Source organism: Quercus lobata, chromosome 10, assembly GCF_001633185.2.
Source record: "Quercus lobata isolate SW786 chromosome 10, ValleyOak3.0 Primary Assembly, whole genome shotgun sequence".
NCBI lineage: Eukaryota > Viridiplantae > Streptophyta > Magnoliopsida > Fagales > Fagaceae > Quercus > Quercus lobata.
The window spans coordinates 37,965,655-38,033,148 of record NC_044913.1 but is presented as its reverse complement, the minus strand read 5'-3'; the positions used below and the strand labels follow the sequence as shown (position 1 = coordinate 38,033,148).

The 67,494-nt window shown below is 37.3% G+C and overlaps 2 protein-coding genes across 4 annotated transcripts in view; both read right to left on the bottom strand.

The window, feature by feature from the left end:
• Positions 1–16,576: 16,576 nt before the first annotated feature.
• LOC115964707 lies at positions 16,577–17,026 on the bottom strand. The gene has a single exon (XM_031083968.1). The coding sequence runs from the start codon at positions 17,024–17,026 to the stop codon at positions 16,577–16,579; it is 450 nt and encodes a 149-aa protein (XP_030939828.1).
• Positions 17,027–63,762: 46,736 nt separating this feature from the next.
• LOC115963767 overlaps positions 63,763–67,494 on the bottom strand; it is a 10,388-nt gene continuing 6,656 nt past the window's right edge. For 2 of the 3 annotated variants that reach the window (XR_004085910.1, XM_031082920.1), the window contains one exon: positions 63,763–64,077. Coding sequence is in view for 2 of the 3 variants with exons in the window: in XM_031082920.1 (XP_030938780.1) it covers positions 64,027–64,077 (51 nt within the window). In the remaining variant the exon portion in view is untranslated. Of the gene's footprint in view, positions 64,078–66,075; positions 67,297–67,494 lie in introns of those variants that run through there. The other variant, XM_031082919.1, reaches the window with a different exon arrangement.

The window sequence follows — 67,494 nt, the reverse complement described above, 5'->3', positions numbered from 1 at the left end:
GAGTTGTTTAGCCTCGTGGCTCGATAACAGCTTGACAGATAGGGTATCTGTTGAGGTTTAAGAAAAACATATTTTCAATTTTGTTTTGACTCTAACCTGTGATTATGTGTTTGGGCTTTCTTTTCTCACAACCCTAAACATATAAAATGATTATTTTAAAGGCCATCAAAGTGTTCACAAGTTGCACAAGTGTTGAGTAAAGTTTGTTCAAGCAAATTGTAACCGGAGACAGAATTTGCCCTAGTTCATCATTCTTGTGAAGAAGTTGCTGTGTTTGTGCACCATAGGGTTTTGTGACCAAGCATCTTCTTGATCTTCATCATTGGGATGAACTAAAGAACTTTGCAGTCAACAACCTTCTCTAGTTGGTGATTGAAGTGCGTACTGGGATCTGCGCAATTGGTTAGTCACGTACTGGGAGCCATGCATCAAAAGGAGAAATTGTCACTACAGAACAAGTCAAATTGGGTATTGGGGTAAGGGTTCAACTGTAGGCTGGTATAAGGTACTGGGATTCCTTTACTTGTAACCACTTGTTGTGATAATAGTGGAATTTCGGGAGTGGTGACCTTAAAATTATCCGGTGGAGTTTTTGCCATGTAGGTTTTTCCCATTAAAAAACAAATCACTGTCTCAATTTATTTTCTGTTGTATACTTAGTATAATTGGTGATTTGTTTGTGCTACCATGCATTTGCATGTTAATTAACTTAATTAATTCACTTGGCTAAATTAATTGGTTAATTTATCACAAGGGGTCAATTCGTTTTTGGCCTATCAAGTGGTATCAGAGTAGGCACACTCTGATTAGGGTTAATCTTTGTTGTGTTTGATCCATTGACCCCTGTTTGTCATGGATAGAGGACAATCATTAATTATACCTCATTTATTTGATGGCATTAACTATGCATACTGGAAAGTACGCATGAGAGCTTTCTTGCAGTCTCTAGATGAGAAGATGTGGTAAGTTGTAGAGATTGGCTAGACCAAGCCAAAGGAAGCGCTGGCTGATTCGGATGATACCAAGATCAAGGTGGCAAACTTCAATAGTAGGGCATTGAATGCTCTATTCAGTGTAGTCACTAATAAGGAGTTCAAGAAGATATGCTCTACTAAAACTGCTAAGGAGGTATGGACTGTTCTCCAGACAACCTATGAGGGAACCAAGGCTGTCAAAGATTCAAAACTTCAAAGGCTCACTACAAGCTTTGAAGAAATCAAGATGGAAGAGGATGAATCGTTTGATGAGTTCTATGCTAAGCTCAATGACATAGTGAACTCAGCCTTCAATCTTGGGGAAACCATTCCTGAACCCAAAATTTGTGGGGAAAGTGCTTAGATCTCTTCTTGAGAGATTCCATGCAAAGATCACGGCGATCGAGGAATCAGAGGATATTGACAAGATTCCTTTAACAGAGATGGTTGGCAATCTACAGACCTACGAGCTAGGGTTAACTAGAATTGGCAAATCGGGTAAAGGCAAGAGCATAGCACTAAAGGCCAAGAGCAGTGACACAGATGAGTCTTCAAAAGATGAAGATTCTAAGATGAAGTCCTACATCACCAAACAATTCAAGAAGTTCATGAAGAATGCCAATGGGAAGGGCTTCGATAAGGACCGTAGGCAATCCAGTTCTTCTCAGTTTAAGAGCCAATGGCGGTCAGTACACTGTTCTCACAAGACCTAAGTGCTTTGGGTGTCAAGGCTTCGGTCACATGAAACAGGAGTGTCCTACATATCTCAAGAACATTAGGAAGAGCAAGGCACTTGCTGCTACTTTGAGCGACACCGAGCCTAAGGATGATTCCGACAATGAGGATGACGGAATCCTGAATACCTTCACTGCCACTGTTAATTCTACTGAGAGGATTGTTGAAGATGTGGATGAAGAAGAGGAATTGGTGGAGTCCAAGTTTGAGAAGATGGAAGATTATGATGATATCCATACAACTTATGAGAAACTTTATAGGCTGGCCACCAAAAAGCTCAGTGATGTGGAACTTGATCGTGAAAAGCTTTCCACAAAGTTTGATGAAACTAATCAGACTATTGGAGCATTGAGGTTTGAAAATAATTTCTTGGCTGAGAAGACCAAGAAGCTTAAAGTGGGGTTTCAAGTTAAAGCTCAATTAGAGAGGACTTCAAGTGCGAAGCTTGCTGCTACTTTGAGTGACACTGAGCATGAGGATGATTCCGACAATAAGGATGACGGAATCCTGAATGCCTTCACTGCCACTGTCAATTCCATTGAAGGGATTGTTGAAGATGTGGACGAAGAAGAGGAATTGGTGGAGTCCAAGTTTGAGAAGATGGATGATAATAATGATATCCATACAACCTATGAGAAATTATACAAGCTTTCTAAGAATCATGAGAAACTTTATAGGCTGGCCACTAAAAAGCTCAGTGATGTGGAACTTGATCGTGAAGAGCTTTCCACAAAGTTTGATGAAGCTAATCAGACTATAGGAGCATTGAGGTTTGAAAATAATTTCTTGGCTGAGAAGACCAAGAAGCTTGAAGCAGAGCTGTTTCAAGTCAGAGCTCAATTGGAGAGGACTTCAAGTGTGAAGCTTGATGAGATGCTAAGCATTTAGAAATCTGCTTCTAATCGAACAGGTTTAGGGTATGGTTTCTCTTCTTCTAATACTACTTCTACTAGTACTACTGTTTTTGTTCCTCCTAGTAATAATGTTGAAATTGAGAATAATGATGTTAAAACTGATTTAGCTAGTGAGAACATAGACAAGGATAAATCTATCTTAGGAGTACCCCCTAAGCAAGATAAGAAGGAAGCTAAAAACCCTAAGGCTAAGAAAGCTAACTCTTAAAAGTCTAAATAAAAGAAGCAGCATCTCTGTCATCATTGTGGAGTTGCCGGTCATACTCGACCAAATTGCTATAAGTGGTTAGCCACTCAACAGAACAATGACATGATAGCATCTGGAAGCCAGAATCAGCTTTAATCCTCTCTTACTCCCCTTGAAGATCTTATCAAAGCCCTCATGTTCCTTTCAAACTTGAATGGTTTCAATTCTCCCCCCTCACCATCGATTCAAGGTTCACTCAAAGGAAAGGTTTTTCCAAGGCATGGAAGGAAAAGGGATCCAAGTGATTCTATCACTTTTCTCTTTCTCTCTTCTTGTTTTTATGTGTGAATTACTTGTGTGTTTTGCTTTCAAGTTTTGAGTCAGTCTAGTTTTATGCTTTGTTTTGTTTAACATGTTTTTGTTTGTTTTCAGTTTTGCTTATTTTGTTTTTCAAATAAAAAAAATTGAAAAATCAGAAAAATACAAAAACAGTGTGTGTTTGTGTACATCGGTACTTGTGTACCTTGGATGGCCATTGAAACAAAGTTTTCTAAACTTTGTATCTCTTGTAGCTTAGATGAGCATCTTTATGCACAACTAAGCAAGTGAGCTTTGTGGCTCGTGTTTGTGATGAGTAAGATTAAGTAATCTCTTGTACTTAACACTCATATCACTCTTTTTGACGAGAAGAACTAGAAAATCCTAAGAGAAAGACATAAATAACCATCTCACCACTGTTGCCCGCCAATCATGAAATGACATCTGTATGCTTTGGCATAGCAAAAGTGCAATGTCAATGACATTTGTGTGCTTAGGCATAGCAAAATTGGAATATCAGAAGCTTAACATAATTGGATATTTATTTTCTATCTCTTATATGCCTGTGCATGATTTGCTTAAAAAGAAAAATATGCAAAGAAAAATAAAAAGCAATAAGATCAAAATGCTTTATATATGATTGCAAGCGTGTATTCTAAGAAATGTAGGAGTTATTGGATGTACCTCAAAGGTGATAGTCCCCATCAAACAGTTATGATTGTGTGTGAGTTAAAGTGTTTACTCATATCTCAAATCGTCATAACATGTATACACTTATGTAATCATGCGATGTTTTTCACACACAACACGTAATATTCTTTGCTACTCTTGATACATGTGCAGGTACAATATGATTTGGCCATCACAAGGTTTACATGTGTTAATGTATGCTCACTAAACTGTTTTGACTTGTTTTTGAAATATAAAATTGGTTAGACTTGTTTAGTGTGTGTGTGTGTGTGTTTTTGGAATTTATGTGCTTAAAATTGTTGTTGAGAGATGATTTTGAGAGCTCAAAATGCTGATTGGATCCTTGGTTGAGTTGCATGCTTGATTGCATTCATATATGTGTTTTTCCCTTCTTGAAAAGCTATTTTTTAAGCAATCTCGACACCTCCTTGACACCTGGCTATTTGTTGAGCTCTTAAACTGTTTCTTATTGCAATCTCGACAATTCCTCAAAACTAGGTGGATCGATCGAGAAAATTCCTGGATCCTTGATAGCTTCTCGACAGCTTATGGATTGATCGAGCTTCTTTTCTTGTATCTTAGCTTTGTTCCTTGACACCTTCTCGACAGCTGCATCTATCGACGTTATTTTTCTCGACACCTTCCTCGACAGATGTCTCGACATCTCTCGACACCTCTATCTGTCGAGAATTATTGAGGATCTATATATAGGCTTCAGCGCGATCTGATCCTCATTTTCTCGATCTCTCTCAATCTATCTATGCCTATTCACCTCCCAAACACTTTCTTCTCTCTCAAAACCTTTAACCTACGTGATTTTCGGCCTTTCCTTGCTTCAAATCACTTGGTATGATTTCTTTTTTTCTCATTTTTTATGCATTTCATGCATTTAGACCTAGGTTTTGGGGTTTTTGAAAACATTTGGGGGTTTTCAAAATTGTTGAGTTATTGTTGAAATTTTGGGATGGGTTTTTAATTAAATGAGTTTAAAACCTCATGCATTACATCACACATGCATTTAGATGTGTGTTATATATGTTAAACTAATTGTGTGCTGGTTGGTTTGGATTGGGCTGAGCCCATGATGCAATTTCTTTTGCATGTCACATGTTTATGCATTCCTTATGCATATGTACTCTCTTTTCAATATACTTGTTATATTTGAATTGCTTTGGGACTTTTCTGATTGTCTCTTTCTCTCTCTTTCTTTTCTGTTTACATTAGTCGTGTCTATGACACCTAAGCGTAAGTCAGCTTCGTCCCAGAACCCTTTGCATTCTAGGGCATCGTCTTCGTCTTCTGATCCTACTCCTTCTCATATTCGGTTCCATGATGAGGATGCCCGAAAGGACTTCTCGGAGAACTTTCTCGATGAGGTGTTCATTCGAAACGCCGAGTCATTTTGGTGGACTTTGCCGACACTGACCTACTCGATGTCATTCACAGTCGGGGTTGGGAGTCATTGTGTGACGTTTCAGTCACATGGCCATCCATGCTAATTCAGGAGTTTTACTCCAACATGCATGGATTCGATTATTTAGTACCTCTCTTTTCTACTCGCGTTCAAGGTACGTGCATTTTTGTCACACCACAGCTTGTTGCGGATGTGCTCTATGTCCCGAGGGTAGAGCATCCTGACTACCTAAAATGTGAACGTCTGAGGACTGTGTCCAAAGACGAGATGATTTTTGCATTTTACGAGCACCCTTCTGATTGGGGTGATCGTTAGTTTACACCATGTAAGGCCTTTGCTAAAGGTCCTAGATTCATAAATATGGTGATGACTTTTGTTTTGCACCCATTCTCTCACTACAACTCTATCACAGAGCCTTGTGCTCGATTCTTGTTGTCTCTTCTTGAGTATCTCACTATAGATTTTCCTTCACATTTTATTCTTTCTCTTATAGATGTGTATAGGGATACGGCTACTCGTGATAAGCTCATTTTCCCTTCGGCTATCACGCAGATTTTATGTCATTTTTATGACGCAGCTGCAGCGCATGGATGCTCGCCTTGATACACTCTCTATAGAGTTGTATCAGGTGAACGTTCATGTCAGTCGTATTGCACAGCAGCAGGCAATCATGGGCGGCTTTGCTCTTGAGGCTTCTCCTCCACCTCCTTTAGTGGCTTATGATTCTGAGAATGAGGATGATGATGATGGTGATGACGATCATGCTTTTGATGATGGAGATGCTAGCTTTACTGATAAAATGTCTACTTGACACTCTTACCCTTTGTCACTCGTGACAAAAAGGGGGAGTAGTTTTAGATATGAGTGTAGTCATTCTTAGGGGGAGAGTTAGTATAGGACATTTTTGTTAGGGAGAGTGTTGATATTTTTGAGGGATGTAGTGAGGATTACATGTATTTTTTTATTTTCTCTATTTTAGATACATTTATTCTTGTATATAGGTCTTGTGACCATTTTTTACATACATTGTACTTGTTTTCTTTATATATGATGATGTATGTCTCTTTCACCTATCCTTGCATGTGTTGTTTTTTTTTTTTCTTTATACACATGGTTCTTATTACTTGTATGCAATCTATTATTTCTTTTTCACACAAAGATACCTTGATGAGTTTTGTTTAAAGTGTTTCAGAAATACATGTTGTCAAAGTCTACTTGCCATAAACTTTCTTCTTGCAAAGTTTTTCAAGAGTTTGTGTTAGGATAGATTTTATTGTATTCAACAAGTGAATATGAGTTGAGTGATTTATGACTTCTCTCATATGTTCATTTGTTTATTGTGGTTTTGTCATGGATTGCCAAAGAGGGAGATTGTTAGGACATATGTGATTCACTTGTTAGGAATATATGTCACTATTTTATGTAATTGGCTAATCTTTTGACAAAACGCACTTTACTTGTATTTGGGTAGATCTAGGACGTGTTTAATACTTCAAGAAACGATGTTTCAAGATCAAGTGTTAAAACCATGTCAGTCTGTCCAAGAAACAAGCTGAAGAAGTGCTGTTCATTAAAGCTCGACAGCTAGCCATCTATCGAGCTTAAAGAGCTGTTCAGCCTCGTGGCTCGACAGCAGCTCGATAGATAGGGTATCTGTTGAGGTTTAAGAAAAATAGATTTTCAGTTCTGTTTTGACTCTAATCCATGATTATGTGTTTGAGCTTTCTTTTCTCACAACCCTAGACATATAAAAGGATTATTTTAAGGGCCGTCAAAGTGTGCACAAGTTGCATAAGTGTTGAGCAAAGTTTGTTCAAGCAAATTGTGACTGGAGACAGAATTTGCCCTAGTTCATCATTCTTGTGAAAAAGTTACTGTGTTTGTGCACCATAGGGTTTTGTGACCAAGCATCTTCATGATCTTCATTGTTGGGATGAACTGAAGAACTTTGCAGCCAACAACCTTCTCTAGTTGGTGATTAAAGTCATGTACTGGGATCTGCGTAATTGGTTAGTCACATATTGGGAGCTGTGCATCGAAAGGAGAAATTGTCACTACAGAACAAGTCTAATTGGGTATTGGGATAAGGGTTCAACTGTAGGTTAGTATAAGGTACTAGGATTTCTTTACTTGTAACCGCTTGTTGTAATAATAGTGGAATTTCATGAATGGCGACCTTAAAATCACCCGGTGGGTTTTTTGCCGTGTAGGTTTTCCCCATTCGTAAACAAATCACTGTGTCAATTTATTTTCTGCTGCATACTTAGTTTAATTGATGATTTTTTTGTGCTACCACACGTTTGCATGTTAATTAATTTAATTATTTCACTTGACTAAATTAATTGGTTAATTTATTATAAGGGGTCAATTCGTGTTTGGCCTATCAATTGTGAAACCTGAGATTTTGAAAACTTGCAACTTGAAACATTGAGATTTTGAACTTAGGAATGAAAATTTTGAATTGAAACTTTGGAATTTTGGACTTTGGAAATTTGGAATTCGAAAGTGAATCTTTTATTCTTAATCTGCTCCAAGAATTTTCTTCTTCTTCTTTTTTTTTTTTTTTTTGGAAATTGATATAACCCTTCTTTTTTCATGATTTTTTTTAGAAGAAGAGAAGAAAGAGAAAAAGATTTTGTTTTTAGGAGTTGACTGAGTCAAATTTTGGTCAAATTTTGGTCCCCCACTTTAAGTACTTTTCTTGTCTCCTTTTTTTCATTTTTGCTCTCTCCTTCCTCCACCTTTCTTCCACTATTAACACTATTCATCTTCTTCTTCCACTTGACTTTTCTTCTTCACCTCACCATTTCTTTACAAAAAAAAAAAAAAAAAAAAAACACTTTTCTAAGCTTCTCAACCTTCTTTCACTCATCTCCTTCAATATTTTTTTAGATCCTTGTATTCTTGAGCACTTTTGCTACACACCCATTTTTGGCGAAACCCATTTTCAAACCCATATTTTCTTTGCATCAAAATGTCATCTTCTTCCAATGGACCCTCTTTTCTTACTTCTCATGGCAAGAAATATCACCATCATTTGAATGGAATGATAAGGAGGGGCTCCTTCAAGGCCCCAAGACCCATGCTCCATATTCTCACATGGACATCAAGGTAAGTTTTTTTCTTTGGTTTCTTTGTTTGGCAAAATATTGTTTCATGTTTCATTGAAAGTTTGATGGTGAGACATTGTCATTTTATTGTGTGATCTTGTTGGAATTTGGGGCATTGTATGATTGATCATGTTGTAATCTTGGCTTTGGAACATTTTGGAAGTGTTATGTTTTTGGTCACAGTGTAATTTGGACAATGTTGGTGGCTTATGGAATTTTGGCAATGTTGGTAATTTGTGATGTTGTTGGATGAATTTTGGCTTGGATTTTGTGGGCATTGACATTGTGAAAAATTTGTGTTGTAGGCTTGTATGAATATATTCATGATGCATGTGGGAAATTTTGTTGGTATGTGTAAATTTTATTTGATGAATCATGGCAAAATTTTGTGGGTATGAGTATGGATAAATTTGTGGGTCTGGAAAATTTTTGTGGATATGAAATAAATTTATGAGCATGAAATTTTGGCTATGGAAAAATTTTTGTTTGGTATGTGATGTTAGATCATGGAAAAATTTTGTAGTTATGATTTTGGACATGTTGGGATTTTTAGTTGTGCATGGACATGTAGGAATTTTTTATGGTCATGGACATGTAGGAAAAAATATTTTTGTTGTGATTTTGGACATGAAAATTTTGTTGTTGTTGGTCATGATAAAATTTTGATGGGACATTGATTTTTTGGTGGGACAAAATTTTTTAGGCATATGATTTTTTGGTCATGGGAAATTTTTGTTGGTATGGAATGAGATTTTTTGTTGGCATGAGAATTTTGGCATGGAATGATTAGCTAAATTTTTGTATTGTAGAGCCTCAAGAGTCGAGGTAGTCTCCAAATGTTGAAGGGCATTTAGGAAGCATTGTCTCCTGACATCAAGAATATCATCAATGATGCGGGCTTTGGTACTTTCTTTGAAACTTTATTAAATCAGGAGACTCATGAAGACAAGGACCTCCAATTACTCCTTGCCTTGTTGGAGCGCTTTTGGGACACCACGTGTACCTTCCATTTTCCAAGCATTGGTGAGGTGATGTTAACACCTTACGACTTTTCTGTCATCATCGACTAGAGGTAGGTTGGTGAAAGAATCCATGTCAATGACTCCCTTACTCCAAAGGAAATCAAGAAAATTTTAGGTGTAGTGCCTTCAAAAATCAGGAGTAAAAATGTCCCTTTGATGTGGCTGTATGAGAACATTGTAAAATGTGATAGTGTGACAATGAGTACTAGCATGTTCATGCTTCTCTTCATTGGGACTTTCTTGTGCCTAAATCTAGGCCGTATTGTGAACCTGCGCTATTTGTGGAGCTTGAGAAATATTGAACAAATCAAGAATTATGACTAGGGTAGTATGGCTTATGCTACCCTTTTGCACTTCATGACTCAACTTTCCAGACATAGTCTCTCAAGCTTGGATGGTGCTCCATTTGTCTGGCAGGTGAGGTTTGGAATTTTTGGTTATGTGTGGGTTTTGGAAAGTTATTTTGGCTAGATTATAATGGTGTTGTGAATTTTTCAAGTCTAGATGTATGAGTACTTTGGAGTTGGTCCTGAAATTCGGGAGGAGGTTAATGACATTTATCCTAGATTTCTCCGTTGGTTGCCCAAATACTGTTTGTCAATGCCCTCCAGGTGTTCTTTGGAGATTTGATGTATGGTGATTCACAATTTGACTGTTGATGATGTGAGTCCTTCTCTTTTTATGTGTGAGATCTTTCGTGTTTGATTATGGCTTGGTCTTTTTCTCATTCTGGGTTCTTTGGTGATTTTTTAGATGTGTTTAAATCCTTGGGTTAGATGTGAGTGTTGGAAAAATACATGTTTGTATCGCATACAAAACATACGTAGTGGAAAATTAACAGATCTACTTTATTCGCAATTGATAACATGTACTATGTAAGTTTCAGAGTTTAAGAACAAGAAAGCGTACCTTGGTACAGTGAAATTCAAAACAAAAGATTAGAAGTACTTGGGAACACTTTTAATCTTCACTCTAATTCCACTTTATGCCAAAGAAGTGTGGTCTTTCAATCAGTTTCCAAGGGGAGAATAAGAGAGCGGCTTACCCTCACATATACACCATTTCATTCCTTATATGATCTTAATGAAGACCCCTTATGAAATTCTGTATGTTTCTCTTCTTATATATAACTAATTATCTAATTGGGCTAGCCTTTTAGGTCATTCCAATTGGGCTTTAGTATGTGGCTTGGAGTGGGACCAAAAGGGAACAAATAAGACTTTAACTCCAATGGGCCTTGGGCTTTTCTGTCAACTCTTGACAAGTCCAAAATTACCATTAATTATATTCAATACTGCTATATGAATATAATTGCACTCTATGTCTTATTAATAAATTATATCCCAAGACTTTATTGTACATGCAACCCCTTTATCAAAATATTCGTAGTAATACAAAGTCATGAAAGTTGACTGCCACTTTGAAGATTACTACATCTTAATCCTTGAGTACCCAGTTTAATCTTTTAATTTATTCATCATATATTTATGAAATCAAATTTCATAAATATATTCTTTAGTAACTCCTTACTAAAGTGGTTGTGCTCAACACTCTAAATAACCAAACCCATTAAACTTAACTCAAGAAAATATTTTAAATCTCCGTTAAGAGATTATGAATTTCATCTTAAGAATATATGTTCCATCAACATTAAATGCAGTTGCACAACATACTGAGGGTTTGATTGTTACTTTAGATCTCACTCCTAATATATTGAAGCAACTTACACCTTATGATTAGGTTTATTATTCTCTCAATATTTAGAGTTGATGTAAATAGAAGTCATGAGATTTATTATTCATTTGACAGCCGTTAGGAGAATAATAAATCTCACAGCGGTCCAGTTTAATATGTCTTAACTCTTAAAACATATCAACATACCAACTAGAAGTCTCCACTTCCATGATCAAGACAAATCATCTTAGTTGATATGTTATAGTCTTCGCAGATGAAATGCCCAATTTCATCATCGACCCGAACTAAAATTCTGAGTTTACAAAGAACTTGTGATTTATATCTTTTGTGACTAAATTACATAAATCACATACTATGCATCTCATGGACTAAAATAATGTCCCATTAGTTCATCTATAAATAGTCTCATATAATTAAATAATTTAATTATTTATGACATGCTAATAAATTGGATTTTAGGACATAAACCCCAACAGTGAGGAGTATGATGAGTGTGAGTGGGCTTTGGAGCTGAATAGCCGTCAAGTATTGTTTGAATGTGGGCATGAGAGGTATTGGTATCTTGGTGATCGGGTGTTGCCTCAAGTTCAACATGTGTACCCTCTTAGAACAATTCCGGTTCCTCCTTGTCCCTCCATCTGATTTGCTGACCTTCTAACTAATGAAGAGATTGCTCGAGCTTGTGTTGGCCATGTTGTTTCAGGAGTACTAGGGACTTATTCTGAATTTATTCAAACTTAATTGCAAAGTTGTTTGACTGGCATTTCTGTGACATTGGTATTTCCCTTCCTTTCTAAAGTCAAATTTTTATCTTGTATGTTACTTTTCCATATTTTTGTTGGGTGACAATATTTGCATGTTGGACTTTTCAGGCTCCATCTTCTGAAGGAGAGGAAGAGGGAGAGGGAGAGGAAGAGATTCCCTCTCCTCACCATGCTGGTAGCTCTTCTGGTTCTTTCATGGACACTTATCCCCATTTTTTGGCATGGCAATATGAAGTGATGAATCCTAATGGAACATATAGTTCCATGCCTTTGGATAGGCCAGAGTACACACCAAACGTCCCTTGGCCCGATTCGGTGTATTCTTGAATTTTTTAGTTCCTTGTCCTTATTTCTTCTTGGCTGGTTGGATGGCTCATGATCTAGTAGATTTATGCTTCAGGCTGATGTTGATCTTGTGGAGGAAAGTATGCAGATGATCGGAGGCTTGCAACTATTGGCTCGTACTCAGTCTTCTCGATATGTGATCAATGAAGTGAGCTGGGTATGCAATGATGCTTTCTAAGTGTCTTTTGCTTGGACTTTTCTTGCTAATGGACCTAATACTTGACTTTGCTGACTTTTTAGGTGGGTTGAATGGCAGCGGCTAATTCCACTAGAAGAACTTTGGAGGAAAGGATTAGAAACCTTGAACTTGAGAACCATTAGTATGATCCTCGATTCTATGCAAGTCAAGAGGGAAATACTGAAGGTGGTTCCTCTAGTGGTAGGTCAAGGAGGTCTTCATGCGGGCGAACTCGGAGTCCCAATGATGTTTGATTTGTATTTTTAATTTTTCCTGCAAAACAAGAAGAAGTGTTTCTTAGATAAATTTGTATTAATTTTAGCCTTTAGCTCTTTGTCCTTTGAATTGCTTTTGATCTTGTTGGAACTTTAAATGAGACAATTTTAGAATTCACCTGATGAAGTCTTGTAGTACCAATTTAAACTTATCTTAACCAATTCTAATGGAATTTACACTTACTTGAATGAGGCGAAGCCGAATGCCCCTAGTTTAGGAATGAATGCATGATTTTTTGAAATCTTGATTTTTTATGAAAAGATGATGATGATGGTTTTTTTTTTTTTTTAAATGAATGAGGCATGGTCAAATGCCCCTAGTTTGAGATATGTATTTTTGAGCTTGGAAAAATCTTGATTTGGTCAATTTTGGAAAATCATAATGTAGGTGATGATATTTTGAAAACAAATAAGTTAGGCATGTCTGAATGCCCTAATTTAACCCAAAAAAAAAAAAAAAAAAACTTTCTAAGTGTTTAACGGTCCTAAAAAAAATTGCCTAAAAATGCAAAATTGAATAAAATTGCATGAATGAACGTTGGTGGGGCTAAGTGCCATTTAGCGTTTGAGGAGTGCTGTTCGGACTTTTAGTGCGTTGAATGGCACTTGGTCACACCACCATGCTTACACCGTGGTGGGCCAACTCTTCACACTTTTTGGACATGTGTTTTGCATTTTCGGGTTTTTTGAAAAATATTTTCTTCATGTGTGACTGTGAAACACTTCCTACTCAGCTACAAACTCTTCAAAACCTATTTAAAACCTGATTAGGAACTGATGTAGCTTACATTAGTGGTCTTTCCTGCAACAAATCTCTGCATCAAGGTTAGCAAAACACAATAATCACAAGAAAAAGTCATCTATGGCAAACAAACAAAATTTTTCACATTCAACAATTCATGATATCAACAGATGGGTTCGTAGCTTTGATTTCAGTACCATGACCAATTTTACAGCCTATAAACTAGAGGGAATTAAGGTTTTGAGGAATTTCAAAATCAAGTGGGACTTCCTTCGTGTTGCTGTGAAATTCTGAGATTCTGATGATCACGTGGTCCGGTTTAAATTATTGAACTCTGTCCCACAAAAGAAGAATTTTCTTCTATTCTGGGCTATGATCCAAGCAAGAAAATTTTTTGCTTCGTGGGAGAATTTTTGCTTTGCTCTAGAAGGCATGGTTTTGTAGATGCACGAGCCATAAGTGTTATGAGTCAAATTAAGGATGGTGATAATCCTGTTTCTCTGATATTGGCAGAAACTCTTCTAGGATTCGACGTTGTATTTCATGGTGAAGAGTCTCAAAACTTTCTTGGGAGTCCCTTGGCTTTACAAATATGGCTAATGGAACGACTAGATATGATTGCTAGGCCTACAACTGGTAATTATGGTCCTAGCAATTTTCTTAACGGGGTTGTCATTAAAATTGAGTGCCAAACTGAGAGTGATTGGGTGAAGTTTTTGAACAAGAAATCTAGTGCCTCAATTTGATGGAACTGTTATTAATGGAAGTGCCTACCCCCTCTATTGCGGTCTCTAGGATCGGATCACATTTTCATTGTTGGATTGCGGAGGGCCACCTTCTATAAGGTTGATAGACTCTTGAGGCAATTCCAATATGAGCAAGGAATGCCTGGTGGAAAAAGAAGAAGACCTTTCACTTCTGTGGACACAAATCCTGCTTCTATAAGGAACATGTTTTTGGGCTTAGAGATGGTTGACCGAGTGGATTAGTCTTTTGTCAAGGTTCACTTTCATAGGATGACTACAGAATACTCTAACTGGTTGGTGGACAAGATTGCTAACAAGGAAGCTGAAGACAAAATGACCTTCTTATTTTTGGCTCTGAACACATTTATTTTCTTATGTTTAGGAATTATTTAGGACTTACAAGTTAAGGATTTCGTTTAAGGTTCATCTTCTTGGGGTTTGGTTTTTTATGGTTTGGCTTAGGGTTTGGGTTCTTGAGGTTTTATTTTATTATTATTATTTTTTTAATGGTTTGATTTAGGGTTTAGGTTCTTGAGGTTTTTTTTTAATGATTTGATTTATGGTTTGGGTTCTTGGATTTTGTGTAATGACATGGTTTAATGGAATGGTTGATTTTTGGAAAATTTTGTTTAATGGGAAAATGGTGGTTTTGGGAAATTGTGATCGGACCAATGCATGGTTGCCTATGTACCCCCTTTGTAGAAGGATCAGGTCATCACGTAGTTCATTGATTTTCTTTTATTTGCCTTAACTTTTGCCTAGGCCGCCCTTTCGAGTTTTCAACCTAGCAGGCTCTCTCACTTTTCTTTTTTTTTTTACTCTCCTTTTGCATAGGTTACCCTTTCGGGTTTTCAACCTACCTCTTTTTATTTTTTTATTTTTTTAAATTTTTTTTTATGAAACCTTGGAAGGGAAATGACATAATTTACAACCATTTTAGACATAGTGCTTTGAGATTGTCACCTTAGACGTGGTATTTCTTCAATTGATCCACGTTGGTTGGCTCAGTGAAAGGGTTTGCATCTAAATCTGTCGACTTTACTGCTCCCTCGGAGTATATCTGCTTGATAATGTATGGACCTACCCAATTTTGCTTGAACTTCCCATTTGCATCTTGAACTAGGGCTCAGATCTCTTTCAACACTAAATCCCCCAACCTCAAGTCTCTGGTTCTTACTTTCTTGTCAAGAGCTTTCCTAAGCCTCCTTTGGTAACCTTGAATATGATACAAGGCTTTGAGTCTCTTTTCATCCAGCATGCATAACTGGTCATACCTGCTTTGCAACCAATCTACTTCAGGGATTTCACTTTCCAATACTGTCCTTAGCAAACAGACACCCATTTCAATAGGAAGAACTGCTTTCATCCCATAAACCAATGAATAAGGAGTGGCTTTTGTGGAAGATCGAATTGATGTTCTACACCCCCAGAGTGCATAGGACAATTGTAGGTGCTAGTCCTTGTAATTTTTTGTACTCTTCTTCAAGATTCGCCCTATATTTTTATCAGCAGCCTCAATTGCTCCATTAGTCTAAGGATTGTAAGGTGAAGATTTATGGTGCTGAATGTGGAACTATCGCAGTAGCTTTTCTGTTTCTCCTTTGAAATGCAGCCCATTGTCAGAGATAATTTCATGTGGTACCCCATATCTACAAATGATATTTGTCTAAATGAATTGAGCAACTTTCTTTGAATTCAGAACCTTGTATGAGGCGGCTTCTATCTATTTAGTGAAGTATTCAATGGCTACGAGTATAAATTCTTGGCCACTAGATGCTGTTGGGTGAATCTTCCCAATAATGTCTATCCCCCATGTAGAGAATGGCCAGGGTGATGTCATGGTATGTAATGGCATAGGTGGCATGTGTTTTAGATCCCCATGGACTTGGCATTGATGGAATTTTTGAACATGAGCCACATAGTCGGCTTCCATAGTAGTTCAGTAATAACCTTGTCTCATTATTTTCCTTGACAACATGTGTGTATTCATATGTGGCCCATAGCTTGACTCATGAACCGTTTCAATTATTTGTTGTGCTTCCTTGGTAGTCACACAAAGGAGATGAATTCCATCATATGATCTTCTGTAAAGCCTTTCACCACAAATAATGTAATTAGTAAACAACCTCGTGATGGTCAGTTGGTCATTCTTGTCTGCAAATGGTGGGTATGTCCCATCCTTGAGATATTGTAAGATGTCTAAATACCATTCACCTTCCCCATTCTTTTCCTTACCCTCTTCTATTGTCATGCAATAAGTTGGTTCTTCTTTTTGTTCCACCATTATTAGCCTAACTTCATCTTCCTTAGGTCTGTCCATCATGGATGCCATGGTTGCTAAAGCATCTGAAATTTGATTATGTATCCTTGGCACATATTGATATTGGATCTTACTGAATTTCGAGGCCCACCTCTGAAGACATTCATGATAAGGCATCAGCCTTTCTTCTTTGATCTTCTATTTAGTCTAAATCTGGCAGATGATCAAGGCTGCGTCTCCATACACCTCCAACCCTTTCACCCCTAGGCCTAGTGCTGCTTGTAGTCCCATGATACAAGCTTCATATTTAGTGGCATTGTTGGTGGCAGGAAAGTTAAGCCTACCAAAAAATGGGATGTGTGTCCCTTTTGGAGAAATTAAGAGAACTCCAATTCCACTTCCATTTTGATTTGTTGCTCCATCAAAGTACATCTTCCATGATTCTACTTTAATCCCCATGATATCTTTATCTGGAAAGTCTCCTTGGATTTCTTCAGCCTCTTCTGGTGAACAATGGACTAAGTGATTAGCAATTGCTCTCCCCTTTACAGATTTCTGAGTTACATACTTAATATCAAATTTTGACAAAAGCAAGACCCATTTGGCTGTCTTCCTATCTTGCACAGGCTTTTCCATTAAATACTTCAAAGGATCCATTCTTGCAATCAACAAGACCTTGTAGGCAAGCGTATAATGTTTGAGTTTGTGGGTTGCCCATACAAGTGCTATGCATGTTTTCTCTAGTGGTTAATACTTTTCCTCATAAGGCAGCATTTTCTTGCTAATGTAGTAAATTGCATTCTCTTTTCTAGTCTCCTCTAGGTATTGAGCAAGTAGAGCCTCCATTGCTGTATTTGTAGTGGTGAGATACAATAATAATGGCTTTTCAGGTACCCGTGGGATGAGTATTCGTGGCTTCATTAGATAATTCTTGATCTTTTCAAAGGCTTCTTGGCATTGTTCATTCCACACTGTAGGAACTTCCTTCTTAAGTAGTTGGAAGATTGGTTCAAATGTCATGGTGAGCTAAGCTATGAACCTGCTGATGTACTATATCTTCCCTAGAAATTCTTGGATCTCCTTCTTAGTTCTTGGAGGTTTCATCTCTACAATGGCCTTGATTTTTTTGGGATCTACTTCTATTCCCCTCTGGCTTACAATAAACCCAAATAGCTTTTCGGATGTGACCCCGAAAGTTCATTTCTTTGGATTCAACCACAATTTGTAGAACCAAATTCTTTCAAAGAACTTTCTCAAAGCCGGTATATGCGCTTCACGGTCCTTGGACTTGACTATCATATTATCAACATAAACCTCTACTTCTTTATGGATCAAATCATGCAACAAAGTGGTGGCTACAGGTTGGTAAGTAGCACTAGTATTTTTAAGGCCAAATGGCATGACCTTGTAGCAATATGTCCCCTATGGAGTAATAAATGAGGTTTTCTCCATATCTTCTAGAGCCATCTTAATTTGATTGTACCTTAAAAATCTGTCCATAAATGATAGCAAAGCATTACCTGCTGTGTTGTCAACCAGGATGTCAATGTGAGGCAAAGGAAAGTCATCTTTTGGGCTGGCCTTATTCAAATCTTGAAAATCTACACGCATTCTAACCTTCTCATCCTTTTTTGGTATTGGAACCACATTAGCTAACCATTCTGGATAGTTGACCACCCTGAGGAATCCTGCATTGTATTGTTTCTCAACCTCTTCCTTGATCATAGAAGTCCACTTTGGCTTCATCCTTCTCAATTTCTGCTTGACCGGCTTCATGGTTGGATCTATTGGAATGCAATGCTGTGCTATATCTGTATCAATCCTAGGCATGTCTTCGTATAACCATGCAAAAACCCCTTTAAACTCTTTCAACAATGCCACTAATGCATCTTTCTCAGAAATGGTTAGGGTATTGCCCACTTGTATCATTTTAGGTTCATCATTAGTTCCTAGGTTAATGGGTTGGGTTTCTTCTTTTATGGGTTCTAGATCTCCTTATTTTAATTCCTTATTATTAAGAGTTTCTTTACCAATTTCATAAATAAAAACATTCAAAACCAACAAATAAGCAAAATCAGCAATCATATTATAAGGAAAAGAGTTCTTAACAGACTCAATAGACTTAACTAAATCAGATTCAACTGGAATACTAACACAAACAAACTTAACAGGAATAGAAATACTAGTAGAAATAGACTCAATAGGGACAGAAACAATGTTTTTGGCAAGGGTGACTGGCTCAATGGTCTTGATCTTCTTGGCAAGAGTGACTGACTAGATGGTCTTGATCTTCTTTACGGAGTCCTCCATGGGGTGGGTGGCTCCCTCCCATGCCCAATTCTTCAACTTAGTCGTGGCTTCAACTTAGTCGTGGCTTCAACGATGGTAGATGGCTCCTAGTAAGTTCCTTCTTCCCTAAACATCAGTACTGCAAGATCTTCATCCATATAATCTGTGGCTTCATCATCAATCTCCATATCTGTGGGCTTGTCGGTCACAAAAGCATATCCACTCATCAAACAAATCGTGCTTCCTTTTGTTGCCCAAGTAGGTGTGTTAAGGGAGATGCTCTGACTCGCCTCCTTCCATCCCCTCATTATTACCTCCAGCATTCTCAAGTGTTAGGATTCTAAGACTGTGGACCATCAGATTTTGGTCTAGAGTGGCCAATCTAGCATCTATATCATCCTCTTCTTCAGTATGTGAGGTCAGTGAGCTAGGTTTTGAATCGTAATATAACCCTAACTCTAAAATCTCTCTTCCATGCTTGTCCTATTGAGGACCAAACCTTGAGCTAACATCAGTGTACAGCTCCAATCTAAGGGGCGCCCATAGGGGTAATCATTATAGTCCATATTATTGGCTTGTTCAACCTCCTCTCTTGCATCTTCTAATACATTTATCAGCCTGTATTGGTTACTATCAGTGTCACTCCACCTGTTAGCTTCGGCATCATCTTCGATATCTTCATCATAGTAGTCTACATCATCATCATATTCTTCATAGTAAAGCTCTACGTCTTCATCTTCTCTATCACTGGGGGGTTCACCCCAATCATTGCCACTGTATTGGCTATCATAGTCTTCACTGTTGTTGCTCTCACTATTGTTGTTACTGTCCTCATCACTATGTCCACCGGCACTGCTGCTGCTATTGCTACTACTATCACTTTTGGCATTACTTCCTTCATCATCGTTACTAGGGGCTGCTCCCCTTTCTTCATCTTCATCATTGGCTCTTAGTTCATTCGGGCACTACAATTCATGCTAGCAAGCCTCCCAATATTCTTCTTCTTATTCTATATTGCAGATGGCATCTCCAAGGAGTGTAGTCATGGCATTAAGGTCCATGTAATTAGCCCAATAAGTAGGAACCTAAGTTGTACCTTCCTTTTTCAATTCCAGAAGCTTGTTATTGCAATCAAGTAGTATCTCAAACCTAGGCACCATTGTCCTCGTCATAGGATCAAATCTTGGTTTAGGGAATCCCCAATAGTGTTGACTATCTCCAGCTTTAACAAACTTTTTGTTCAATGTAGGATTATAAGGCTTTAAGGGTTCCGGGGGTCAAGGAAGTCCTTTTGCTTTAGCTTTGGCTTGGGCCATCTTTCTCACCTTCATCTCTAACAAATCATCATCAGTGGGCTTATAGCCTAGTCCAAAAAGTGGTGTGGTGGTGGTAATCATTGAGACTTGAATTGTAGGCTTCTTTACAGTTCTCCCTAAGTTCATCCCTGGAAGGTAATTCATTCTTCTCATCATTGCTACCACAATGTTGTTACTGTAGGGAGCAAAGTCCATCAGGATCTTCTCCACTTCTTCTTCTCTCATTTCAAAGCCAGGTCTCTCAATCTCAAAGCCATCCAAGGTCAAAGACTCTTTCTCAAAATCAATACCAAAAATGGGTTTAGGCACAGTCAAAGTATCACCATATATGGTCACAATAGCTCCTTCATGTGGAAACTAAAACTTTTAATATAGGGAGGAATGTACGACCTTTGTGTTATAGATCCACGGTCGCCCTAGGAGCATATTGAAGCATAATGCTATGTTCAGGACTTGAAATTCCACCTTCTTGATTATCGCCCTATAGTGAGCTCCAATGTTACAGTTCCCAAGACCTCTCTTTTATTGTTGTCATATGCCTTCACATGCTGGTCAGTAGGCATAAAGTCTTCAATGCTTAGACCTAAGCAACTTGCAGTCTTTAAAGGGCACACGTTTAAGGAACTTCCATCATCTATTAAAACCATCGGTATCCTCTTCCCCTTGGCATCTACAGTAATGTGTAACGGGTCGTTGTGGTGCTTCCCCTTCTTTGTTAGATCCTTGTTAGAGTAGGAAATAGTAAGTTCCCTACTTATGGACCCAATCATGGCATTCAAATCTTGGGAAGTTGTGGTTGTAGGGACTTGAATTTGGTTAAGAAGGTCTACCAGGTTTTGACGGTGTTTGTATGAGGCCATGAGTAAACCCTATAAGAATATGTTGGCTTGTGTCTTCTGTAGTTGCTTAAGGACCTCATCTTCTTTAGCGGGTGTTTGTTGGGTAGATTTATTTAAGGCTTCTACTGGGTTGTCTGTCTCCAAATGTGGGGGTTTGAAGTGTCTCCCCTTTTGTGATGTGGGCAATTTTTGTTGGGTCATTAGGATTGGTATCTTGGGGTTTGAAGTGTCTCCCCTCATTTGTGGATGTTGGGTTCCCTAATTGGGGTTTGAAGTGTCTCTCCCCATTTGTAGATGCTTGGTAGTTTGATTGGGGTTTAAAGTGTCTCTCCCTATTTGTAGGTATTGGGTTGTTTGATTGGGGTTTGAAGTGTCTCCCCCTATTTGTAGGCATTAGGTTGTTTGATTAGGGTTTGAAGTGTCTCCCCATTTGTGGATGTTGAGTAATTTTTGGTTTCTGGTACTTCTTCATTCCATATCATATCCTGTGGTGGTGGTGGATGTCCTATCCATCAGTTCTTCCCATGTCATCATAAAGCATTCGGGTAGGTCATAGATCAGGTCAGACGGGTCTTCTTTACTTTCCTCTTCGGTCATCAGGAAATTAATCCTTGGTCCTCTCCTAAAATTGTGATTGGGTAAGGGATTATTAGTGATGCTAGGCCTTGTAGGTGGTGCAATCACTTTGTTGTCTATTAGGTTTTGAATTGCATGACAAAAGGCTAAAACAATTGTCAGTATCATGGCCAGGGCCTTGGTGGTAAACACATCTCTTATTTACATCAAATCCTAAGGGTAAAGGATTTGGAATTAGTCTTGGGTCTAAGGGTTTCAATAGCCCTTTTACTTTCAGCTCGTCAAACAATTGGCTGATAGGCATATACAACTCATGAAACTCCCTCCTAGGTCTAGGCCCTTCTGATACTTGTACAGGTGCAATGGGTGCAATTAGTTGATAAGGATCATTTTTATGGATATTAGAAACTTTTGCAGCCTTAGAATTAGGTCCTACATTCTTTTTAAACCTTGGTGGGTCATCATTTTTTATAGTACCATTGTTTATTGTATCCTTAATCTGGGTTCCAGCAGCAATCAAAGCTTTAAAATTAGGAAAGTATTGTGCAAACAAGTACTTATGGTATACAGGTAATAAATTCTTTACAACCATAGCTAACTGTTCTTCTTCACTTAGCCTATTCATCATCTATGCTGCCTTGGCTCTCCACTTGGTAATGAAAGTAGAGAAGGATTCTTTCGGCTCTTGCTTCGTGGTCTCGAGATTTCTCCTTGTTATGTCCACTTCTATGTTGTATTTGTATTTCTTGTGAAACTCTCGGTAGATGTCCTCCTAACATCTTACTCTAGCATCATCTAGGTTGAGGAACCACCTAAGAGCAGCTCCGGTCATATTGTTTTGGAACATTTGAGAAAGTACTTCTTCAGTCGCACCTAGGGGCTACATAGCCTTCATATACATCTTCAGATGGGGCTTTAGGCAACTGGTCTCGTCAAACTTATCTAAGATCGGCATCTTGAACTTGGGAGGTAGTCTCGCATTAGGGAAAAGTGAGAGGGAGTCATAGTCCATGAGGTCTTCCATCTTATGAGCTTTTCTAATCATCTCTTCCATTTTTTTCATTCTTTCGTTGATCTTTTTCTCACTCTCCATGGTTGGTGGATCATGGTCAGTCTTGTTCTCCTCTTGGTTACTTTTTAGATTCTGAAACTGTTGCACTATAAGGTTCATGTCCTCCCTCAGCTCGATCGGACTAGCTACCATGGTGTTGAGAAGCTCTTGAGTGTTCATGGGTTCCTTGGTGTTCGGATGTTCTCCCTTTTTTGCTATAGGGTTAGGAGCTTCAAACTTCTTGTGGCTTGAATTGTTTTGTAGGTCGAAGATGGGATTGTGATGTTGCAGCAGTGGAGTAGCTTCTATGCTTACAGGCTTCAGTACCGTAATGGGAGTGATAGGCTTGGAACTGGAGCTACTGGCTTGAGTGTCAACCTTTAGGTCTTCTTTGCAGCCTTCCTTCAGATCTTGACCAAATTCTCCCCTAATGATAGGCTTGGTCAGGTTAATCAAAGCAAAGTCTCCATCCACATCAATCAATCAACCAAACAAACACACACAACATGCAATGCAACTTCAATATGGACCGGCCTAAGGGTAGGTTCCAAGTCATTACGTTGTAGGGTGGGTTTGTTGTTTCATTGTTTCCCATAGCTAGGACGTTACACCTCCCAACTTGTAATGTAATGAACATTGTGTTGGTCCAAACAGCATGGTTTATCCTTTACAGTCAACAAGAAATGATCCAGTGACTTTAGGCTATGAGTTGGTGAGTTCGCCACTGGGTACCTGAATCTAATGAAGACCGGTGATCCATAGTTACTACCACCACATGTTGTTGAAAGGGGTGCATACATATTTGTGGCTTTGATGGCACACACTATGACAGTTAAGGAATGTTTTTAACAAACAATACATATAACAAAATATCATACAACAACATATCACAAAACATCTCAACAAACATAAATAAACAAACAAACAACAATATCATGCAACCATGCAAAACAAGGGTACATATTTGGTCACTTAAGTCTAATATGAAGCTTAGCCTTCGACATCCCCAGTGAAGTCGTCACTATGAGAGACCTGGAAAATTCCATGGTGCTCTCAAAGAAGAGATTTAGGTACTTTTTTAGGGCACCTCTCTTTTTGGGTAAGTGGTGTGGAGGTGCCACTTACTTTTTTATAATAAAAAAATAAGAAAAAAAATTAAATACAACTTTACATGATTGAATTGTTCCATTCTCATTGACTGAGTAAAAAAGTACAAAATCGAATATTACATGACTTTGGGTCCTAGTTACAATCTACCAAAGATATAAGGCTTTTTGTCTTAGTTACAATCTATCCAAAATAAAAAAAATAAAGATAAAGTTTAGGTCTACCTATCCAAAGACACTAAATTTGGAGGCTAGGTTACAGAATGGGAAGGTGTTAGGCACCCATTCCGCCCAGACAGAGTCTGGTCTTCTAAACTCTCATGGCCGATGTACCCTTTTATGCATGACATGAATGATATGTTGCACAAATAAAAAACTAAATCACATAAGTCTATTTATGAATGCATCCTCTTCTTTGTTAAAAAATTCAAATCTGTGTTGTGATAAAAAAAAAAATTTGATTTGGTTTAGAAAAATCAAACCTGTTTTTGTAAATGTAAAAAAAAAAAAAAAAAAAAAAAGTTTTTGGAGAAAAAAATTCAGATATGTGTTTATTAAATAAAACAAAGTCTTTTGCTTTTTTAAAAAAAAAATATCAAATCTGTTTTTGAAAACTAGAAAACTTGGTTTTTGGTTTGTATTAAAAAGAATCAAATCCGTTTTATAATAAAAAAAATTAGGTTTGTATATAGGAAAAATCAGATCTGTTTTTATATGCGTAAAAAACAAGAAAAGGATTTTTTTGAGAAGAGGACTTTATTCATGAAATAAACCTATGCTACATGCACTAAACAAACAAACGAAACTACTCATGACTTTTTTTTATTTCAAAATCTGCTTTGTTAAAAAAAAAAAAAAAATCAGATCTATATCTAAAGAAGACGTAGATCAGTTTTTTGGATTTAAAAAAAAAAATCAGATTTATATCTAAAGAAGAAACAAACCAGTTTTTTGTTTTTTTTTTTTTTTTTTTTTTTTTTTTTAAATATCAAATTTGCATCTAATGAAGATGCAAATCAGTTTTTGAAATAAAAAAATAGATCTTAACAATAAAAACATCATAAACACATTCTAATAAAGAAAATACTGACAACATATGAGATGAGCATTGCAAAATCAAAACTAAACACATATTTATTCATGCATCGTAAAATTAAAAGAGATGGAAGAAGAAGAAGTAAAAAAAAAACTACCTTTTACATGGACGTACTCTTTTTCTCGAGAGAATATTTTAGGGTTCAAAGAAATTTATGCAATTGTCTTTGAAACCTAAAAATCCTTGCTTACAAAAAAGTATTCTTAAGACTAAAGCCTCTAGAATCTCTTTAATGTAAGAGAGAATATCAGAAGAGGAGTTAGAAAAAGAGGAAATTTGAAAGCGTAAAAAAGTGTACTGAATTTTGAGATCCAGTCTCTATTTATAGAGGTTGGGAGACTCGAAATAATAACTTAGACGATCAGAATATGAACTAGGATGCGTCCTTATTGCTAAAAAATTGAAAAGGATGTGTTTTAACATCACCTGAATGCCGTTGGGCCAAAACACTAATATGTGCCCTTCGGCACTTTGAAAGTGCCGTTTGACACTCCAAAAGTGCCGAAGGGTGCCAATCCCGCTTTCAAGTTCGGGTGCGTTTTGGACTCCTTTTTTAGGTTTTCTTGAGCTGGACTTACAGACAATTATTTTGTAGATAATTACTCTAAAATAGATCTTGATAAAGTCTAGATTATCCATAATTTTATTGTTATCCAATTACCCCTTTATTCCCATGGAAGCAATCCTATTTTTGGCACTAACTATCAACCAATTACAAAATTATTTAATTAATTTTAATTATTTAACCAATAAAAATTAATTTAAATTAATCATGCGTGGTCGACTCTACCTAGACACAATGCATGCTGACCGTGCAAACTTGATCATGCGATATCTTTCGATTCGACGGTTCGATTTGGAAACCGGGCATACCGTCGCAACTGTTAGAACCTCAAGATCATTTTTATGATATGCAATGAATGAATTAATACATGTAATGCAATCATGAATTTTGGGTATATGATTGGTCACTCAAGTCATTTTCCTTGATTAAATCATGGGTGCAAAATCGAGTGTCTAGAATAAGATTATCATTATTTTGAATAAACCAAGTATTATAAATTTGTATAAAAAATTATTTTAAATTAAATTTCAATTAATCAACAATGATGGGAAAGTAGATGAGAGATGAGGTTATTGGATTAAATAGGGAAACTAATTACCGATACATTTTCAATGAGAAATTAATTTTTTTTTAGGATATTGGGAAACAAAGTAGCATGTAATACCCTCTAAAAAAAAAGTAGTGTAAATTACTATAAAAAAAAAAAAACCAAAAAAATATTTTTTGATAATAATAACAATTACTAGCATGAGCATGTTGGCACGCACCATATACACAAGCATGAAACCTTGCCGGTGCGCCATAGTGCACCAAACGCGAAACTCTGTTGGATTTTCGCCGTAAAAGTGGGGCATCCTCATTGCCGTATTCTCAAGACTAAAGCTTGGTGAGGATAGCATTTTGTGTGCTATAACGCACTTAAGGCAAAGCATTGCCGAATTTCTGTCACAAAAATAAGGCGAAATGTTGCCGAAATTTCATTGTGGAAATTTGGCATTGATTCCAAAAACACAAGGGAAGCATCAATTGAGACCACACCCTTTTTGAAACCAAACCTTAAAGCCCAATTCATTTATGAAAGTTCAAAATGTGTATAAAACACCCTTGAACGTTTAGACCCCCAATTTACAAATTACCAATTCAAGCTTATTATCAAACAATATATGTGCGGAAAATGAACATAAGCTTATAACAGAATTGATAAACAATCTAAACCAAATAAAATCACATTCATAGCAGAAATTAAATGGCAAAGATTAAGGGAAGAGAGATGCAAACACAAGGACAACACAACGATGTGTTATCGAAGAGGAAACCGAAGCCCTCGGCGTATAACCTTTTCGCCACCCTCCAAGCGGTCAATAATCCACTAAAGAATAAAGTTGGGATATATGAATAGTAGAAGACCCTCCAAGCCTAATCTACCTAGTGTACCTAAGCCCTCCAAGCTTATTGCTCCAACGAGGTTATGCCGAACCTTTGTCTTCTTTAGCTTACTGGATTCTGCTATAACCCATAGCATCAACCAATATCAATTGGTCCCTTCCTAACTACTTCCCAAGTACCAAATAGGCTTCTCATAGATATGGGTATGGTGAGAAAAGGTTTTGGCTAATGTACCTCTCAAGGATGTAACAATGGGAGAGGGTGAAAGTTGAGGAATTTGAAGAGTCACTATGTAAAGATTGTGGATGAGTCAATCTTGTTTTTCTCAAGGTTTCTCTCTCAAAATTCTCTCTGGAAGCTCTCAATATTTTGCAGGTATAAGGGGTATTTATACTGGAGTGAGAAAGGAACGCGAAAAGTTAGTTTTTCCAAAACAGAGTGGATTGGTGACTTGGTCTCGTGACTTGACTGAGTCGCGAGTCCAAGCTGCGAGCTAACTGAATGGCCAGTTTGGACTTTTTGTCCTGTAGTTCTACAGCTGGCATGACGGTTTAGTTTCTCTACATGCTTCACTCATGTGCATCTTCTGGTGGCTTGCAAGCAGCGAGCCACCCGCGAGATCCAGTCGTGAGTCGCTGCTTCACTACACAGCCTTGAGCATTTCTTCACACTCTCTCATGCACTACCCTTACATGATTCCCACCTAAACACAGGGTTACTAATTACTAAATTACAAGCAAATTTGGTACGGAATAAATCCAACAAGATGTTTGATTAAATTCAACCTTACAATTTAAAGTCCTAAAACCTAATGCCAATAGCTCGCTTTCAATTGCCAATGTCCGAAAATTATGATTTTATTAGAACAAAGGACTGTCCACAGACAGGCGTTGTGGGGTGCCTAATACCTTCCCCACATGTAACCAGACTTCTGAACTCAAGAATCAAGATTTTTTATTTATCCATATTAGATTAGGAAAAACAACATTTTTCTTAGCCTTGGATTGGTAATAAAATAAAATAGAGGCAGGTGACCAATCACACCTTAGAGAAAACCCAATAATTGGTGACAACTTCACTTACCTTTGGTAACTCAATAAAAATTGACTCATTTTCTAGTCACACACCAGAGGTACAACCTTCCTCCATATGAGCATCACCGCGATGGGTGGTCGAACTGCCGTGAGGCATTGACAGACTGGCAACTCTACTGGGGATACTTAGAGAGTTAAGCCTTTAGAGCTTTTGATAAGATCTTATTCTTTGGACATTGGCTTTCAAAAACATTGAAATTGGCATTAGACTACAGGGCTTTCCTTTTGAAAAATGTTTTTACTATATCCTTGTAAACTATTTTCAAAACTCAAAAATATTTTCCAAAAATGTTTTCAAATGGTTTTCCAAAAACCAGCTTTGAGGTATTTTTGTATTTGTGAAGCTTTTCTGCTTTCCTAAGCAGGCTTTACAACTTTCCTTCACATGTGCAAACCTAGGGTAGTAGATTTAATTTCTACTGTACCTTTGTCTGCTCATATATCTGTTGTACTTGGAGAGTTTTTCCCCTTTCATTTCAAAATGCATGACATCACCCCTCATAGTGGGTCGAACCTGGACTCAACCTTGAAGGCGAATGCTGGATATGTATACCTTAGATAGTTACTGGATGCTAAATTGTAGTCTTTTCCTATGTCCATGGTTGGACAGGATTATGTTGAAAAGACCCACTTGATCCACTATATCCCGCAACTTCTATGAAGGGAAGGATTAGATGATCAGGTCCCCTTTAAGAATAGGACCAACTTACCAGTTAAGCCATGTCTCAAATAGTTGACCTAGACTAAGTCAAAATTCGTGAGGACTAGGAAGAGCCAAAGTCGAGTGAAGATCCAAGCTTAGGGTAGGATATCCTTCATAGGATTGCTTTCAAAACAAGTCAAGAAGAAAGTGTCCAATTTCCATTTCCAGGTTTAGCCTTTTTGATTATGTCGAAGAGTTGTGCTCTACTCCAGGTTCTATCCATCCTGTTTACATAGCATCTATGATTAACCCCTAGGGAAAGCAACCTTGTTGCTCGTACATTATACCATACATAGTCCCTAAGAGTTTCCAACCCAACAAGGGCATGCATGCATACACTAATGGCTCCTTCATATAAATGTGTATAGATGAAATTTGTGGCAAGTAGCCGGAACACCACACTAAGAAGGACATCGCCAAAAGTTCAAGATCTTCTCGAAAAAGGCAAAGCCATCCAGAATGAAGCCATTTCATTCTAAATTTGAATTTCCTTGTAATGTAAACAGCCCACTGTTGGAGCCATTGTCTATAGACCATGTTTTGGGGGCATTATAAAAAGACAGTTTTCTAAAAGCATTACTTTCTTTGTAATCAAAAGTGAAGGGTCCATCCCATAATTTCGAGTGTGATATGAAAGTTCTGGTTACTTGCCAAGCTTGTGCATTAATTCTGCATCACTATAGAAACTCACCATGATAAGAACCTACTCAAGGGTCCAAGCCAATATTCTCAAAAATGATAGGTGCATTTTAAATAAGCAAGAACCTAAACTAACTTTGTGTTTGTTTTTTGTTTCCAGATTGTTAAATTTTCAAATGTACCCCATTTATTTCCCATGTCATTCTTTTCATTTCTAGGATTATAAAGAGAAAAGATTGTTTAAAGGAAACGGTCCAAGTTACCATCACATCGTGATCATCACTAGGTCTTGTGCTAAAGAGATGTCTACTAGTGGTCCTTCCCCCATTGAGGAAAACACTCATGAGATCGCTCTCGTGAAAGAGTAGGTGGCTGAAATGATGTGCATGATGTAACAACTAGTTGTAAAAGGGAGCCGAGATTCGTTTGGTCTCGCTCAGGAGGGCTTTGCGCCCCAGTCTAAAAGTGAGGCATGGCTGCCACCAAATCCGAATCAAGACCAAGCCACACTGCCATTCGTCCCATAAAGGGGAGACTAAGAATTGAATCCTTTTAAGGATAAGACCTCAGAGTCAGGTTCAGCTAGCCCTGACTAAGATCAAGTAGAAACCCTGACTAAGAAAATCTGTATCATAAAGGGATGGCACCCGAGGAAGTGTCGATTTGGATAGCCTGACCAATTTCCCTCAGATCATTATGCCTCCCAAGTTCAAGGCACCTGAGTTTGTCAAGTATGATGGCACTGGAGTCCTTGCACCCATCTACGCATGTTTTGTAGGAAGATGGTACCATATGGAGACAATCATCCTTTGCTCTGCCAAATTTTCCTTGATAGCTTGACTAGCCCTACAGCCACATGGTATGTGAGATTGGAAAAGACCTCTAGCTGGAGAGAGATAGCCAATGCATTCTTAGCGTATTACCAGTTCAATACAGAGATAGCTTCCGACCTCACAATTCTTCAAAGGACAAAAAAGAAAAATGGGGAATCTTTCCATGAGTATGCCCAAAGGTGGCATGAGTTGGCCGCGTAAGTGCTTCCTCCCATGATAGAAGACGAAATGATCATGTGGTTCATCAATAACCTTAAGCCTCCTTACTACAAGAAGATGATCAATTCCTAAGTCACCCACTTCGCAAGCTTGATTCGTATTGGGGATTGTGTTGATGAGGGTATTAGAAGCAAGAAAATAGTTGATCCCGAGGTTCTGAGTTCTATAATAGAACAACAGGTGAAAAAGGCAACCAACCGCAAAGGAAAGAAAGCTGATGTTCACATGATTGACAAAATACCTGAAGGACTAAGAGGTGTCATTTATACTTATACAGCCCCGAATGCCTGACCTTATTAGCAACAGGTTCAGCTAGCCCAGACACCTCACCAAGCATTCAATCAGAGGGGTAGGCTCGATCAACCCCAATATCACAAGGGGGAACCATGAAAATTCTCTTCGTTACCCATGCCCATGGCAAAGTTTTATGCCAATCAGTTGGAGAAGAAGCTAGTGACTCCACTGTTTACGAAACTTAGAGACAGTCCTCTTTTGCCTGGTTTTAACCAATCCAAGAAATGTGAACACCATTTTGGAGCCAAAGGGAACACCTTGGAAGAATGTGTGCATTTGAGACATTGAATCCAAGATCTCATCAATAACAAGCTAATACAGTTTGACAACATAATCGGGCCGAATATCATTACCAACCCCTTGCCTTCTCATTCGAAAGGGAACGTAAATGCTATCTCTACAATGGAAGAGAGGATCCCAGATTTCTCATCCCTCTTATTCCATTGGAAAGCCAAGTTACAGGCCTTGGCCAAAGAAAGTCACATTGTTCTGGAGATTATGGGAGCCCCAAGATTTGACTGGGAAATTTGCTCATTCTGTGACAATGGGGACCGACATGCCCTATTTGATTGTAGAGTGCTTAGGGCACAGATTCAAAGTTTGGCCAATCGTGGTATTATTTGGATCGAAAGAAAGGTCGTGTAGAGGAGTGATTACATGGCAACTAGCTTATGCCCTCTAAGTACCTAAGCAAGAACTAGCCATATCGCTATGTCAATAAGATCAAGGAAAGACTAGGATGAGTACTTACAAGAGCACCTTTGTACGGTTCCTCTAGGGATGAGGACACTAGCTCCTTTGACTTCGGTCGTTATCGAAGAGATTATAGAATCGCCTATGGATTCAAGAGCGCTAGCTCCAAAGAAGGAACAAACCATGCCAGCCATTGAGGGTTTTTCCCCTTTGATCTTATCTTCGCTAGGGATCACCGAGCCATCTCCAGGATTTGTTCAGAAGGGAACCCTTGTAGTCCCTGCTATTCAAGGCTTCGATACTCTAGTGCCAAAGCCTTTCCAAGGAATCTTTAAGGCTTTTGGCCCAAAGGCTTTAGAAGCTACTTTGCCCAGTCTAGTCATCATTAGCCCAAGATCCTTCATGGTCAACTTCCAAGTGATTAAAGTGGACTCTCCATACAATCTACTTTTAGGGAGGCCCTGTTACATGTAGTAGGTGCAATCGTATCTACCTTCCATTAGAGACTCAAGTTCATATCTGAGAATCAGTTGATCACCATTATGGCTGAAGAGCCCATGGCTATCTTCCAAGAGACATCTATTCCCTATATCGATGCTAATGCTTTTCCAAAAGCATCCTTCCATAGTTTTGAACTAGTTTCCATGATTCATAATGCTTCAGAGCCTGAGTCTGGCTGGCCCGTAGCAGTTTTAATGGCAGCTAAGGAAATGCTCAAGTTTGGGTACAAGTTAGGCCAAGGCCTCAGAGCCGTAGGACATGGGGGCCCTGCTCTAATTGAACTCTCAGATAACAAAGGAAGATTTTGTTTAGGGTATGAACCCATTCATGAAGAATTTTTTCAGGCCTCTAAAGAAAAGAAGAGGAAGTGTGCCGCTCCAGGGATGTCTATTCCCTATATCAGGACCACTTTTCCGGCTTCGATTGAGGTCATTATGCCAGAACCTTTCAAGGAAATGGAAGATGAGTAGTTTGATCTGGCTTGCATTATTCGGCTCTATGCCGAAGAGTTCTTCGTGAATGCTATCACATCTTCCAAAGATGATTCGACTTCTACTACCTGACTAGGGATGCTAGGCGAGATGGCTAGCCTCTAGACCATCAAAGCCCGATTGCTCGAGGGGGTTGGAATAGAAAATTTAGATTTTTTTTTTTTGCATGCTTATGTCATTTCCTGCTTTATTTGTATTCCTTGTTCATTTTCGCAGTTTGTTTTCCCAGAAACAACAAAATAAAGTATTTCCCTTTTATCATTATCAAGCATGAAATTTGTTTTTCCCCCTACCATAATCCATTAATGGAATATTTAGTGTATTATTCAAGAAAATTCTTGTATATCTCTTTATTTGCTTTCCTATGAATATGTGTCTGCAAATTATCTTATGTTTCTCTGTATATGTTCCACTCTATAGGATTTGTTCTGATTCCCAAGTGGGTACGTCGTCATGATGTGAATGAGACAATAGATTTGGATCATGGTGTTGAAGGATTGGAAGAGGTCCCGAACTTACCTCAAGACATCCTAGAAGCTCTGAACAGAGAGAGTGAAGGATCCAAGCCCAATATAGAAGAGACAGAGGTGATGAACCTAGTTGAGGAAAGTGAGAAGGAAAAACCAGTCAAGATCGGGGTAAACTTTTCCAAGGACTTGAAAGATGAGCTAATAGCTTTGTTAAAGGAATTCAAGGAAATCTTTGCCTGGTCTTATCAAGATATGCCAAGACTGGATACAGAGATTGTTGTCCACAGGATTCTGGTCAAATCTGAATGCCCCCAAGTGTGGTAGGCTCTTCGAAGGATGAAATCTGAGACTATCCTGAAAATCAAAGAATTAGAAAAGCAGTTGAATGCTGGTTTTCTGACCACCATAGCCTATTTTGATTGGGTTCATCAAAACACTGCTTTCTTTTAGATCTGAGTATGGATGCTCTTGGGTTCAAGTCTTATGACACAGATATAGAGCTTGAGTGGCAGACTTTTAAGAATAGGGAGCTCGAGAGATGGTGGGCTTCATTCTCTTCCAAGGGTCGGGCATACATCAAGCAGTTCCTTGGAGATGCCACTTCACTATTTCTTACCCCTCTAGATTGGCACTTATTGGAGGCTATAGTCACTTGTTGGGATCATGCTTTAATCACCATCGAGGATGTGGACTTGGTCCCTACTTTGGAGGAGTATGATCGCTTTCTTTCTCTTCCTACCCTTATGAGTCGGGTTTATCGGCCGTTGGTTTAATCTTGCTTTTTCAAGCAATTGGTGGAGCTATTAGGCTTGAAGACACATGTAGTGGATGTTTTGACCCGATATAGGAGCGGTTTAGGAGGTAGCATCCCCTGGGATTTTTTGATCTGTCGATTTGGCCTAGATGAATGTCCTGCTACTTACCAAGAGGACTTTGTGGACTTGGAGGAGCATTGGACCTTTTACTGGCACTAGGCCTTCGTGGTGGCCTTCTTTGGCTCAATGCTATTTCCTTCTCAACCAGGTTCTATCAGCTTTCAAGTTCTACCCCTAGTGAGTACTCTACCTCATAGCACTTCCTTTGTCCCTTCTCTCATCTCTGAGACTATTCGATCTCTTTCTCTGTGTCGTGAGATGGGTAGTGGTAAGCGTGCATTTGTTACAGCTTTGATTCTGTAGTCATTTGAGTGTGACATCTAGGGCACAACCCACAGGGTTCTTAAGGAGGAATAGAGTTAAGGTCACTATAACCCTTAATCTTCTTTTTATTGGGGATACCATTGCTTGGTTGAGGTATTTTTTGGCTTGGGTCCCATTATTTGGGTATGGTGAGTCAGGTGGGGAGTTACTAAGTGGCAGGGTTGGACCCAACATGTTCCTCAACTCAGCAATCTTTCTATCATCACTTGCGAGTATGGACTCCAAGATATTGACACAGTTGTCATAGATCGCACTTTTGAATTTTGGAAGGAGAGTAGGTCAACTATTGATTACCCCATTTTTCCTGGGGATGATTATGAATGGTCTACTGTCGAGCTTAGAGAGTTGAAAGCTACTAGGGATCCATGTTTCGACATTGACCTGTCGGTTCTAGATCCACTTGACCCTTGCCTTTTGGTTGATATATTGAGGGATTACACATTAGAGTTTGAGGTCAGAGTTAAAATTACTCTTAGGGACCTGAGAGAGTGCTTGACAGAGGCTATCAAAGACAAGGATTACCGCATAGAGGCCTTTAACGCCATTTTGGAGGACTTCAATGAGATGGGGAGGACATACGAGGCTGAGCTCACTACACTTTAAGCAGAGCTCACGTAAAAGGGTCAGATCCCTTCAACCACAGTAGCTAAGTGCACTTACTTGAGATCTTGGGTTACAAGCTTGGAGAGTGAGCTGGCAGATCTTACTCAAAGATTCACTATCTTGGGCTTGACAAGAGATGATGAGAGGGCCACGATAGAGGCTATCATGCCAAGGTGAGTAGTAGGGTTGATGATTTAGCCATGAGGCTAGTTCAAGCTAGATCCTACATTCACTCTACTTTGAGTCTTGAGTATGGGTTAGTTGATGAGCCTAGTGAGCCACAGTTGGCATTTCATCGTTTCCAGGCTGAGGTAGTTGAGAAGGAGGAGGCAATGAGAGTTGCTACTGCTAAGATTAGCATTGCAGGTTTTGCTTTATATAGAGGGGGAGGGTTGCACCTAGAGTCCAAGTCTGGAGAGGGAGCTGGTTCATCTTCGACATTCAAAAAGTAGGCTTAGCTAGATTGCCAAAGAACTAGGCTTTGATGCTACAAGATTACTTTGTACCCATTCCTCAAATGATCTGATTCTTCTCACCAGCTTTGGGGTGCTATGCAGGGCAGTGTCAGACCGTTTGGGCTATGTTTGACTTGTTGAAGTTTTTTTTTGTTTCTATTTATTTCTGCATATGAGCTATGTTGTTAGTATTCCACCATGTATGGAAAGGTCTATACATGGTTCGACATTCATAAAGTAGGCTTAGCTAGATTGCCAAAGAACTAGGCTTTGATGCTACAGGGTTGCTTTGTACCCATTCCTTGGATGATCCGATTCTTCTCATCAGCTTTGGGGTGTTATGCAGGGCAGTGTCAGACCATTTGGGCCATGTTTGACTTGTTGAAGTCTTTTGTTAGGACATATGTGTTTCACTTGTTAGGAACATATATCACTATTTTATGTAATTGGCTAATCCTTTGACAAAATGCACTTTACTTGTATTTGGGTAGGACTAGGATATGTTTAATATTTTAAGAAATGTTGTTTCAAGATCAAGTGTTGAAGCCATGCAAGTTTGTCCAAGAAACAAGCTAAAAAGTGTTTGTCATTAAAACTCGACAGCTAGCCATCTATCGAGCTTAAAAGAGCTGTTCAGCCCCGTGGCTCAACAGTAACTTGACAGATAGGGTATCTGTCGAGGTTTATGAAAAACAGATTTTTAGTTCTATTTTAACTCCAATCAGTGTTTATGTGTTTGGGCTTTCTTTTCTGACAACCCTAGACATATAAAAGGATTATTTTAAGGGTCGTCAAAACGTACATAAGTTGCACAAGTATTGAGCAAAGTTTGTTCAAGCAATTTGTGACTGGAGATACAGTTTTTGCCCTAGTTCATCTTTCTTGTGAAGAAGTTGCTGTGTTTGTACACTATAGGGTTTTGTGACCAAGCATCTTCTTGATCTTCATCGTTGGGATGAACTGAAGAATTTTGCAGCCAACAACTTTCTCTAGTTGGTGATTGAAGTCACATACTGGGATCCGCACAATTGGTTAGTCACGTACTGGAAGCCGTGCATCGAAAGGAGAAATTGTCACTATAGAACAAGTCCAATTAAGTATTGGGGTAAGGGTTCAACTGTAGGTTGGTATAAGGTACTGGGATTCCTTTACTTGTAACTGCTTGTTATGATAATAGTGGAATTTCGGGAGTGGTGACCTGAAAATCACCCAGTGGGGTTTTTGCCGGATAGGTTTTCCCATTCGTAAACAAATCACCGTGTCAAATTTAGTTTTCGCTGCATACTTAGTTTATTGGTGATTTGTTTGTGCTACCATGTGTTTGCATGTTTATTAACTTAATTAATTCACTTGGCTAAATTAATTGGTTAATTTATTACAAGGGGTCAATTCATTTTTGGCCTATCATCTTTTTTGTTTCTTTTTATTTCTGTACATGATGCAGTTAGTATTCCACCATGAATGGAAAGGTCCATCACAAATTGCTAGCCGATTACGTACGACCTTCCACTTTTGGGTTTTTAAAGCATAGTCTAGTTTGTAAGGCATGCTTAAAAATAGAAAGAAGGTGGAAATAGAGATGTTTATGCATATATTGATTATCAGGAAATATTTATATTTATGAGGTATGTGTTTAGAAGCATAATGATGAATGCATGAAAGGATTAGAAAGGCACAAAACATGCATGTTTAATGAATATGTGTGCAAATGCTTTGAGAATGCAAGATTATACAAATAAAATGGTAAACGTAAGTCTATGCATATCAATATCCTAGGTTCCAAAGGGTCCATCCTTTCTTTCCTTGATCTTGATTACAAACCCAAGTGGATTCAACTGACTAATTTTTCTTTTAAAATGTGACCGAGCTAGAGTTGGCTGCCTATATATCTCCACTAGGAAGGATCAGGTCATCACGTAGTTCAATTGACATTACAAATTTTGATTGCCTTAATTTTTGTTTAGACCGCACTTTTGGGTTTTCAATCTAGCAGGCTCCCTCCCAGTCTTTCTTTTGCTCTCATTTTGTATAGACCATCTTTTTGGGTTTTAAATCTACCTTTTCATATTTTTGTATTTTTTTTTTTTTTTTTTTTTTTTTTTTTTTTTTTTTTTTTTTTTTTTTTTTTTGTGTTTGTATTTTGTTTTGTTTTGTTTTGTTTTGTGTTTATAGGAATGTAGAAAAAGAGGTTGCACTTAGAGGCTCCTTCATGCAAAGTACTGTATGACAGCATTAGAATTAGTGGGTATATTGAAATCGTGCCCCTTCATGTTGGCTAGGATCAAGGCTCTTTTGGAGAAGGCCTTCTTTACCACATACGTGTCCTTGTAGGTCAGGGAAAACATTTCTCTGTGATCAGGCATGGCCCAGTTGCACTTTTTCAAGACTAGGTCACCTTCTTCAAAGATTCTGGGTCTAACCTTCTTGTTAATTGCTCGCTTGACACGGCACTAGTATAGCTGTTCATGGCACATTGCAATCATGCACTTCTTGTCTATCATGTTTAACTCCTTATATCAGGAACGAGCCCATTCAATATCTAAAAGCTTTGTCTGTGATAAGATCCTAAGAGATAGGATCTCTACCTCTCTGGGGAGGATGGCTTCCATGTCGTAGACCAAGGAATACAAGGTTGCACCCGTGGAAGTACGAACAGAAGTGCGATAGGCGCACAAGGCAAATGGCAAGAACTCGTGTCAATCCTTATAGGTGTCTGTCATCTTCACCAAGATCTTCTTTACGTTTTTGATAGCTGCTTCCATCGCACCATTCATCTGGGAGCGATAGGGAACTAAATTCTGGTGTTCAACCTTGAACTATTGGGAAAGTTACTCGATCATTTCCCCATTCAAATTCTTTCTGTATTTATAATGAGCTCTCCTGGCACATCGTAGTGGCAAATGATGTTTTGTTTCAAGAATCGGGCCATTACAGCTTGGGTGATGCTTTTGTAGGAAGTGGCCTCCACCCACTTGGTGAAGTAGTCAATGGCTCCTAAGATATACCTATGCCCATTCGAGGCTTTTGAAATCATGAATTCAATGACATCCATTCCCTAGGCTGGAAAAGGCCATGTAGCTACTAGAGAGTGTAGGGGTTGGGGAGGAACATTCTTCCTATTCTGATAGACTTGGCAACGGTGGCACGTCCTCTCATATTTGATGCAATCACTTTCCATGGTGAGCCAATAGTAGCCGGCTCTCATAATTTTTCAGGCCAACAGGGTCCACTGACATGGGCTCCAAACAGGCCCTCATGCATCTCTTCCATCAAATGGTTAGCCTTTGAGGTGTCTATTGATCGAAGTAAAGTTGTGTCATGGTTCCTCTTATACAGGACTTCCCCACTCAAGAAAAATTGGCATGCCATGCGCCTGATGAATTTCTTCTCACTATTTATGGCCCCAAGTGGGTATTCACCATATTTGATATAAGCTTTGATATCATGGTACCATAGATTCCTATCAATTTTAGCTTCGATGTTCATGCATTCTTTAATATTCAGTAGTAGGCTGGCAAACTACAGACCTTTATGTGCAATTATCGCATCTTATCTCCTTCTGCCAACTTAACTTTGCTAGCCAAGGTGGCTAAAGCATCTGCGAACTAGTTGTGGGCTCGGGGCAAATAAGTAAAGGTAATGTTTCGGAACTTTGGGATTAAACGGCTGACACATTTCTGATACGAAATCAACTTGGTGTCTCGGGCTTGCCATTTTCCCTCTATTTAGGAGATGATCAACAGGAATCTCCAAAGACGCTTAGAATATATATGCCGAACTCTAAGGTGGCTTGTAAGCCCACTATGCATGCCTCGTACTCTGTGACATGGTTCATGCAATCAAAACTCAGTTACTCTGAAATAGGGATTTGTTGGCCTTTCAAGGATACTAGGAATGCTCCCATTCTATTTCCAATGCTATTGGTGGCTCCATCGAAATAAAGCTTCCAATGCCACAGTTCCACATTGTTGGGTTCTGGCTCTATTGCCACAACGTCCTCATCTGGGAAGAGAGATTCTGAGAAATCTGGATCGTTCAATGGTTCATCCGTTAGATAATCAGCTTTGGCTTGGCCTTTGATGGCCTTTCGCACCACAAACGCAATATCAAACTTGGATAGCAACATTTGCCAACGAGAGATCTTCCCTGTGAGGGCAAGCTTTTCAAAGATGTACTTGATGAGGTCCATGAGGGAAATCAACCGCATGTGAAGTAGAGCAAGTACTGCCGCAACTTACATGAGGCCCATGCTAGGACACAACATGTATTTTCAATGGCACTGTAATTGATCTCACAACTGGTGAACTTCTTACTTAGGTAGTAAATCGCCTTCTCTTTTTGATCGGGTTCATTTAGCTAGCCTAACAAGTAACCCAATGATGTCTCTTGTACCACTAAGTAGAGAATCAACGGATGTCCTAACGTTGGGGGAACCAGAATAGGAGGGTTCAACAAATATTGGTTAATCCTGTCAAAGGCCACTTGACACTCATCTGTCCATTCTTTCTTTGTATCCTTCTTCAAGAGCTTGAATAAGGGATCGCATGTGGCAGTTAACTGCGTTATGAAGTAGGCTATATAATTGATCCTCCCTAGGAAGCTTAAAACTTGTTTCTCGGTTTTCGGTGCAGGCATGTCCCTGATGGCCTGGACTTTTGCTGGGTCCACTTCAATTCCTCTTTGGCTAACTATGAAGCCAAGCAAATTCCCTAAATTGGCTCTGAAGACGCACTTGTTTGGGTTAAGCTTCAACCTATACTTGACAAGGAGCTTGAATAGCTTTCTTAAAACTATCAAATGATCTCTAGGAGTGCGTGACTTTGCAATCATATCGTCCACATAGACATCGATCTCCTTATGCATTATATCATGGAACAAGGTTACCATGGCTCGCTAGTAGGTTGCACTAGCATTCTTCAGACGGAATGGCATGACATCGTAGGCATAAGTTCCCCAATAGGTGGTGAATGTTGTCTTGGCTCTGTCTTCTTCAACCATCTTGATCTGAATATAACCCAATAACCCATCCATAAAGGAGAACATGTTGGTCACGGTGTTATCAATCAAGGTATCGATATATGGTAGGGGAAAATTATCCTTCGAGCTAGCTCGATTCAAATCTTTATAATCAACGCACATGCGTACCTTCCCATCCTTCTTTGGCACAGGAACAATGTTTGCAACCTAATCAAAATAGGCTATGGTGGTAAGAAAACCAACGTTCAACTGCTTTTCTACTTCTTCTTTGATTTTTAGGACAGTCTCAGATTTCATCCTTCGGAGAGCTTGTCGCACTAGGGGGCATTCGGGTTTAATCAAAATCCTATGGACAACAATCTCTGTATCCAATCCTGGCATGTCTTGATAAGCCCAAGCAAATATCTCCTTGAATTCCTTCAACAGAGCTATGAGCTCATCTTTCATGTCCTTGGGAAAGTTTACCCCGATCTTGATGGGTTTTTCCTTCTCGCCTTCCTCGGCTAGGTTTATCACCTTTGTCTCTTCTATATTGGGCTTGGACACTTCACTCTCTCTGTTCAGAGCTTCTAGGATGTCTTGAGGTAAGTTTGGGACCTCTTCTAATCCTTCAACATCATGATCCAAATCTATTATCCCATTCACATCATCCATACTCTCATTATGGCAAAGGGACGATGTACCCACTTGGGAACCAGAACATATCCTATAGTGTGGAACATATACAGAGAAACATAAGAAAATTTGCACACACATATTCATAGGAAAGCGAATAAAGAGGGATGCAAGAATTTTCCTAAATAATACTCTGAAGATTTCATTAATGGACTATGGGTAGGGGGAAAAACTGTTAGGTTTTGAGTTTGTAATGTTGGCAAACCATGACAAAAACTAAGTCTCATTAGTTTAGAATGGTTTACATTGAAGCCCAAGACAAAAAACTCAAGTTTAGGATAAAAACAAATGAGTTACAAGCTGTTTGGTTCGATTGATACTCGATTGATGCTAGTGATTTTCGATCGATCGAAAATCACATATTAGCAAAATCAGCAAACGTAAAAAGGCCATAACTTATATGTTTGAAGCCCAAATCGTTAGCCGTTTTTTCCAGTATTTAAAGGACATTATAAGCTAACACTAGGTGGGGTTTTGAGAGTTTTTTTAGAGAAATTAGAGTTCATCTTGTGCCTCTTTTGTAGATCTAGGGTTTTGTACCTAAAAGCTCTCTTATGTCTTCTACCGGTGTTATTCCTTGAAGAATCTCAAGATTCGGTGTTGTAGAAGTTGTTGCTTTCTCTAGTCATCAAAGGTGCTGATGATCTAAACCTTCAAGGGTGGTCTTGGAGTCACAAACAGGAGAGTTTGTGTTGCTAAACCTTTAAGTGGGATCTCAAAGTCACAAACGTGGGTGTTTGTGTTTTGCAAAGGCCAAAGAAAGAAGGAATCTGTGGTCTTGGAGCTTGCGCATGGTCATGTCAGTAAGTTTCTACTAGTGGGTAGCAATAGGATGTTAATGGTCTAAATCGCTATTGTAAAACTTCGATTCTTTCTAGTGGATTTGCTTTTTACCTTGAGGATAGTTAGGTTAAATCCTCCCCAGATTTTTACCAGTTTGGTTTCCTAGGTCATCATATCATTGTGTTATTTATATTTCCGCTGTTATGCATGATATGTTTGTTTGATTGTAATAACCTAGATTTGGAATTTGGACTAAGTAATAACTTGGCTAATTAACTAGGTTAATCCAATTGTGTTTTAAGGGGTCTAAAAACTAACAAGTGGTATCAGAGTGGGTAACTCTTTTGTTTTAGATCTTTTGATCTAAAAGCTGATTCTTGACCCCTGTTGTCATGGATAATTTGAAGTGTCTTTTTGATTATGTTTCTGCTCATGCTTCTATTGATTTTATTGATGCCTGTAAAACTCTTCGTAAGGAATTATTGAAATCTATGAAAATTGCTAAGAAATTCAAGGAAGAGTTAAAATTGACTAATCTTGAAAAAGAGGAATTGGTTGTTAGATTAGATGAATCTAATAAAAAGAATGAATTTTTGAGAAAACAAATTTCCTCTCAAGATAAGAAGATGAAAAGCTTGGAACAAGAATAAGTTGAATCTAAAGCTAAAATTGAAAATTTGACTTGTACCAAGTCTGCTGTTAATAATAGAAGTGTTTCTGTCTCTCTTAAGCCTAAAACTGAAAAAGTTTATATCCCTCCTTTTAAGAGGACTAATAAAGAAAATGTTTATTTTGCTAGGTTAGACAAAGGTAAAAGTTCTGATGTAGATGCTGAAGTTTCTAAACCTATATCTAAACCTATTGTTAGAGAGCATAATAAATCTGTTTTTGTGCGTACTTGTCACCTTTGTGGTGTTGTTGGTCATATTAGACCAAATTGTTCTTTGTTGAGGCAGAAACCAAAATCTGAGACTAGATTTGTTGTTAGGAATACTGATGTTCCTAAATTTGTTCATGTTTGTCACTTTTGTGGTGTCTCTAGTCACATTCGTCTTAATTGTCATAAACTAAAATTTAAGCATTCTATGTTTCAGTCTAGGATTTGTGATGATATTTATCCTGCCATAAGTCCATATAAATTGTTTCATATTTTTTTTGAAAAATTTGAGCTTTTTGGCTTGTGAAAGGAATTGGCAGTATTTTAGTCTTTCTTAGAAGATTGGTGTAATCCCTTGAATACACTTTGTTTCTCATGGATTTTTACCAACAAAGTCGAAGACTTGTGCTATATGGGTGAGAAAAGATTCTCCAAGGTGAGTGTTGCTGACTTATCCTTGATTTAATTCTTTCAATTCTTGAGGACTACACGAATTATGATATCTCTCTCTTGATTTAGAACATGCTTGACATTGTGGAGAAACTTGAATAGTATGTGTTATATAAGTGCTAAGCTATTTTTGATTTTATGTGAGTATATATTAGTTTGTACATATACTCAAGGGTTAATTAAGAAATTGATATTTCTTGTTTGTGTACCCTCTATAGCTTAGTTAAGCACTGTCATGCATTGCATTTTTAGTCATCTAGCACAATGTGTATTTTTTGTTTTTGGTCATAAATTTTTTTAAAAACCAAAAAGATTTTTGTGTTTTGTATTTCACATCTTGGATTTATAATCAAGGATTGGCTATATTATCTTTACATAACAAGTTTATATACCTTGTTTACCTTGGATGAGCTTATTTATTGCACTTTACTAGTTTGAGCTTTGTAGTGCATGTTGTGTGGGAAGCTGTTTATAGTCTTTGATTACTTGATCCTGATCTTGAAGTCACATGCCTTTGATTGTTGGACTTGAACTTATTGAAAAAGTCATAAAGAACCATCTCACCACTGTTTACTATCCAATCATGAACACCTTAGTGCATATCGTAAGATTTTGTGCTCGAGAAAGTGTAGCACATGCACAAAAAGAATATAAGGTGTAACATCGGTTTAAATGTTAAAATTGGTGTGTACATTATTGGACTTAATGTTAAATCAAACAAATAAAATTGGCGTGTACATTATCCTGGTTATTTTAATAAGTTTCTGATCAAATAAAAATTGGTGTGTACAATATGAGGCAAATAAAAAAACTTACATGATTGTAAGCTTGTTTTCTAGGAGATGTGAGAATTATATGATGTAACTCTTTAGGTGATAGTCTCTTTCAAATTCTATGTGATGAATTTTGTAGAATTTGTGCTTAATTATTATTCACATATCATCTCACATGCATCTCAAGTTTTTGCTAGTTACACACACTACACAAGTTACTTTTTGCTAAACTTGGTACATTATATTGTGTGTGATCTTGTTGTAGCCATCCAAGATTAAAGGTCCTTGATTTTAATGCAAAATGTGTTTAAAGTTTGAGACTTGAGGTCAAATTGATTGAAAATTTTGTTTTTGGAAGATCTGGGTTGAATTCAAGTGTTTTTGAAAAACTTTTAATCTCATGCTCATGCATTTCATTCATAAAACTATGTGCTTTGAGGAGTTTCTACATTAAAATTCTTTGTTTTTCAAAAATCTGATTTTTCCAGATTTTCGATCGATCGAATCTATCTTTCGACCGATCGAAACTGAAAAATTTTCAGTTTTTAAGTTTTTGACCAATTTTTTTTTCATGCATCATTTATGTTTAGGATTCACATGCAGTGCATTGTATTCTGTATCCATCTTGCAGTTTTGCAGTCATATCTCTCATTATTTTCACACATAACATGCATACACTTTGCTAAATTGGGTACTCAACTTGATTTAAAAATTGATTGATTAATTTTTGAGTTATGTACTTTTTAGTATATGCTATTTTTATGTGTGAACTGTAGAAAATATTTTTCTTAAGAGATATGATGGATAATCAATGTGCAAATATTTTCTCTACTCATGTAACTGTTTATGGGTCACATAGTGTCAAATTTGCATATATTGAAAGAGAGAATATTTTTCTTCAAGTGAATCCTCCTTTTTTTAGTTTGGTTTATGTCTTTTTATTTATCCCCACCTCCTAAATTTTCCTCTAAACTGTTTTTCCCAAAACTTGTTTTGTTTTTCCTATTTTTATAGGGGAGAAGCTTGTCTTTAATCTTTGTTGTTCATAGGAGGTGTTGTTGCTCTTCATTGGGGGAGTTGCCACTTTTTTTTTTTTTATAGAGTTGAACTGTTTTTTGTTCCCTTGGTTCTCTTTTTTCTCTCATGTTTACTGTCACTCTACACTTTGTTTGAATTGTCTTTGTCAATACGTGACAAAAAGGGGGAGAAATAAATGAAATGTGGGAATCCTGTTTGTTTTGTTTAGGGGGAGTTGAATTTGTTTTTGAAAGGGGGGGAATATAAAATTTTTTTAATGTATCTAACTTAGGGGGAGAGTTAGAATTTACTTTTTTTTTATATTCTATTTCATATTATTGTTTATATGTCTTTCTTTTCACACATGTGGTGATGTGTTTGTTGAGTGTTTCAGGAAAAACAGGTACATTCTGATCAAGACCTTCTACCTCTTCTTGCAACTTCTAGGTTAGGAGTCTTAGATTGGGATTTGTGATGTATTTAGGCATTTTATTGTATATGGGCATTATGTTGTATGTGTGTTTTGTCACGGATTGCCAAAGGGGGAGATTGTCAGGTTTTGAATTTGTAATATTGGCAAACCATGACAAAACATGAAAAAAACTAAGTCTCATTAGTTTAGAATGGTCTACATTGAAGCCCAAGACAAAAAACTCAAGTTCGGAATAAAAACAAATGAGTTACAAGCTATTTGGTTCGATTGATACTCGATTGATGCTAATGATTTTCGATAGATCAAAAATCGCATATCAGCAAAATCAGCAAACGTAAAAAGATCATAACTTATTTGTTTGAAGCCCAAATCGCGAGCCGTTTTTTCCAGTATTTAAAGGACATTATAAGCTAACCCTAGGTGGGGTTTTGAGAGTTTTTTTTTTAGAGAAATTAGAGTGCATCTTGTGCCTCTTTCGTAGATCTAGGGTTTTGTATCTAAAAGCTCTCTTATGTCTTCTATCGGTGTTATTTCTTGAAGAATCTCAAGATCCGGTGTTGTAGAAGTTACTACCTTCTCTAGTCATCAAAGGTGCTGATGATCTAAACTTTCAAGGGTGGTCTTGGAGTCACAAACAAGAGAGTTTGTGTTGCTAAACCTTTGAGTGGGATCTCAAAGTTACAAACGTGGGTGTTTATGTTTTGCAAAGGCCAAAGAAAGAAGGAGATCGTGGTCTCGGAGCTTGCACGTGGTTGTGTCAGTAAGTTTCTACTGGTGGGTAGCAATAGGATGTTAGTGGTCTAAGTCACTATTGTAAAACTTTGATTCTTTCTAGTAGATTTACTTTTTACCTTGAGGATAGCTAGGTTAAATCATCCCCAGGTTTTTACCGATTTGGTTTCCTGGGTCATCATATCATTGTGTTATTTATATTTCCGCTGCTATGCATGATATGTTTGTTTAATTGTGATAACCTAGATCTAGAATTTGGACTAAGTAATAATTTAACTAATTAACTAGGTTAATCCAATTGTGTTTTAAGGGGTCTAAAAACATACAAAAACAAAGTTCATACCCGATAATGATAAAAAGGAAATACTCTTTTGTGTTGTTTCTAGGAAAAAAATCTGGGAAAATGAACAGGGAATACAAGTAAAGCAGGAAATGACATAAGCATGCAAAACAAACTAAATATGCTATTCCAACCTTCTCGGGTGATCGGGAGGCCCAATCACTCAATGATGGAATACTCCTTACTCAGCCGTTGCAACCACAAAGCAAGGCTCGATGGTTCAAAGGCCTGCCATCTTGCTTGACATCCTTGGTCAGATGGCAGTAGTCGGATCATCTTAGGAAGATGTGATAGCATTCATAGAGAACTCTTCGGGATAGAGTCGAATAACGCTAGCTAGATCAGGCTCCTTATCTTCCAATTCCTTGAAAGGTTCTAGCATAATGACCTTGGCCGGGGCTAGAAAAGTGGTCCTGATATGGGGAATATGTAACATCCCAGCCTAATAGCATTTTAAATTTTATGGGTTTATATACTTAGTATTATCTTAATTACTTTAAGTGAATAAAGCTTTGATATTGTGATATTATAAAAGATATATGCTCTTTTAATGATAGAAAGAAGTTTATAAAATTAAGGGTTTATATGTAAAGTTATATTGTTGTTTGGGCCTTTTTAAAATATAAGCTTGTGAGGGGGGTGGTAAGTAAATTTTAAAAGTTGCAAAGGTAAGTCATCAGCTCACTTTTCCTTAGCAAAACACGTGCCCCACCCAAAATCCTATTCCTTTGTCTTCCTTGCTGCACTAGAACATTTTCTTGTTCTCCTTTCTTTGCTCTTTTCTATTCATTTTCCTTTGCTCTTACACAGCTGCACCCTCTCACACACCAACAGCCCTCCCTCTCTCACCGAAATCATATATCTCTCTCTAAAGAAGAAACTAAAAGATTAACACTAAAGTTTCAACTTCAAAATTTGTGGGTAAGTAAATAAAAACTTATCTTATTTTGGGTATTTTGATAGTATAATTTTTTTGTTTATTTTCCCTTCTTTATTCTCTAATCTGATTGTAGAAGTTGAAATTGTGATTCTATGTTAGTAATTTGAAATATTGACAATATTATGGTCAATTGGATGCTTATTTATGTATTCTAACATGTATAGTATAGGTATAAAAATACCCACATGAAATGAAGGTCAATTTCTATTAGTTGATGATTTTGTAAGGAAAACATGTCAAAACTGTCACTTTGACAGATTTGGTGCTTACAATAAGAAAAATCTGAATTAAATCAATTTCTGTGAATTCGGATGCTAGGAGTAGTTCTTATGAATTATAAGACACATATAGTTGTAATGGAAGTGGTCTCACAGCAATTGGATCAATATAAAAATAATGGTTCAATTTTCTAAGTTGCATGAAATTCTGTCAAGACAGGTTTGAACATGTTGTCTTGTATAATTTTTAATAAATTATGGCTTTATTATTTGACTCTGAAATTGATATGGTATTTACTAGATATCTAGAAGAGTGGCTCTATAAACTTTCATGAAGATTTGATGTGTTTAGATAGCCCATTTGTATTTTACAAATGAGGCATATGTTGCGGAAATGAGCAGTAAATAATAAATGATAACTCTAACTTTGAGGATTTAATTCTAAAGTCAAGGTGGAGCTATAATTTAATATGCTTATCTTTTGGTATGTCTAGATCATAGATAAATTTTGTATGCCTTGATTTCTCTATGGTTTGGCACATAATGTGTTTGATGAATGTATTTTGTATTTGAGGAACCTTTAGAGATAGGAATTAAGATTTTATTGAGTTTGATAGTTAGCTTGTGATTGATGTATAAGTTTATATATTTAGGAAGAGATGTTAGTAATAAGTTTTGGTTTTTCATTTAGGTGACAAGAACGAGAATGTGGATACTTAAGCTCCTCTTATACAAATCTCTCACATCTTCTGTTTAGAAAATTATTATGCATTAAAACCTTTTAATTAGAGATATTACATATAATCATGATTTAAGTAAAGATATATGTTCGTGAGTTGTTGAATCTTATATATATATATATATATATATGATAATTTTAGCATATTGATGTTATTACTTATATCGCGAACATAATATTTAAGAATGAAGTGAATATGCTACTGTTATGAAATATTTGTGTAAAAGCATAATTATTAGAAAAATATAGTTTTCAGTTATTCCATTGTTATGATCTGAACTCAACCAGTAGGAGTTATAGTACTGGTATTTCAATGGAGATTTTGATTGGCTATTATAAGTGGTGAGGACTCTGCTATACCTGCCCTCGTTGGGAATGACTAACTTGTGGAGGATGCCAACCGACCCCCATGGTTGATGATATGATCACACTGAAAGGGGTGATACTTTCTGATATGATTCCTAGGATTACCTAGCATTGTGAGGAATGCTGGATGCCTAGCACTATATGCTGGAAGCCTTCCAAAGTTGTGACAGACTTACAATTGGACTGACTAATTTGTATTGTAAATGAGCTATTAAGATATTTGAAAATTATAAGAAAATTATAATGATAAGAAAAGTATGTTAAATGTGTTATAAGTTTGATGGAAAATTTATGATAAAGTATTTTATAGTCTATTTAAAGACAAGGTTAAGTTCATAAGATATTTTAAGAATAGTATGAAGACTATTTATCAAAACTGGCGTATCCATAAAATATTTGATTTACAGGCATTATTATTAAATGCTCATGGAGCTTAAAACCTTACTAGGCTTCATAGCTCACCCTATTATATTTCAGTGCACAAGTTTTTTCTTAGAAGCAGTGAGAGTATTAGAGGTGACAAGGAATCTGTGATTCTCGTTTGTTAGAATGTATAGTTTTTGTTGTATAGTAGTTTAGCTCTTTTATTGTATAGGAGGAATCAAGATATACTTGATCCTTTTGAGTACTGATGTAATTTAGAACCTTAGTTTGTTCCAAACCCTAGTTTTTATTTCTTGGGATTAGGTTTGTAAATAATAGTTTTGCTAAAATGTTTAGCTATGTAATATTTACACGAATACCTTAAGTTTCAGCCAAGTTGTAATCTTGCAAAGTTCAAAATGAAATGAAGTTTCAAAGTTTTTACGAATTTTGTAAATTATGACTTTTATGTAAGGAAATAAAAAGAAATTCAAGAAACAATTTTTGATAAGTACCTTCAGTTTAAGGTGGTTCGTGTTAGTGTTGAGGTAAACTTGATATTAACATGTCGGTCATGCTCTAAATTCTGAAGTACAAGTTTGGGTCGTGACAAAATAGACATCCTGAAGCGGTACACTTCATTTTCTTTCCTTTGGAAGCTTGATGGAGTTCTTCATGAGTGGGTTCATACCCCAAACCAAATCTTCCTTTGTTATCTAAGATTTCAATTAGATTAGGGCTCCCATGTCCTACGGCTTCGAGGTCTTGGCCTAACCTCTACCCAAACTTGTGTATTTCCTTAGCAGCAATCAAAACTGTTGCAGGGCAACTAGACTCAGGCTTTAAAGCATTATGAATCATGGAAACTAGTTCGAAACTACGGAAGGAGGCTTCTAGAAAAGCATTAGCATCGATGTAGGGAATAGATGTCTCCTAGAAGATAGTCATGGGCTCTTCAGCCATAATGGTGATCAACTGATTCTCAGATTTGAACTTAAGTCTCCGATGGAGGGTAGACACGACTACACCTGCTGCACGTAACCAATGCCTCCCTAAAAGCATATTGTACAGAGAGTCCACTTTAATCACTTGGAAGTTAACCATGAAGGATCTTGGACCGATCTCAATCATTAGCTCAATTTTGCCTTGCACTTCACGACGCGTGCCGTCAAAGGCTCTGATAATCATGGTGCTAGGCTAAATAAGAGACATATCCACTTTCAAGTGCTCAAGAGTGGCCATCGGGCAGACATTCAAGGCTAATCCATTATCGATTAATACCTTTGCAACAATCATGTCCTCACACTTGAGTACGATATGCAAGGTCAAGGTATGATCTCTTCCTTCTAGAGGCAATTCATCATCTGAAAAGGAGACTTGGTTGGTGGCAAACACCAACGATACCATACCCTTAAAGGAGGAATCTATAACACCGATAGGAACATGCATTTTCTTCAGTACCTTCAATAGAGTCTCACAATGAACCTCGAAAGATAACAACAGGGCTAAAATAGAAATATGAGCTAGAGATTTGTTCAACTGCAGAATCACACTATAATCAGCCTTCCAGATGGTTTTCAAGAATTCCTCAGCTTCTTCAGTGATGACCCTATTCTTGACTAGCTCGACTGTGCCCTTGCTAATCTCTTTCCTTCTCTTATCTATTTCCTTAAGAATATAACATTGGCCATTCCTAATAAGTCCAGATATACCTGAAGAGACATTAGAGCAAACCTCTTCCTTTTTAGTTCAGGTGGAGATCAAAGTCACATTGTACTTCCATGTGACACAATGGCTATCTTTGTAAGGGAAGGGCTTCAACATAAGATTGACCAAGCCTTCTTGAGTTTGCAGATTTGACACCAGGGAGAACATCTTCGAACCAATGATGACTAAACTAGGCAGAGCAACTTCTAAGACCTTTGGGCCAGGAGCCCCAAAGATTCCTTGGATAGGTTTTGGTAGAACTAGAGAATCTAATACTCGAATGGTGGGGGACAACAGGGGTTCCCCTATGGACAAATCCTAGAGATGGCTCGACGATCCTAGGCAAGGATAAAATCAAAGGAGCAAAACCCTCAATGGCTGGCAAGGTTTGTTCCTTTGATGATGTCCGAAGTCGGAGGATATGGCATCCTCATCCCTGAAGGAACCTTACGAAGGCGCTCTTGTAAGTACTTATCCCAGTCTTTCCTTGATCCTACTGACATAGCACTGTGGCTAGTTCCCGTTTGGGTATTTAGAGGGCATAGGCTAGTTGCCATGCAATCACTTCTCTTCATGACCTCTCTTTTGATCTAGATAATGCCATGGTTAGCTAAACCTTGAACCTATGCCCTGAGCACTCTACAATTGAATAGAGCATGTCGATCCCAATTGTCACAAAATGAGCAGATCTCCTAGTCAAATTCTGGGGCTCCCATGTTCTCCAGAACAATGTGACTTTCTTAGGCTAAGGCCTGCAACATGGCTTTCCAAGGGAATGAGGGGGATGAGAAATCTAGGATCCTTTCTTCCATTGTAGAGATAGCATTTACGTTCCTTTCCGAATGAGGAGGCAAGGGGTTGGTGATGACATTCGGCTCGGCCATGTTGTCAAACTATATTAGCTTGTTATCGATGAGATCTTGTATTCGATGTCTCAAATGCACACATTCTTCCAAGGTGTGCCCTTTGGCCCCAAAATGGTGTTCACATTTCTTGGATGGGTCAAAACCGAGCAGAGGAGGACCATCTCTAGGTTTCGCAAATAGTGGAGTCACTAGCTTCTTCTCCAATAGATAGGCATAAAGCTTTGCTATGGGCATGGGTAACAGAGAGATTTTCTTAGCTCCGCCTTGGGATATCAGGGTTGATTGGGCCTTCCCTGATGATTGAATGCTTGATAAGGTGCCTGGGTTGGCTGAACTTGTTGCTAATAAGGCCGGGCATTTGAAGCTATATAATTAGAAACAATACCCCTTGGTCCTTTAGGCGTTTTGTCGATCATGTGAACACCAACTTCCTTTCCTTTATAGCTGGTTGCCTTTTTCACTTGCTTTTCTATAATAGAATTCAAAGCCTTAGGATCAACTATATTCTTGCTCCTAATACCCTCATCAGGCTTGTGAAGGGGTGACTTGGGCACTGATCATCTTCTCGTAGTAAGGAGGCTTAATGTTATCGATGAACCACTTGATCATTACGCCTTCCATCATGGGAGGAAGCACTTGTGCGGCTAATTCTCACCACCTTTGGTCATACTCACAAAAAGATTCCCTACTTTTATTTTCTATCCTTTGAAGAACTGTGCGGTCGAGAGCTATCTTTGTATTGAACCAGTAATACTCCAAGAATGCACTGGCCATCTCTCTCTAGTTGGAGGTCTTTTCCAATCTCATATACCATGTGGCCATAGGGCCAATCAAGCTATCAGGGAAAATTTGGCAGAGTAAATGATGATTATCTCTATAGGGTGCCATCTTCCTACAAAACATGCGCAGATGCGTGCAAGGATCTCCAATGCCATAATACTTGACAAACTCAAGTGCCTTGAACTTAGGAGGCATAATGATCTGAGGGAAGTTGGTCCGGCTGTCCAAATAGACACTTCCTTGGGCGCTAGAGCCCTCTATGATACGAATTTTCTCAGTTAGGGTCTCTACTTGACTTTTATCTTGATTGTAACCAGACTCTAAGGTCTTATCCTTAGGAGGATTCAATTCTTGGTCACCCCCTTATGGGACGAATGGCGGTGCAGCTTGGCATTGATTTGGATTTGGTGGCGGTTGGGCCTTATTTTTAAACTGGGCGTAAAGCCCTCTGGAGTGGGACTAGGAAAATTTTAGCACTTTCCTACAACCAGCTGTTGCATCATGCGCATCATTTCAGCCATCTTCTCTTTTAGGAGAGCAATCTCATAAGTGTTTTCCTCATTGAGGGAAGGACCACTAGTAAACATCTCTTTAGCACGAGAAATGTGGTACATTTGAAAATTTGACAAAGTGGAAACATAAAACAAACATGAAGTTACTTTAGGATCTTGCTTATTTAAAATGCACCTATCATTTTTGAAAATATTGGCTTGGACCCTTATATGGGTTTTTATCATGGTGAGTTTTTATAGTGGTGTAGAATTAACGCACAAGCTTGGCAAGTAACCGGAACTTTCATATCATTCTTGAAATTGTGGGGTGGACCCTTCTCTTTTGATTACATAGAAAACAAAGCTTTTACAAAACTTTGGCTTTTTACAATCCCTCCAAAACATGGCTAATATACAATGGCCCCAACAGTGGCCCTTTTACATTACAAGGAAATTCAAATTTACAATGAAGAGGCTTCATTTTGGATGGCCTTGCCATCTCAGAGAAGATCTTGGACTCTTGGCAATGTCCTCCTTGGTGCGTAGTTCTGGCTACTTGTCATAAATGTTATCTATACACATTTACATGATGGAGCCATTAATGTATGCATGCATGGCCTTGTAGGGTTGGAAACCCCTAGGGACTGAGTATAATTTAATGTGCAAGTAACGGGGTTGCTTTTCCATAGGGGTTAATCACAGATGCTATGTAAATAGGATGGATAGAACCTGGAGTAGAGACAACTCTTTGATGTAAGCAAAAAGGCAAACCTGCAAACAGAAACTAGACATTTTCCCCTTGACTCATTTTGAAAGCAATCATGAGAAGGATATCCTACACTAGGCTTGAATGGTCACTCGGCTTTGGCTCTTCCTAGTCCTCGCGGGTTTTGACCTAGTCTAGGCTAACTATATGAGACACGACTTAACTGGTAAGTTAGTCCTATTCTTTAGGGGGATCTCGATCATCTAATCCTTCCCTTCATAGAAGTTGTGGGATAGAGTGGATCAAGGTAGCCTTTTCAGCATAATCTTGTCCACCTATAGACCCAGGAAAAGCCTACAATTTGGCATCTAGTAACTATCTAAGGTATACACATCTAGCATTGGCCTTCAACGCTGAGTTCGAGTTTGACCCAATATGAGGGGTGATGTCATGCATTTTGAAAGAAAGGGGAAAGACTTTCCAAGCACAACAAATATATGAACAGATAAATGTGTAGCAGAATTTAAATCTACTACCCTAAGTTCGCACATGTGAAGGAAAGCTGTAAAGCATGCTTAGGAAAGTAGGAAAGCTTCACACATACGAAAATACCTCAAAGTCAGTTTTTGGAAAACCATTTAAAATACATTTTTGGAAAACATTTTTGAGTTTTGAAAATAGTTTATGTGGATATAGCATTTTTCAAAAGGAAAGCCCCTAAGGCTAATGCCAATTTCAATGTTTTTCAAAACCAATGTCCAAAGATTAAGATCTTATCAAAAGCTCTAAAGGCTAAACTTTCTAAGTGTCCCTAGTGGAGTCGCTAGTCTGTCGATGCCTTGTGGTGGTTTGACCACCCACCGCGAAGACGCTCACGCGGGCACCCACAGTATTGCAGTCCCGAGAGCTCGGGTGCCGTGGAGGAGGGTTGTACCTCTAGTGTGTGACTAGAAAATGAGTCAATTTTAATTGAGTTATCAAATGTAAGTGAAGTCGCCACCAATCATTGGGTTTTTTTCTAAGGTATGATTGGTCACTTGACTCTATTTGATTTTATTACTAATCCTAGGCTAAGAAAAATGTTGTTTTTCCTAATCTAACATGGATGGATAAAAAATATTGATTCTTGAGTTCGGAAGTCTGGTTATGTGTGGGGAAAGTGTGCACCCCACAACGCCTGTCCATAGAGAGTCCTTTGTTTTGACAAAATCATAATTTTCGGATATTGGCAATTGAAAACAAGCTATTGGCAATTAGCTTTTGGGGCTTTAAACTAATTAGGCTATAAGGTTTGGTTTCAAAAAGGGTGTGGTCTTGATTGATGCTTCCCTAGTGTTTTTGGAATCAGTGCCAAATTTCCACGGTGAAAATTCGGTAGCATTTTGCCTTATTTTTGTGGTGAAAATCCAGCAGGCTTCGCCTTAGGTGCATCATAGCATGCAAAACACTATCCTCGCCAAGCTTTCACCATGAGAATACGGCAATGGGGATGCCCTATTTTCACGGCGAAAATTTGGCAAAGTTTCACGTTAGGTGTGCTATGGCGCACCGACAGGGTTTCATGCCTGTGTATACGGCTCGTGCCAACATGCTTATGCTAGGATAAGCCAGAGCCTCTCAAAGTATCAAGCATATTGATGCGTGTTGCATACACGGGGAAACCAATTTCACTTGGTGACATGGATCGGGATGGTCATAAGGCGATGATTTTGCACACAATATAACATGAATATGCACCTACAACAATTTCTTTGGGCACATACCAACACTATAAGGTCAAGAACACTCATGGCTAGAGAGGGTCGCTCACCTAGCCACGAGGGTCCATCATACAAAGTGCACAATCACCCATATACAAGCATATATAGATATACATACATCATGCACAATGATATCATACAGAGCGGGAAAGTAAACAGACATTGCCAATGTCCCAAGGGTATGGCCTAGCAAGGTACAGGTTAACTTTAGGTTAAACTTGGTCAAAGTTGATAAAAAGCTCCAATAAGCTTGGATTTGACATAGACTCATGAAAAATGTTGTTTTGGTGTGGTTTTGACCAATTTTGACCTTTGGTTACTCCTAAGTTGACCAGTGGCATTTTGACCTAAAATGGCACTTTGGGTGCTCTGATGCCCGAACGGGTTGAACCATGATGACCTAGATTATCCCACAGTCCCCCAATGAGAAAATAATATATTTGAAATTTTTGGGGTCTAGCACGCAAATCGATGACGGACAAAATATGGTATCCACATAAGGGGGTCAAAAACTTTTACCCTACAGGAACTCTATCAAAATCCCCTCAGAATATCTAAACCAAGAGTTTTAGGCTAGAAGGGTAGAAAGAGGGTGAGGACTAGTTTGATTTTCAGCCATCCTTGGTTAGAAAATAATCTCTTACTTACTCGTGTTCAAGCTTCTAGTTGGTTCAAGCTTGCAAGCACACCTCTTTAGGGTCATTCAACCAACCCTAATCAAATCGTTCAACTCATCCTCCCACACACACAATTGCAGTAGTTGATTTTCAGCCGAAGGGCCGGTCAAAAATAACATCACTATTAGTGCTAAGAGGAGGAGATATGGATCTTTCCCATGATCCACACTCTCCTCCGTGATTCTTGTTTTTATTTATTTATTATGTTTTTGTTGTTTCTAATCTCTTAATGTGTTTATCCCGCATCATAACATGCTTTCTGGTAGTTGTTTGATCCATTTCCTTACTTGGACGAACATGTTTGGAACTCTTGGATGACCTATTTGGACAATGGTAGATTTTTACTCTCCATCAAATGAGTTTGTCATGGATGCGGATTCTCTCGTTATTACCCAAGCTTTGAGTGAAATATCTCACCCACCTTTGTCGGTTGCTTCTGTTATCTATGGTATGAGGACTGTTATCCATGAATTCTGTAGTGTCAATATTTCTCACATTCAAAGGTAAGGAAAAATACATGTTCATTTGTTAGTAAAACATGCTTTAAACATTGATGATTTCTTAGTTTAGATTAAAGAGATGCATTGTTTTCTAGAACAAACTTATCTAGGATATATCTACTTTTTTTTTTTTAGTAATATTCATACGCATCCTAAAAAAAAGAAATTGTGTGGGTTGAGTCAACTTAAATACAATTGTTTTATTTTTTACTTAACCATTCACACCCACCCATCCAAATATATATATTTATCTATCGGCTCTATCATTGATAATTTTTGTACAAAAAATGAAAATTGAGCACTTTTCTCCCGAATTGTTATTGAGAAATTTTAGTTGGCCCGATCCTGCAAGTCTACAACTACTACAACTAGTGACCCACGTTGAACCGATAGAATATACATTATATGTCCATGATACACCCTTTCGCAATTATAGATTTTTTTGCAAAATAACACCATTTTGGGCCTCGCAACACCAGATCGACATCGCTTGACTATGAGTTTATTGTGGTTCTAGTTGTCCTCCTCTGGTGACCCACCACTATTCCCCTCGCACTGCCACTATATTTCTAGTCAAGGGTTTCATCCACGCGTTGTCAAGGGTTTCTCTTATGACTATTTGTCTCCATCTCTCCATGCTTTTGTCTTGTCCTTGAATTTTGAGGCCATATCCATATCTAGTTAGAAGTCACTATCTCAAAATGCTACTTGGTCTTTAGTTACTCCCTCTACTGAAAACTATTGTTGGGTGTTGTTGGGTGTATATTATGAAGTACTTGCTTGACGGTTCTATTGAACATATGAAAGCTCACTTGGTTGCCAAAGGGTATACCCAAACATACAGCGTTGACTATGTAGAGACATTTTCGCTTGCTGCTAAAATTTCATCTATCAGGATATTGATTTCCTTAGTTGCTAATTTGAGCTGGCCCACTATTTCAATTAGACATTAAAAATGCCTTCTTGAATGGAGATTTGAAGGAAGAGGCGTTTATGGAGCTGTAGGAAAAACATAGTTTGTATCGTATACAAAACATACGCAGCGAAAAATTAACGAATCTACTTCATTCACAATTGATAACATGTACTATGTAAATTTTAGAATTTAAGAACAAGAGAGCATACCTTGGTGCGGTGAAATTCAAAACCAAAGATTAGAAATACTTGGAAACACTTTTAATCTTCACTCCAATTCCACTTATGCCCAAGAAGTGTGGTCTCTCAATCAATTTATATGAATATGTTCAAGGGAGAATAAGAGAGTGGCTTACACTCACATACACACAATTTTTATACATTACCATACATTACAAAATTCTGTATGTTTCTCTCCTTATATATAACTGATTATCTAATTGGGCTAGTCTTTTGGGCCATTTTAATTGGGTTTTAGTATGTGGCTTGGAGTGGGATCAAAAGGGACAAATAAGACACTAGCTCTAATGGATTTTGGGCCTTTCTATCAACTCTTGACAAGCCCAAAATTACCATTAATTATATTTAATATCACTATATAAATATAATTGCACTTTAGGCCTTATTAATAAATTATATCCCAAGACTTTATTATACATTCAACTCATTCATTAAAACATTCGTAGTAATACAAAGTTATGAATGTTAACTGCCACTTTGAAGATTATTACATCTTAATTCTTGAATACCCGATTTAATCCTTTAAGTTATTCATCATATATTTATGAAATCCAATTTCATAAATATATACTTTAGTAACTTCTTACTAAAGTGGTTAGACTTGACACTCTGAATAACCAAACCCATTAAATTTATCTCAAGGAAATATTTTATATCTCCGTTAAGAGATTATGAATTCTATCTTGAGAATATATGTTCCTTCAACATTAAATGTGGCTGCCTAATATATTGAGATTTTGATCGTGACTTTAGATCTCACTCCTGATATATCAAAGTAACCTACATTTCATGTTCAGGTTTATTATTCTCTCAGGATTGAGAGTTCATGTAAATAGAATTCGTGAGATTTATTATTCATTTGACAATCATTAGTAGAATAATAAATCTCACAGCGGTCTAATTCAATATGTCTTAACAGTTAAAACATATCAACTAGAAGTCTCTACTTCCATGATTAAGACAAATCATCTTAGTTGATATATTATAGTCTTCGCAGATGAAATGCCCAATTTCATCACCTTCTATGAACTAAAATTCTAAGTTTACAAAGAATTTGTAATTTATATCTTCTATGACTAAATCACATAAATCACATACTATACATCACATGGACTATATGATAATGTTCAGATATTCATGTTACCATTATTTTAGATAATAATAAAACAACTTTATTAATCACAACATAATATCATACATATTGTCATACATAGCATCATACAATAAGATTTAAAGGGCATATATCCTAATAGAAGCAACCGCCCAAGTTTGTTGCTTAGGGAGAGTCTAGAAAGGTGTGTAGGTTGTATAAGGCAATCTATGGTTTTAAGCAATCTCCCAGAGCTTGGTTTGACAAATTTAATGAAGCAGTGCTAAAGTTTGGGTTGCAACATAGCCAATCTGATCACTTTGTGTTTTCTAATACCTCTGCAAGAGGAAATATTTTGTTGATAGTGTATGTTGATGATATTATAATCACTGGTGATGACAAGAAGGATATTGATGATTTGAAGAGATACCTTCAAAACTCCTTATGAACTAAGGATTTGGGAAAACTTTCATTATTTTGTAGGTATTGAGGTAGCACAATCTAAAGAAGATATCAATTTAACACAAAGAAATTATGTCTTGTATATTTTTAAAGAAATAGGCTTGTTAGAATCGAAACCAATTGTGACCCCTATGGATCCTAATGTTAAGTTGTACGAAGATTAGGGGGAGTTGTTATCTAATCTTGAGAGATATCATTGTTTGGTTGGTAAGTCAAACTATCTTACAATTACTCTCCCAGGTAATATCATTTGCAATTAGTGTTGTGAGCTAATTCATGAAAGCTCATTGCCTTCCACATTGGGAGGCAATTATTCGGATGGAGCGGTATCTTAAAGCACATCCAGGCCATGTTCTTTTGTATAAAGCTAAGGTCACCTACAAGTGGAAGCCTTTACAGATGCAGATTAGGCATGATCACTTTCAAACAAAAAATCCTCTACATATTGCACCTTTCTAAAGGAAATCTAATTACTTAGAAAAGCAATGAACAAACTATTGTAACCAGATCTAGTTTAGAGGCAGAGAATAGAGCCATGTCACATACATCATGCAAGTTTATATCAATTAAGCATTTATTTGAGGAATTAAAATTCGTTGTGAAGGTGCCTATGGCTATGCATTGTGATAATCAAGCAGCAATTCCCATTGCTCCCAATACAGTGTTCCATGAGCGAAGTAAGCATATAGAAGTAAATTGTCACATTACTCTACAAAAAGTAGAAGATTGTGTAATTGCTATTCCATATGTGTCAACAAGAGTTCAAATTGGTGAAATGTTTCCCAAAACTTTATGTAAAATTCATTTAGATTTATTATGTAACAAGTTGGGATTGTATGATATATACTCTCCAGCTTGGGGGAGTGTTACTTATGGATTACCACAATGTCAAGGTCAAAATTGGTATTTTGTACTGTACCCATATATATATTAATAAACTATCAAACCCTAAACACTTTTACCCAGACAACGAAAAAGAAATTTGTTATTGGTTTTGTGTGATGCAACCTTCTTCAAGGTATGATGCTAAGGAACCCTCAGTTTAATGCCTAGAAATTTATCTTTTACTTCATTTTTACTATTCACAGCACAAGAATAACCACCCAAACATATTTACTCCTTTGTTTTAACCCCTAACCCTACCATTCCTTTTCTCCTTTGAAAACCCTATAATCTCTATTATTTTCTAGACTACTTCCCACCAAAACCTAACCCTATTTCCTCAAAATTGAAGCTATACTAGATATATAGCAAGAATTCTAAATCTATTCTTCCCCCTGGTCCTACGTCACACCTTCCCCACCATTCTTACAAGGGAATGAGGTTTCATTTAAGTTAAACCTAATCAGTCTTGAACCCACGATCTCACCTTCCACACTATTCTTACATGGGAAGGACAAGTCACTTAACTTAAGGCTCATTAAAATTTCCAATAAAAGTTTACTAACATTTTGGACGTCTCAAGAGTTTTTGATATTTGATTAATTTAATAGAAGCCATTTGCTGTCATTGTTACTTATATTGGAAAGAACAATATAGTTGAACTTTAATTGGAGGTTTCCATTGCTTGTTGCCCTTAATAGCTTCACTCCTACAAATTTTCCCATCCCAAATCATGAGTAAACAATTAGGCTACTCGTTACTTATATTGGAAAGAACAATATAGTTGAACTTTAATTGGAGGTTTCCATTGCTTGTTGCCCTTAATAGCTTCACTCCTACAAATTTTCCCATCCCAAATCATGAGTAAACAATTAGGCTACTCAACGCAAATACAAGGGGGAGGGGAATACAGAGAGAAAATGCAAACCAAATAGGAAAACAGATACAGGTATCAAAGTTGCACCATGGGAGGCCAAAAATAAGAGCATGTATGTTAATGTGCAGAAACAGATGCAAATTACTAAAATTGTGAACAAAATTATTTGGTATATGTCCTGTGATTTATGGAACACTATTAAAAAAATATAAATTGGCTTTGCAAGCAACTATTTTAATTTTACTTTTATGGATTTCAACATCTTCGACTGACAGGAATGAAGGGTAGAGCTAGATGTTGCTTAAGGTAGGCCATGATCCCTCAAAAAATATACAAACTAGTTGCATCCTACTTTGAATTTTAAGTCCAAACAAATCATGAAGTCCCTTGGACCTCAGGACAACATACCACTAAGCTAAGCCACCCTCCACTAATCATAAAGAAGAAGTCTCAACACAACTCAATTGCAATTTTTATCCGGAATGGTTGAGGTCAGTTAGATGAGTACTTTTCCCAACTAATTGGAGTCCACTACAAGAATAATTCACCACTTGACCTATCAAAAAATAAAAAATAAAAGAAAATAAAAGAATATTTCAACTCTTGGGAATATGTACACTCATACTTTTGCTTGCATCTTTGATAACGATATCCTTCCTCACCACTACTTAAATTATATATTGCCTCCTCCCTCTATTCATTTTTGCTTCTTCAATCTCAATTAAATCACTCTTCTGCACTTGTACATCTATAGGTCATCTTCACCACAAAACATGTTGGGAAACAAATGCAGCAAAATAAAACAGGAAAGAATTACTGGTCTATTTGGATGACATGGATTTGGATTTGAATTTGGATTTGAGGAAGCCCAAATCCAAATCCTTTGTTTTGGTAAAGTTAAAAGAAATGGATTTGGATTTAGCCAAAATCCATCTTAAATTTCAAGGGTCCAAATCCATGGATTTGAAATCTCCTCACAAACCCAAGAATTTAGAAATCCCTCGCCTAGCCGACACGCTCATGCTCTCTTCTCAATTCTTCATCCGCTCCAGAAACTCTGTCACGCAGACTCACGATCTCACTTTTCCTCGCCCAAGCTTTTCTTCTTTCTCTCTTTCTCGCAGCAAGGTTTGTCTCTCTCAACTCTTTTCTTCCTCTGTATCCTCTCTATTTCTCTCTTTCTACTAAATCTAAATCATAAAGGCTTCAGGGTTTTCAGTGGGTTTCCTTTTTCTTTTCTTTTTTCTCATTTTTTGTGTGTGTGTGTGTGTGTGGGTTTGTTTGGGTTTCCTTTGATTTGTGTGTGGGTTTAATTTGGGTTTCGTTTGATTTGTTTGTGGGTTTTGTTTCATAGTATTTTCAATGATTTGTTTTGGGTTTGTCTTTATTTTCTATTTCTATTTTTGTTTGTGGGTTTGTAATGCAAATGATGTGTTTGATGAAATGCTTCTATGAACTGTCTATGAGTTGTGTAAGTAGTACTTTTACTCTTTACTCTGTTATGTCCGAAGGGTAGTGGCTGGAGCTACTGGGTTCACACAGCTCTGCTGGAACTACTTGAATTTGTATGACTATTTTTTAACAGTTGAAAGGAAATATCATTTTTTATTAAGGGCTTTGTATCCAGCACCAAAACTTATCATCATAAATACGTCCATGGAAGCCTTCTCATGATTTAAGCCCGGAAATGGTCTGTCCGAGCCATTTGCACACTGCCATTTTACTGAGCAATGTCTAATTTTAGCGTTAAATTATATAATATCAGGGTTGGATACTTGGATGCAATTATTGTGCTGTTTCAAGTGGCATACAGTAATCTTTCCAATTTATTGCCGAGTAGATGTTAATGTTAATTGTGTTAGAAAAATTTGTTAATGCAAAAGTAGTAGGCAATGGTTTGTAATTACTCTGAAATCTTTTTGGAAAAGTATGTTATTCCATTATTTGCAAAAAAAAAAAGCATTTTTCTTCATTTTTATTTTATTTTATTGTATCTGGTGTCAATTTGGTTTGTTTGTACAAACAAACAAGTTTGTGTATTTGTGGTGGTTTTAGTGAGATGTACCCAGCATGTTATTAACTGGGATGGCAATAGAAATGGATCTTGTAGTCTTATAATGTTGAGCTAAGCTAAGAATAAAACTTTGGCACAATTCTTTATTGTGTCCAAGTTTTATCTGTTTAGCTAATCATGGTATATCGGGGTGGCTGGTTTTTTCTATTGGTTGATGAAGACTTTGCAGAACAAGCTCCTCCGCAGTTTCTTCCTTATCATCTGTGAAAGGCCCAGTAAAAAGAGTACTTTAAGAAATTGAATAAGAGAGTAGTTTGATGCTTTAAAGCTTAATGTTTAGCATCAGATGTTGAGGGTTATTTATGTGTGCGTGTGTTCAGTTTGATTATTGCAAGAGATACTCTTGAAGCCTGCTATGTTATAGATGAAAGTTTTGATTTTAATGTGACTTCTTGGTTGTTGAAAAGATTTAGCATATGAAAAATAAACAACTTAAATTTGGAAGTTAGTTTGGCATGCTATCTAATTTGCATAGGTATATTTGCTTATTCCTTAATTTTGTGTGAAGAATGTTGAAATAATTTTGTAACTTATCTATTAGTGGGAATTGAATTTTTGGCCTTATTTTTACTTTTAAAATTCTTACTGCATTGTTGTTTCTCTTAGAAAGTATTGATTCATTTTTATATGCATAGGATGGCCTAGTATACATTAACTTTTTGTATGTTTTTTTATTGCTGGATGAAATTGGTTGTCTTTGTTGCAGCAGTGCTGCATATCTTTTGAATTCTCCCATTGCACAACAACCATATCAACATTTGTTATCAACAAGTTCTATAACTGAGCCTCACCAAAGAAAAATGAGTAGGAAAAATCCAATAGTTGAAGTTGTTACAGATATTGGTTCCTCTCTTTTAATTGTTAAGAACTTTAGAGTATTTTTTAGTTTAAGATTTTGAATGCTGTGAAAAAACCCATGCATTTGGGCTCTCTCTCTATGTTGATATAGATCATTTTAGTTGTCATTAGTTGACAAGACATCTCACCTTGACAATTGGATTATCAATGGCTTTTTCATTACCTCATGTATTTATTAATTGGATTATGAATGATTTTTTCATTACCTCATGTATTTATTAAACTGTTACTAAAATTAAAATGTAGAAGGATTAAGAAAAATAATAATTAAAAAATATATTTTATTGATCTTAAATCCAAATCCAAATTTAGGTATCCAAACAATGGAATTTCAAATCCTTTATTATTTAAAAAGACTCAAACAAGGAATTTTAAAATTAATGGATTTCAAATCAAGGGATTTCAAATTAATGAATTTCAAATCCAAATCCAAATGTTGCCATCCAAACACAACCTACATGTATCTTATTCGTTTTAACTGATTGTGAAATAGAGCACTACAGAATTTCATAGTGCTTCAAAATAGAAAATAGGTATGCGTGAAATCATATTTTGGCAAAAAGGTTAAAGGGTATTAAAGCTATAAGCTTTCACCTGGAAATAGCACATTGCCTCGCTTATTTTTGTATATTGTAATTGATTCAAATGTAAATTCAGTCACATTGCAAATCTCAAGACATGTTAGCAGCAGCAAGTTTCTCCTGAAGCTTTGCAATCCGAGCCTGCATTAACATAGAATGATCCGAAAATATAAGTGTGACAAAAAGAAAACAAAGGTTGTCACATAGTAACTCCTTGAAACAAATGAATACGGAAACAACCCATGCCCAAAATCAATTAAATCTTTGACGTCAGAGGTGATGATATATCAAGAAAAGACAAAGCAAACGGAAAAAAAAGCATTACACGAAAATCACAAATAAACTCTACCAACACAATGTAACAACATGAGCAAAATTCTGCACTAATATTAGTTCATCAAAAGTACATAAAGAAAACACACACACATATATATAAGTACAAAAGTTCGTCGGTTCTTTGAATGCTCTTGATCTTCAAAGATTTGTGGTGAAAGTTCTTTAGGGCTTTAGAGCTTGAATTCAATGAAGTTTCAATGGGTCAAAGTCTTTGAAGTTTCTGGAGGCTTTAAAACTTAATTCAAATAATCTTTGAGACTTGTAAGAATGATTTAGATGAATGTTTGTTTTCGAAGATTTGTAGTGGAAGTTCTTTGGGGCGTTAGAGGCTTGGATCCGTAAAGCTTTACTAATTTGTGGTTTCTTGATGTTTACAGAGGCTTTTGAGCTTGATTCCAATGAGCTTCAAGAACTAGAAGGATTACTTGAATGCTTTTGCTTCGAATGTTCTTCGTATTCGAAGGTTGAAGTTCTTCATGTCCTAGGATTTGGAGCTTAATTCCAGCAAAACTTCAAGATTGAGAAGGTTCTCTATTTATAAGAGTCTTAAATAGATTTGAAGGCACGTGATTGGTTCATATTAGTGACACGTGTCATGATTTGAATGAAGGGACTTTATGTCTTGTTCTCCAAGGGACATATAGCATTATATGATTAGTCAAAGTATTTTAATTTAAAAGAACACATGGAAATATTTGATTCAACTGCTTATGTCATTTAAATTAATATGTGCTAACATTTGTTTGGTTCCTAGGTATTCTTTGTAATTTTTATTCTTTGACACTTGGAATATTGCCATTGGCCTCTAAATAATGACAGTAGAACCCACTAGGTAGCACATGGGATCTTGTAGTTGGTTGCAAAATTTCTACTTCTACAACCACCCTAAGAGATACATAAGAGATACAGAACCTTAACTCGCCACCCAAGGATCCAGCAATGGGATAAGAGTTTAAAAGAAAAAAAATTCATCTTCTAAAGCACAAAGGCTATATAATTTGAAAATACACCATGCATTTATTTAATTCAGCCAAAATGCTTATATAGAGCTTAGAACAACCCTCTAAGCATAGTAGAACAAAAATAGGAATTAAAACATTAAATATGCCAAACCAAAGTTAGACTTGACTCTTAAGAACTAGAAACACAATAAAAGACTTGTTTGCCTAGGAGAATTAGAACATAAAGTCTAAAAATTCCTCAGAAATTACTAATTAAAGACTATTTGACTTCCCTGCAAATGATAACTTAATAATGATATTTTTAGAGGGAAAAAACGTTCAAAATAATGGGCTGCACTTTCGGACTTCAAGAAAAACATCTAGGCCAGACTTAGCATCAAATTAGGTTTGCTGGAACTAGTGACACTCTGGTATCAGACTCCCCTTGTTGGAAAGGACTTGCCCCCAAGTCCACTTGGTCTTTTTGATTTCACAGTAAGGAGAAAGATCAGAAACACTGAAGGTTGTTGAAACACCATAATCTCCTAGCAGCTCATTCTTGTAAGCATTCTCACCGATCTGTTGTTGCACCTTAAAAGGTCCATCAGCTTGAGGCTTCAACTTAGAAGATTTTTTGGAGGGAAATCTTTCCATCCTAAGATGAATCCAAACCCAAGTCACCTTCCTTGAAAACTACCGGTTTCCGGTGCTTATTTGTTTGCTTGCAATACTTCTCATTTTGCTTCCCAATCTTATTTCGGACTTGTTCATGCAATTTCTTGATTTTCTTAGCCCTTTCTTTAGTATCACCACTAAAATTCTTAGTGACAGAAAGTGGTGTCAATTCAAGTGGTCTAGTCGGATTAAGACCATAAACAACTTCAAAAGGGCTATGATTTGTAGTTTGGCTAGTGGACCAAATATAAGTAAACTTAGCTTGGGCCAAAAGAAGATCTCATTGTCTAATGTTCTTCCCCACAAAGCTTCTCAAAATATTTTCCAAACTTCAATTCACAACTTCGATTTGGCCATCCGTTTGTGGATGATAAGAAGAGTCCAAGCTTCCTCCAAAGAGTACGCCAAAATGACTTACAAACTTCAAATCACGATCTGAAGTGATAGTTTTTGCCATAAAGCTTGACTCTCTCTTTGAAATACAAATCACCAATAGAATCCTTGTTTCTTTGAGTTTGAGGCAAACCCAAAATAAAGTCTAAGATGATATCCTTCCATGGAGCCTTGGGAACAAGTAATGGAATGTACAACTAGGTGTTTTGACTATGGCTCTTAGCAATGTGGTAGGTTCTGCAACTTCTCACAAGACACATAACACCATGAGCCAATTTGGGCCAATAGAAGTTTTCTTGTACAAGAGAGAGTTTTGTCTCTCCCAAAGTGTCCAGCAAGACCTCCTCCATAAGCTTCTTGAATAATTGCCCTTCGCAAAGAAAATTGAGGGATGCCCAATTTGTTGCCTTTGAAAATAAAACCTCCTTGCTTCAAGAAATGATCGACAGCACCCTTAGAACAACATTTCCACACATTTATCAAAGTTTGGATCATCATTATACAACTCCTTGAGAACTTCAAAGCCTAATACTTGCACTTCCATGGTGTTTAGAAAAGAATGCCTTCTACTTAATGCATCAGCCACTTGATTCAGTTTACCAGACTTGTGTTTGATAGAGAAAGAATAGGATTGAAGAAATTCAACCCACCTTGCACGTTAGCTATTAAGTTCTGTTGGCTATTCAAATACTTCAAAGCTTCGTGATCAGAATGAAGTAAAAACTCATGTGGAAGGAGATAATGACTCCAATGATCCAAATGCACGAATAATGGCATAAAACTCTATATCGTAAATAGAATATTTCTTCTTGCATTCATTCAGTTTCTCACTAAAGAAAGCAATAGGCTTACCCTCATGGCTAAGCACAACACCAATTCCCACACCTGAAGCATCACCATCAACATCGAACAACTTGTTGAAATCTAGAAGTACAAGAATTAGAGCTTCCATTACCTTCCTTTTGAGCAGCTCAAAGCTCTTTTGGGCTTCTTTATTCCATTGAAACTTTCCTCCCTTCAAACATTCAGCAACAATGGCAATAAGGCTACTAAAGTTTCTGATAAAACGTCAATAAAAAGAAGCAAGTCCATGAAAACTTCTAACATCATGGAGAGAATTTTGAATGGAACAACTAAGTATAGCCTTTATTTTACTTGGATCCATCTTGATTCCATCACTTGAAATAACATAGCCTACGAACACAAGCCTATT

Coding starts and splice junctions, on each gene's coding strand:
- LOC115964707 (XM_031083968.1), bottom strand. CDS start 17,026: ATGGATCCTTTGAAGTATTTAATGGAAAAGCCTGTGCAAGATAGGAAG.